The following is a 72,089-nucleotide window of genomic DNA, read 5'->3' on the forward strand; positions in this document are numbered from 1 at the left end:
GGTTGTGGGTTTTGAGATTGTGTTTGATATTGTGTTTGGTATTGGAAATGTGGTAAAACAAAATTTTCTTGGAGATGAAATTGTGGTGGAACCATTAAATTTTGAGGTTGATAACAACGTTGTACATTGTGAGCACCATAAACTGGGGTTGAAGAACTTAGTTGATTACTACCCGCTATTGACCCAACTTCACTACTTCTAGGTTTAACAACATACAATGTAATATCATCTTCTTGTGAAACACTAATGTAAGCAATGAATCGTTCAACATCTTCATTGTCAGTTAACAAATAAACTTTACCTTTTCTCTGATAAGATAGCCTAAATCCAGTTAGAGGCTCTAAATTCAATTTCTTTGCAACACGTAACATTAGAGTTTCATAAGTTAACTTTTTTAATGAGAGTTTTAGTTGAAGATTCATGGGTAAAGGCACATATTGTAAAACACCATGAACATTCTCCCATGACCCTCCAAAACACAAATCTATCCAAACATGATCAACTTTAGATGATTTCATTCTACAAATTGTAAATTAATTTACTAAACAAACGAGCTAAAATCTAGATATCATCACTAACTTAGAGAAAAACATACCTTTATTAAGTTGATAGTTGATAATTTGGGAGAGAAATCATTGAAAAATTATATAGAAATAAAATTATGTAAAAAACAATTAGAGATGGGGAAGGATGTCGTTGGATATAGGAACAGATGTCGTTAGATATAGGAACGGATCGTCAGAGAGAGTGATAGATGGAGATGGAATGAGTTGCGATTTAGGGATTTAGGTTATGAGTTGCTGCTGCTGCGTTGTTATATACCCAAAACATTTGTGTTGCGAAACTAAAACATGTTGCGAAATTAAATTCGTGTTGCGAATTCGAAAATCTAGTTGCGAATTTGAAATTCAGTTGCGAATTTGAAATTCCGCGTTGCGAATTTGACTTTTGTGTTGTGAATTTGACTATCGCGTTGCGAATTTGACTTATATGTTACGATTTACAAATTCATGTTGCGATTTACAAATTCGCGTTGAGAATTTGACTATCGCATTACAAATTTGACTTCTGTGTTACGATTTACAAATTCGCGTTGTGATTTACAGATTCATGTTGCGAATTTGGAAAATCACAACGTGAATTTGGAAAATCGCAATGTGATTTACATATTCGCGTTGCGAAATTGGAAACTAGGTTGCGAAATTGGAGTTCGCGTTGCGAATTTGTTGGTCATTTTGGCAAATCCAAAAAAAGTTGGTTAAAATCGTATATTATAAGGCATTTTTGGTCACTGAGGTTATTTTCTCAATTTCTAAAACCCTTAAGGATAGAAACAAATCTTTAACCACCTAAAAGAAGTATTTAGAGTTACTAAGCCCATTACATGTCCTTTAACGTATTACTTTAAATAATTATTTGGATGGCTAAGCATATTGAAATAAAAAGGAGAATTCAGAGTTACAAATCAATTCAACGCTAAAAATAAGGGCTTGAACCTCTAACCTTATGGTTAACAGCCACATGCTCTAACAAACGAAGCTATTCTAGCTATTTAAAAAATTTTCCACACAACTCCACAACTCCTATCTTTTCATCTATTGGAATTTTTTATACATATGTTGAAGAGAGGAGAATTCTTTGGAGCAAGTGAGTCTATTATGGTAATTAACACTAATAAATTTGAATAAAGTTGAAGAGAGGAGAATTTTTTATACATATGTTCTTTGTCCTAAACATCATAGTCTTACATTTTGATTAAATGAATCAAATAAAGAAATATAATATTCTTCATAATATGAATATATTGTATAATCGAATTCTTATCATTAATCTTATATCCATGAACCAAACACATTCGAGAGATGTGCCATACATGAATCTAAAAATAACTACATCATATTCTTATATAAAGAATTCATGTTGAAACTCTGAAACAATATCATTGAAAGAAATATCCACGAAGCTGGTAAATGAAAGGTTTAAAAAGTCTAATCAAAATTAAATATAGAAGAAAGGGAAACAATAAAATTATTTCATATAAAAATTATTGTATACTCAATTTCATAATCATATACTCTATAATTATTTTAATATATACTTTTTATAAGTAGAATAAATGTTGAATTTGATTGGGTCAATTTAAAGTTATTTTTTAATATCTTACAATATTTGTTTTTCGTAATAGGAGAAACAATAACTGATGTAAATAGAATTGACCCATGGTCTCGAACCTGTGACCTTCGCGTCATTAGCACAATGCTCTAACTAAGTGAGCGAATAGGCCATTGCATATCTTTTGGCATATTACTTTAAATAAACATTTGGATTGCTAAACATATTGAAATTATAATGGAGAATTCAAGTTACAAAGAAAATCAACGCTAGAAGGACGGCTTAAACCTCTGACCTTGTGGTTATCAATCACACATTTCAACCAACTGAACTATTCTAGCTATTTACTTCCACTTCTACACAATTTCAATCTTTTCATTTGTCAGAATTATTTATACATATGTTGAAGGGAGGAGGATCCTTTGGAGCAAATAATTCTATTATGGTAATTAACACTAATAAATATTAAATCATTATTATTTTTAAATAAAATAATGATAATATAAATTAATAATAAATTCTAACTAAGTTCTAACTTATTTTCTGGATTAATAAATTAAGGATTATGTGGCGACCTTTAAGTATTAATGATGGAGATTGGTATTTCAATTTTTTATTCATTTTATTTTTGCTATTATCGATATTGTTTTCTTTTAATAGGGAATGACAAAAATGTGGTTAGTTTGGCAACATTGAATACAAGGGCATGACGCGCCGAGGAAGGTGAATACAAGGATATGAATAGGGATTGGAGATTCGAACTCGATGAGTTTAGATTCAATTTGATTTTATGAAGTCGGATTTTTTATATTGAGTCGGGTCGAGGTTTTTAGATGTTATATACGAGTCGGGTTCGAGTTTAAGGTAAAAATCCAATCCGACCCGACCCAAAAAATAATTTTATATTATATATTTAGGAGTAATTAAAATAATACTCATATATATATTATTTTTAATTAAAGCTTTATTTTTTATTAAATAAAAGTAATATTTTTTTATAAATATATTGTTTTGGATCGGGTCGGGTTGATCGGAAATTCAACCCATGCCCATCCCTAGATATGACGGGCTGGGGAAGGACACGTCGGTATGGAGTGAATAGGTGGGGAGTGTAGTGCGTGGGATTTGGTGGAGAATGATTTTCGAAATAAGACGAAGTGGTGACGTGTTCTCTTCTTCTTCTTCTTACCAAAAAAACGAAACATATAAAAAGAAGAATGCTTGAATAAAGGGGGGAAGAGGAATACACACGCTGTATAACTGTAGAATTGTTGTCTTGAAAACATTCATGCTGCATGAAAATGGAAAACCAACATTTTTAGTGATAATTAACTTCAGATATCTTGAGAAAAGATGAAAACCACCTGTAATACAATTAACAAAAATACCATTGCAAGATATAATTAAAGAACACTAGCAAAAGAAACAAACAAGAGAAGCCAAATTGAAATATAAAAATCTGGTTGACCTTTAATTTTCTCAGTCTAAGGACTTAATGGTCATTTCCTCATTCTTCTCAAAATCCATTGAAAACTGACCTTTGAAAGGCATTGTCTATTACGCTCTTCTCATATAAAGTATATACAAGCATTCCAAACTTACTTGAGAAGGAGAGTTAGAGTGGACTTACCCTTAAACATAGTAATAGCCCACTCTAACTCCTGCACCCATTCAAACAGTCCACGCCTAATGTCACCCCGAGCAAGCGCGACCGTCCAAACAACAACCGAGAAAGCACACCCAAAAAAAGGTGTTTTCTTGATTACAACTCAATTTTATACAGCATACACAGCTCATCAACGGCCACACCCATGCACAGCAGCCTTTCTTTGGTTGTCAATCAATCTAGAATTGTCATCCAGTGATAATAGCAAGTCGGGGCACATGCAATAGAAACCACAACAATTTCTGCTAAGGAACTCTATCCATCTTTACCCGCGTCTCATATCAAATCCTTCTCGTTCACAGATCACTCAAATTAGTCCCAACAACAGCAATCAAACTAGGGGTCCGTTTAATTTTCTGGATGAAGCTGTTAATCCCTGGTAAAAAAACTACAGATACAAAAGCCAAAATCCAACTTGCAAAATGATTAACAGAAATCAAGGTTCATGCATTTTAAAGAACCACAAATGTACCTAAAACATGTTGCTCCAAGCATACCCATATAGTATATCCATAGTTTATAAAATTAAAAAAAGAGTTCTAAATTCCAATCCTAATATAGATAAATTGAAGCATGCAACTAAATTGAAATAGGGTTGCAGCAAATGCTCTAACCAGAAAATCTCCATCGTAATATTCAAATGGCTTAATTTTATATTTGGCCTCTAAATTTGTCCACTTTATGTATCTTCAAGTAGAAATCCATGGCTGGCAATTGAAAGTTCTCACTAATTACAGTTCAAAGTTTTCCCCTTTAGCTGGGTTAACCCATTGATCGCATCTTTATTGGTGGTGGTGGAAGAATAAGAAGAATAAGGAGGGCACGTGGATTTTTTAAATTATCAATTTAGACTTTTATTAATGGGTTGACAAAAGTTAAAAGCTCTCGGTTGCCATCTTTCATTATCCATTAAGATTAAGATTCTCCTTCTCCCTCCCCTAAGTAGTCATTGTTAAAAAAAAAGATTGAATCCACGAGACATAATTTCTTTAAAAGAATTACAGTCTCGACAAAAGGAAAAAAATAATTATCCTTGCAATCAAGCAAAGCACATTGCTTTTATTTAGAAAATAAAATAACATTTCGAATATTTTAACATATGTAGCTTTCGAGTCTCTTTTTATGTACCTTGTTTGCTAGCATTATCCAACCAAAGCATACTTCAAAGGCCAAACAAAAGCATACGTCTTAATGAAGTCATATACATTAATTCATAACATTAATAAAAAAGATCAAGAAGAAGAATTTTATTAGTAAAATACCAAGGAAGAATGTCTCATTAAAAACTTCTCTAAGCCTAGATTGGAGGAAACTGAGATAAATTACTACTATTTTTAAATTATATGTACACTTTTCTCTAGTTTTGTTGGAACATATTAGACTTCCCAACTCACTCTCCTGAATCTGTCTCTCTGAATAATTCCTTTAGAATGTAGATTTCCTGACTGTTACCTGAAAAATTAATTAATGAAATTTCAACTCATCACTAGAACATGTAGATGTCTGGATTGTTGAATGTAAGCTTTCATTCGGTGCATTAATGCACCGAATGACATTAGTCAAAAAAATGCACCGAATGGCATTAGTCAAAAAAGAGAAGATTTTGTTGAAAATTTGGTAAGATAATTACCAAATTTAGTCCCTATACTTTAGGATATTTATAAGATTAGTCCTTAAGCTTCAACTATAAATACCCTAACCCATTTAGCTTCAAAATCATCCCAAATCATTCTAGCTCTCTCCCAATACTAGAGAAATTAGAGAGTTTTATTGAGAGCAATTTTCAGAGAGTAATTGGGTTGTGAGTTGTGAGTGTTTTTGTAAACTGTAAATTTTCATCCCTTTAGTAAAAGATATGCAGCAGTCTAGAGACGTAGGCATAATTAGCCGAACTCCGTTATCAATTTCGGGTATTATTATTCCGCTTTTATTTTGTATTCTCACTAATCTGGTTATAGGGAAATTACTCGTTTTAATTTCCCAACAACTGGCATCAAAAGCTTTTGTGGTGAATTTTGTCAGTTTTTCTGTGAGGTTACTATTCATGTAAATAGTGAATTTCGTGAATAGTAAAATTTGGTCGGCGATACGAGTTTGTCAACATAGGTGTTCTAATACACGGTGGTTCACAGGAATTGTTAGAAACGATCCAAAAGAAGTCAAATTCGAGTAGGAGCAATGGATGCAGATGAAGAGAAGGTGAAAATTAAGAAGTTCGATGGTGTGGACTTTGGTTTTTAGAAGATGCAAATTGAAGATTTTCTGTATCAGAAAAATCAATATCAACCTCTCTCAGGAAAGCAACCAGAGGGCATGAAGGATGAAGACTGGGCTCTTCTCGACAGACAAGCCATCGGAGTTATCCGACTGACGTTATCCCACAATGTTGCTTTCAACATAGCAAAGGAAAGACCACGGTGGGTCTTATGGCGACTCTCTCCAGTATGTATGAGAAGCCATCGACCTCAAACAATGTTCACTTGATGAGGCGATTATTCAATTTGCGGATGGAGGAAGGGTCATCAGTGGCTCAACACCTAAATGAACTCAACACAATCACAACCCAGTTGAGTTTCGTGGAAATTGAATTCGATGATGAAGTTTGAGCTTTAATTCTCTTATCATCTCTACAAGACAGTTGGAATGCTACTGTTACATCAGTTAGCAACTCGTCAGGAAATAGTAAATTAAAATTTGACGATGTTCGGGATGTGGTATTGAGTGAAGAAATTCGACGGAGAGAATCGGGTGAAGCATCAAGCTCCTCAACCTTACATATGGAGTCTAGAGGGAGAACTTTAAAAAGAAATCCAAATCGTGGTAGATCGAAATCTAGAAAGGAAAAATCAAGAATGGGAAAGAAAGATTTTGACTGTTATAATTACGATAAGAAGGGTCACTTTAAAAAAGATTACTGAGCACCGAAGAAAGATACCGGTGCATAGGAATCTACAAACATGACAGAGGAAACATGTGATGACATGATTCTAAGGGTCAACAGTCCGATTGAATCATGGATCTTGGATTCAGGGGCATCTTTCCATGCCACCCCATGCTAAGAAATCATGGAGAACTATATCAGTGGTGATTGTGGGAGTAGCTGATGATGAAACCTTGAAGATCGTCGAAAAAGATGACATCTGATTAAAGTTGCCAAACCAGACCACCTGGAAGCTGAAAGGAGTGAGACATATTCCTGGCCTTAAAAGAAATTTGATTTCTATAGATCATCTTGATGGAGAATGATATTGTACAACATTTTCAGGTTGTGAATGGAAGATTACCAAAAGAGTACTCATTTTTGCTCGTGGTAAGAAAACTGATACTCTCTATGTAACCTCAAATTTAGAGAAAACCATTGCAGTAGCAGATGCTGATGAAAAATCAAACCTATGGCACCAAAGGCTTGGCTATATGAGCGAGAAAGGGATGAAGACACTTTTTTCAAAAGGGAAGTTGTCGGATCTAAAGAGTATAGATTTTGGACTATGTGAGGATTGCATCTTTGGAAAACAAAAGAAAATCAGTTTTGCAAATATTGACAAGACACCTAAGACTGAAAAGTTAGAGTTTGTTCATACTGATGTATGGGGACCATCTCCAGTTCTATCTCTTGCAGGCTCACTATATTATGTTACCTTCATCGATGATTCTACAAGGAAAGTGTGGGTTTATTTTTTGAACAAGAAATCAGAAGTCTTTGATACCTTCAGAAAATGGAAGGCCATGGTGGAAAATGAGATTGGTTTGAAAGTCAAGCGGTTGAGGTCTGATAATAGAGGAGAGTACAAAAATAGTAGATTTAGAGAATTTTGCGTAAATAATGGGATCAAGATGGAGACAACAGTTCCCATGACACCACAATAGAATGACGTAGTAGAGAGCATGAACAAAACTCTGAATGAACGTGCCAGAAGGATGAGGATACATGTCGGCTTGCCCAAATTGCTATGGCTGAAGCTATCAACACTGTAGCTTACCTGATCAATTGTGGGCCCTCGGTTCCCTTGGATGGTGGAATATCAGAGGAAGTTTGGAGCATAAAAGAAATAAACCTTTCACACTTAATAGTGTTTGGTTGTATTTCTTATGTACACATAAATTCTGCTGAAAGAAGTAAGCTTGATGCTAAGTCCAACAAATATGTCTTTGTTGGTTACGGTGGTGATGAGTTTGGTTATCAGTTTTGAGACTATGAAAATCGAAAGATCATCAGAAGTAGAGATTTCATTTTCAATGAGAATGTGATGTACAAATACATGTCAACCATAGAATCAAGTAGCTCCAATAACGAAGCTGAAACAAAGGAATTTGCTGAGTTTGAGGAGATTTCTGGAAATGATGTTCAGATCAGTCCTGAAGCAGTTCAAGAAGAACCAGGCACACCATAAGTGAGACGTTCCTCCAGAATTCCTAAACCAATGCAGCATTATTCGCCTTCTTTGCACTACTTGTTGTCGACTGACAATGGTGAACCAGAGAGCTATAATGAAGCAATGCAGGTGGAGGATTCAATCAAGTGGGAGTCTTCCATGAAAGATGAGATGGACTTACTTGGGAATTAGCTGAATTACCACAAGGCAAGAAATCACTACATAATAAGTGTGTTTAACGGATCAAATAAGAGCACAGTGGGAGCAAATGCTACAAAGCAAGATTGGTTATCAAAGGTTTTCGTTAAAAAGAGGGTATTGACTACAATGAAATTTTCTCTCCAGTCGTGAAACTGTCTACAATCAGACTGGTGTTGAAAATTGTAGCTGCAGAGAATCTATATCTTGAGTAGTTAGATGCAAAGACAACTTTCCTTCATGGTGATTTGGAGGAAGAAATCTATATTAGGTAGCCAGAAGGCTTCGTAGAGTCAGAAAAGAAAAACCTGGTATGCAGGTCGAAAAAGAGCTTGTATGGTTTAAAACAAGCTCCTAGACAGTGGTACAAGAAGTTCGATAGTTTCATAGGTGGTAGTAGTTTTACCATATGCCAAACAGATCATTGTTGCTACATCAAGAAGTTCGATAACAATTTCATTATTTTATTGTTGTACGTTGATGACATGCTCGTTGTAGGCTCAAGCATGCAAGAGATTATAAACTTGAAGCAAAAATTGTCAAAGCAGTTTGCAATGAAAGATCTGGGCGTTGCAAAGCAGATTCTTGGGATAATGATTAAGAGATATAAAGTCGGGGACCTTGATGTTATCACAGGCTGAGTACATCAATAAAGTACTCTCCAGGTTCAACATGCAAGATGCTAAACCAGTAAATACACCTTTAGGTGTTCATTTTAGACTCTCCAAAGAACAATCACCAAAGACGGAGGAAGAACGTGCACACATGGTGAAGGTGTCGTATGCCTCAGTAATTGGAAGTCTGATGTATGCCATGGTTTGTACTAGACCAAATATTGCTCAAGCAATGGGAGCTGTTAGTAAGTACATGAATAATATGGGGAAGGTACACTGGGAAGCAGTCAAATGAATTCTTAGATATCTGCGGGGTACCACAAACAAAGCACTTTGTTTCAAAGGTGGATATACAAAACTGACAGGCTATGTAGATATTGACTTAGCCGAAAATGTTGACATCAGAAGAAGCACTACAGGGTATGTCCATACACTAGGAGGTACTACAGTGAGTTGGGTTTCTCAACTACAGAAAATAGTTGCTCTCTCCACAATTGAAGTAGAATATGTCGTTGTTACGGAAGCCAGCAAGGAGATGGTTTGGCTCCAAAGTTTCTTGGAAGAGTTAGGGAAGAAACAAGAAAACAAATTCTTGTATTACAACAGTCAAAGTGCTATCCATATAGAGAAGAATCTGTCTTTTCATTCCAGGACGAAGCACATACAATTGCAATATCATTTTATGCGATCTCTTCTATAAGATGAGATTTTGAAACCTGAAAAGATTAGTGGAGCTAAAAATTCGGTAGACATGTTAACAAAGACGGTGACTACTAATAAACTGAAGTTGTGTTAAGCTTCAGTTGGCATGCTAGAGTAACAAGACCAGAAATGTTGTTGCATTGATCAAGGTGTGAAGACAGATTAAAATCAGTCTTCAACTGGGAGATTGTTGAAAGTCAGTTAAAAAAGAATGCACCGAATGGAATTGGTAAAAAAAGGAGCAGATTTTGTTGAAAATTTGGTAAGGGAAAATTATCAAATTTAGTCCCTGTACTTTAAGGTATTTACAAGATTAGTCTTTAAGCTTCAACTATAAATACCCTAACCCATTTAGCTTCAAAATCATCCAAAATCATTCTAGCTCTCTCCGAATACTAGAGAAATTAGAGAGTTTTCTTGAGAGCAATTTTCAGAGAGTAATTGGGCTGTAAGTTGTGGGTTTTTTTGTAAAAACCTGTAAATTTTTCTCCCATTAGTAAAAGATCTACAGGAGTCTGGAGACGTAGGCATAATTAGCCAAACTCCGTTATCAATTTTGGGTGTTATTATTCCGCTTTTATTTCGCATTCTCACTAATCTGGTTATAGGAAAATTACTCTTTTTAATTTCCCAACATGGATCACCATAATCATTTTATGCTTTGTCGTACATCTGCTTGGCCTTTAGCATTATTTAGTAGTTATGTATTACTGAGCTTTTCCCAAAGTTGATTCTGTTACTTACTATAATAGATTAAAAATTGATCTTGTCAGTTAGCGACATCAGTAATGGGAGTTCCTTCGGCGTTGCTTGCAGAGTACATTACATATGTATTAGGGGGCATGTATGTCACATCTTGTTTTTTATGTCAGAGTTTGAAATTTGTTTTATATTTTGTACCTTTAAGTTATGTTTTAACGTCTGAATGTTTTCTAAACTTATATATTATTTTTTAAATTATTCTACAATTTTAAATTTTTGTTTGAAATTTTTTTAATTTCCTCATATTTTTAGTGTGGGTTGTTCCGATGACCCTTGTAACACCTCAGATCGGTTCGAATCACTCGTATCGGTCCGATGGTGTTATAATTTTATGCATACCATATGGTATATTATGAAACATTTTGCTAACCTCATGCCATGCTAAATCCTAATATGGTTCTACTGTAAAAGAACACTGTTAACATTCTTCACTTTCGAGTCTGTGGCGTGGCTTGTACTTTCGATTGTTGGTGCTCATTTTTTTGGGTTGGGATAGATATTGGGGTTTGGGGTTAATAACTTTAATTTAATTTTACTTTTTATTTTAAATCTTACTTGGAATTAAATATTAATAAAAATAAAATGTCATGATGAAAAATAACAAAATATCCCACATCCTCATAAATTTTATAATTTAAATGGTGGAGTGACTAATACAAAATTATATAAAAGTTTAGTTATTAAATTGAAAAATTTTAAACATCAGTGATTAAAATAGGAGTGAGAAGATAATTTAATGATGTATAGTGTAATTTACCCTAAAAAGATTTCATCCTTTGAAAAAATAGTAAATTAAAACCGTGGGGAACAATGTTATTTACCGTTAGATGAGTGAAAATGGATAACTAATTATTTTTTTCGATGAATATCTTCTCTTTTCCAATTGTTACTCTAAACCATTTATTTTTATTCATATAATGATCCTAAATTTATATAAAACTAAAAGAGTTTTACATTGTTTAAAGCATCATATCCTATATATATTATATATATATATTAAAATATAATTAACGTCTCATTAAAAACCCTCTCATCTCAGCTCGATTTGGACAACGGAAGGGGAACAGAGTGCCCAAAGAACTTTTATTAAACAACTCCTAAAAATAAAGCAAAGCAACCATTATCTGATAGAAGATAACCATAGTAAGTCCCTAAATTACATGAGATCCCAACCCACAAGTGATAACTTGCAATCGCCGCAAAACTAATACCAAAACCTGGTGACCACTCGCAATTATGTTGGAGCGTAACCCAAGTTAATCACTTGTACAAACTTCCAAAAATTAAATCAATGTACTGCTAGACAAAAACTTCATGTGAAATGGCAGAAGTTTTCAAACTGTCCACCAAATGAAAGGTAGAATAAATAAAAACAAAACCTGGAAGGCACCACTTTGCTACAAAATGCACCAGCAATCAAAGGTCCACCATAGAGCAGCCAAGTCTCAGGAGAAAAAAAATTAAAATTTAATATGATCAACCTGCAAAATAACATTTTAGACAAAGGATTTGGCAGCCCCTTCTTTTGGTAATTTGTCTGCCTACATATTACATATTCTTGGGGAGTATTAGATATCCAACTATTCCTTTGCATGACCTGCGATATTTCATATATTCTATCGGCGTAAATAATCAGAGCTTTAGAAGGGTCAACAATCCAACTTATAGCAACATTACAGTCACTCTCAGTGATAAGTCTGAAACTCGCCATTCTATTAGACGAAAGAAATATTTTGGCAGCGTGCTCGATTGCTAAGATTTGGCTAGAATAGGAAAACCAGGGCCAATCGACAAAGGAAAGACTAATAGAATCGAACTGTTTTTGACAATCGTCGTTTTCGCGTCAAAATAATTCCTTAATCCCAAAAGAAATATAAAGAAAAATATAGCAAATGGAAAGTAAGCGTCAATCCCACAGAGATTCTACAGTTTCTGATTTAATTATCTTCTTGTTTTGAACGGCAGAATTTAGATAGAGATGAAATTTAAGATAAAAAAATAAATTAAAATATAAAAATAGAAGATGAGATAAGAATAAGATAAAAATGGGTTTGACTTAATTAAAACTGTTTAAAGATAAGATAAAGACAAAGTAGGAAAAAATAATAAATAGAATAAAATAATAATTAGTGTTTGGAAAGAAGACTTATTGTAAAAAGTAGCCTCAGGCTTTCAGTTTTTACTCAGTTTCCTCGGATCATCGAAATAAATATACTTCAAGATTTACGCCGGTCACTTGTCTACAAGGACAAATCCTTGTAACTATGCTTTGTATACCAAATACCCAAGTGCAATCTTTAATATCAGTTTGTGAATTGATCTAAGCAACAACAATGTTGTAGATCTAAAAACATTGAGGCTCGAAAAGCTTCAGACTCGGATTTTGTTGTTTCAATAATAATTGGTTCCGATCTCAGTTTCATCTTATCAAGCAATTTTGCTTAGTGTGTTCCTAGGAAGTCGAATGTGCTTCAATAAGCCGACCCTTCCTCCCACATTAACCATAACAACATCCAAACTAGCGTCGACTTTTTGATTTTGAAAATTGTTTTGATTAGAAAATAAGCCCAGAAAACTGAGAGAGATATCCAAAGCGATTTAACTACCTTACAATTCTCACGTTTGGGATTGAGCCATCATTTTAGCCTTCGACTTAAAATAAAATTAGCTAAGCATGACCAAAGTCATACTTAGTGTATTTGAAAATAAAAAAAATAAAACAAAGAACTTTGAAAAAGAAAAGAAAAACTTTTATTAAAAACTAGAGAAAGAAGAAGAACGATTTCTGAATGTGTTTCTAGGCTTACCCTGAGAGGGTATTTATAGCCTTTAAAATCCTAAAAATAAGGAAAATATAATTCTTAAAATAAAGAGATAACTTAAAACTATTTAAACTAAAATATTAAAACAAAGATAAGATAAAATATAATATTTAAACTAATATCCTAAAACATGAGTTTAACTCAAATTCGAATTGTAGAAACCTGTGGCTAATTCATTCGTTCTTCTGAAGCGCTGACTGGACCTTCTAGAAGGTGTTGGCTCATCGTCTCGTTAGATGCGTCATGCCCGGAGTCATGCCTACTAATCCGCTTTGATTATGAAAATAAAAAAAAAATGCATAATTCTATTCTTTTAGTGCAATTTCTAGAATCTAGTATCTTGCACAGAAAATGAATCAAAACGAACAAATAAGCCACAAAAACCAATGATTAAGGAGCAATTTAAAAGAAAAATAATAACCAAATAAAGCACATATCAAATTCCCCTTCACTTATTCAATGCTTGTCCTCAAGCATTCCTCAATTAACACATGAAAATAACAAGTTGTCATCTTCAATTTCAATTTATTTCTCAAACTTCAAATCGAACTAATCCGTGAAAATTGTCGAATTCAAGTTACAATCAAGCAAAGACACAACTAAGGAAAAATTTAAGCAAGCAAGATATCTCAATTATTTGCCAACTTTAATGAAACATAACTCAATACCTCACAAATATTCACACATATCCGCTCAAAGTGTTTAGGGTAAAATAAAATCGCTCTAACCGGAACTAAGCAAGATAATACTATAGGCTTGAAATCCAATCAAGCCTCCATTACCAAAGGTGAACATAATATAATAATCAAGGGGTCTTTAATATGGATTGTAACGTGGCTAAGGTATGGGTAGAAACAATCCACTTTGGACAATCCTTAACGTGCCTCCATTACCATAGGCTTTCGAGTCTCTTTTTATGTACCTTGCTTGCTAGGATTATCCAAACAAAAGCATATTTCAAAGGCCAAACAAAAGCATATGTCTTAATAAAGTCATATACATTAGTTCATAACATTAATATCCTATAATTTTTTTTTCAGTAAGAATATTTTTATTATTAAAATATCATGGAAAAATGTCTCATTAAAAACTTCTCTATACCTAGATTGGAGGAAAAGAATACATTCAACCCAAAAAAAAAGTGGAGATATAAGGGAGGTACAAATGAGTAGAACATTCCTAAAACACTATAAATTAATGTATAATATGGATAAAATAGTGATGCAAATGAGTAGAACATTCGATGAATTAATTGTGAAATGTATGAATAAGATTGTTTATTAGGTTAAATAAGTGAGTATGAACAAAAAATTTATGTTCGTTTAACAAATGAACGAACATGAATAGAGTAGTGTTTGGTTCGCTTATGTTCACAAACAAGTTCATTTATTAAATCATTTATAAGCTCATTTATTGACTCATTTATTTATGAATGATATTTTCTTATAAAATATTAAAATAATATATTCCTCTATTTTTATTTGAATTTTGGCTCATTAATCTATATGTACTTACTTACGTCGGTGTAAGTATGTATTTATTTCTAGGTAACAAGATAATGGAATATGTACACACTTGCATCAATGTAAATATGTGTTTATTTCTAAGAACCAGATTTACACTGGTGCAAATATATATATCTTCCACTATTTTGATAATTAAGAAATAAGTATATAATTACATTTGCATAATTATGTATATTTTCATTATCCTTTTATAAAATTATTTTGGTCTCAATCTATCCAATTTTTAAAGTATACTTTTATTGAAAAGGTTTTTATGATATAATTATCTTTGTTGGATGGTGAAAATATATACATCTAACACTATTTTGATAATTAAGAAATAAATACATAATTACTTTTGTATAATTATGTATATTTTCATTATCCCTTTATAAAATTATTTTGGTCTCCAATCTATCCAATTTTTAAATTATATTTTTATTGAAAAGGTTTTTATGATACGATTTTCTTTGTGGGATGATTTTACATTTTAACTAATTATACTCTTCTAATCTTATTTTATTTAATAAATACTTTTATATACACCGATAAATATAATAATAATAGATTTTGAGGATGGTGAATGTTGGATTGAAATGATATTTTATTATTTTTTATCATTATATATTTTATAAAAAAAATTAAAAATATAGAATCAATTTCTTGTTTAAGGGCTGTCAAAACTTTAATTTTTTTATATTATATATATATATTATATAAAAATATTTTCTAAAAATATTCGGATGTCATATAACACTTCAATTTTATACTAGCTCGTAGGCCTGTAATTGAACTGAACGTTCAACGAACCGTTCATGAATCGTGCCGTGGAAAGTTCGTTTATGTTCGTTTATTTATTAAATGAACGAACATGAACAAGATTTTGTGTTCGTTTAATTAAATGAACAAACACGAACAAAGGGCTTGTTCGTTCATTTACGTTAGTGAATGTTCGATTATATGTTCGTTTATGTTCGTTCATTTATATTCATTTATGTCTGTTCATTTATGTTCGTTCATTTATGATCGAACAGAGAGCAAGTTGAATATGTTATGACGATTTTTGAAGTTGTTTGGATTTCAAGAAGTTTGTTTTGCTGAACAAATTAATTTTAAGACTTTATTATGTTCATATAGTTTATTTATGATTTATGTATGTTTTTGTCGTATTCGAACAAATTAACTCTAAAGTTGCAGGTTATATTAATGAATTTTAAGTTGTTATTCTTATTGTTTACTTTTTTTACATTCATTTGTTGTGTTCGAATAAGTTTGTTTTTTGTGTTTGTGTTGTTCGTTCGTTTGTGTTCGTTTACGTTCGTTTATAATTTAAATGAACGAACATGAACGAATATGAACAAGCTATATTCCTTAATGAACGAACATGAACAAAAAAAAATTTTATTCGTTTATGTTCGTTTATTTATTAAATGAACGAACATGAACATACCTCCGTTCGTGTGCGTTCGGTTCATTTACAGGCCTATCAGCTCGGCCAGTAATCTTGATTAGTATGATAGATATATTATATTAATTCTAAATTTTAAGTTTATAACAAATATATATGATAAGTTCAATAATCGAGTCCTTAACTGAATTTAAAATTTTATAAAATTATTTAGATTTATGCGGGATCTTTTCTCATATATTTAAATATTATATTTTGTTTGTTTTGTTCCTTCATTGTTTCCCAATAAATTATTTACTTGTTTGAAATACCAACTTTATTTCTTTGGTATCTATACAGGCAAAAATCCTATTCCCTTTAATTGCAATTTATAAAGAAATTGATGTTCATTGTTTGAACATATACTTGTCATTCACTGCTTCCTCATATTCTTTACTCATAAAAACACAAATGGAGATGAAAAATAAGAGTGATTAAGCATAAGTTCCATGTGCATCCCTTGGTGTTTGTAGAAGAGTAATGCAATGAAGCTAATCCCAAAGCTTACTGCTCTGGATGCTTGGATGCATGGAGGTGGTTTCAGGTCCATGCTTTAGCTGTGCACTCTGCAATTATCACTTTCATCAGAAATGTGCAGAGGCACCCTATTCAATTTCCAATCACCCTCTCCATCCCCAACACTTAGGTTTTTTTCTACGAGAAAGGCCTCATCCTGGTTATAATAGAGTATATGGTTGTGCATTATGCAAGGAAAAACGTAACATGTTCTTTTATGAATGTAATGATTGTTACTTTTCCCTTGACATCAAATGTTTTAATTTATCTTCTTTGTATAAGCTTAACCAAGAGTCCAAACACGACTTCCACCAACATTCATTGACCTTCATTCAAACTCCTATGGATCCACACAAAAGATTCAGCTGCCTCTGGTGTCATCAACCATCGCTTGATGCTATCTATTTTTGTTTTATTTGCAAGCCAATGCCAAAAGAAACATGGTGGAAACTTTGATTCTTGTTCTCTTTGCAATTTTAACATCAATGTTGAATGTGCTCGGCCGAGGCTCGTTGTTAAAGACAAAGGCCACATTCAGCACCCATTCACCTTAATTTGGAGGCAGGACACATTCATTTGCGATGCGTGTGGCACTGAGGGGAATTCTATATCATATATTCGTCCCACATGCAACGTCATGGTCCATAAAGACTGCACAAAACTCCCACGAATTATCAAATTTTCAAGACATGATCATTGTCTTTTTCATAAATGTTTTCTTAAAAAACAAGAGCTTACAAGGTAGGATTGCAATATCAGTTTCGAAGAAATGAAACTAGAGCCTGGGAGTTACTCTTGTGTGAAGCCAAGTTGCAATTACGTTGTTCATGTGAATTGTGCCTTGGAGGATAGAGATCTGTACGATGTAATTAAGGAAGAATGTCAATGTGAGGAGCTTAATTCAACTACGTAGTCTTCCATCACTCGTTTTATTGAGATGAGTGAAGATGGGGAAGCCACAAAGACTGAACATTTCAGCCATGAAGGTCATTGCTTAGTGTTAGCAGACAAGATGGAGGAGGAAACTGATAGAGAATGTGATGGGTGCATACTCAACTAATTTGTTTTATTATTGTTCGGAATCATATTGTGATGAGTGTTTAGAATCGTTAATATCTGTTCGTTATTTCTTCGATTTTGTGAAGTTATTGCTGCTGATTTGGTTGTGTTATGTCTATTTTCATGCAGGTCCTTACTTTCCAGAATTGGTGATAAAACGGGCGAATTCTGCATTTTTTTTATTATTTGGTCACGGCTGGAGACATGGGCATGACTCCGGGCACGACGCGGTCTGACATGGCAGTTTCTAGAAGGTCCAGTCAGCGGCGGTTTCTAGGAGACTTCGTCTACATGCCTTCTGGAAGATTGACGAGCAGAGTTGCATTAGGAGACTAGTTTAAGTTTGAATTTAAATTTAAAAACAATTATCTTTTGTATTATTTTATTATTTTCTTTGTTTATCCTTTAGGCTTTGAGAGGCTATAAATACCCACTTGGGGTAAGCCTAAACTCATCATTCAGAATACATTCTTCTTTTCTCTCTAGTTTTTATAAAAGTTTTCTCTTTTCCTTTTCAAGTTCTTTTTATTTTTCTTTATTTTCAAATTTTATTTTTATGCTAAGTATGACTTTTGTCATGCTTAGCTAAACTTTTCATAAGCCGAGAGCTGTCGCGATGATTCAATTCCAACGGGAGAATTGAAACGGTCCCTTAATATCTTCGGAATCTCTCTCTCAATCTCTGCGCTTATTTTTTCAAAATCAAAATAGTTTTTAAAAATCGAAGATTGACTTTGGTCAAGAAGTTGTTGCGATTCGGCTTATAGAAAGCAATTTGACTTCCTAGGAACACACTTGGCGAGATAGCTTCGCCAAGAGGGAATTGAGATCGGAATTGACGGTTATAGAAACAACAATCCGAGTTGGTCGTCACGAACTTAAACGGTATTTGATCTACGACAATAGATGTTGTTAGAATCAACTACTGAAGCCGGAATCAAAGATTACCTTGGGTATTCGGTATACAAGATAGAGTCACAAGGATAGCCCTTGTAGACAAAGTAACCGACGTGAATCCCGAAGAGAAAATCTTATTCGATGATCTAAAGGAAATTAAATCAAAGCGAAGCTTGAGGCTACTTTTACCGTATTTATTCACAATCTTCATCTTCTTATTTTTACTTTAATTACTTTTATTATCTTTTACTAAAATCCCCCCATTTTTACTGTTTCACGCCTGGCATAAATAATTCAGACAGAAATTTAAATTTTCTAAGTCCCTGTGGAATCGACCCTTACTTCTCCTTGCTATGCATTTCCTTAATTTATTGATTGAGAATAAGGAATTATTTTGACATCCGAAACGACAGTTGTCAAATTGGCGCCGTTGCTGGGGACTTCGCCAAACTAATTTTTGTTTGTTTTTGATTTATGACCAGGACTAATCCGGGCACATTAGTGGAGTACAACCCGGAGATCGAAGCTGAAGCTAGGAGACTCCACGCACAGACACTTCGGGAAAGAAGGAGACAACAATTAGATCCAGAAGAAAGATCAAATTCAGGTAATACAAATCCGATGGCCGAACCTACTATTCGGGAGTTAGCTGCGGCACCCACTGAACAAGGACCTATGTGCATTAATTTTCCCCAAGGCGAAACTCCATACCAGTTGAAAACTGGCCTTATTCATCTCCTCCCTACATTCCGCGTATTGCCAAACGAGGATCCACACAAACATCTCAAAGAATTTCACATGGTCTGCTCTAGCATGACACCACAGGGAGTAACCGATGACCAAATAAAACTTAGAGCATTCCCTTTTTCCTTAGCCGACTCGGCTAAGGAGTGGTTATTTTATCTTCCTCCTAATTCTGTTACTACATGGGCTAATATGACTCGTCTTTTTCTTGACAGGTTTTTCCCTGCAGCAAAAGTAAGTGAACTACGAAGGAGAATACTTGGAATCAAGCAACTTGATGGAGAGTCGCTCTACGACTACTGGGAGCGGTTTAAGAAGTTGTGTTCTAGTTGCCCACAACATGGGCTAACCGAACAAACACTCATTCAATACTTCTATGAAGGATTATCTCCCCTGGAAATGAAGATGATCGATGCTGCTAGCGGTGGAGCCTTGGTGAATATGACTCCTACCGAGGCTAGAGACTTAATATCGACGATGGCTGCAAATTCCCAACAGTTCCGCGCAAATAATGAACCTTCTCGAAGGGTTCATGAGATAAGTTCATCTTCCTTGGAAAGTAAAATAGATAAGTTAACTGAAGTCGTAAACTCTCTTGTTGCAGGAAAGACAGGACAAAACCGATTATGTGGAATATGTGCACTACCTGATCATCCAACAGACGGTTGTCCACTGATTCAAGACGATGCAACAGCTCAAGTTAACGTAGTCGGAAACTTCCCGGGACCTCCCCAAAAAGCTTATAATCCTTACGGTAAAACATACAACCCAGCATGGAGGGATCACCCGAACTTCAGTTATGCGCAGAACCCGAGACCGAATCAAGGCTATCAAGAGAGACCTTCACCACAACAACAGCCGCAGAAGACATCACTAGAATCGATTGTCGAAAGGTTAGCACTATCCCAGGAGAAATTCCAGACCCGAACTGAAGCCCACTTCCAAGAGATGGACAAGCAATTGAGCCAACTGGCTCAAACTGTGGGGAGATTAAAGTCACAAGGTAAACTTCCTTCTCAAACTGAAGTGAATCCGAGGGAAAACATTAGCGCCATCACCCTTCGGAGTGGTACAGTAGTAGCGCCACCTATCCCATCGGACCAAGCAGTCCAAAAATAAAAGAAGACCAATGACGCAGGATCCCATAATAAGAATGAAGAAGAACAAGTGGACGATCCGACGCCATCTCCCTATGACGTGCCACCACCTTTTCCATCAAGGTTAGTTAAAAAGGATAAAAAAACCGAAGAAAAAGAAATATTAGACGTACTTCGGAAAGTGGAGGTTAATATACCTCTCCTTGAGGTTATCCGAAAAGTTCCAAGGTATGCCCGGTTTTTGAAGGATCTCTGTACGACAAAGAGGAAGCTTACCGGAGTCGAGAAAGTAAGCTTAAGAGCAAACGTCTCAGCCGTTTTCCAACGAAAGTTACCACCCAAACTGAAGGACCAAGGTATGTTTGCAATCCCTTGTAAAATTGGTAAGGTTGAGATTAAACGAGCTATGTGTGACCTTGGTGCATCAATTAATGTAATGCCTCTATCTGTCTATAAAATGGTCACTAACGATCCTTTGAAGGATACAAAAATTTTGATACAGCTTGCCGACAGATCAGTAATCTATCCTGAAGGACTGTTGGAGAATGTATTGGTGGAAGTAAACGACTTGATATTTCCCACCGATTTTTATATAGTCGACATGGAGAATGAACGCACGAACACATCGTCCGATATTCTTTTGGGCCGCCCTTTCCTGAGCACTGCACACACAAAAATTGACGTGAGAAGCGGAATTTTAACTATGGAGTTTGACGGTGAGATCGTTAAATTTGACGTATATAAGGCAATGAGATATTCTGATAAAGTGGAAAGTTTAAATTCTGTCGACTCAATTGATCCTTTGGTTGACGAATTTTTAAAGACTAATTTCTCTTTTGATATATGCAGGGAGCTAGAGGGTCAGGATGAGAACGTGAATTATGATCATACAGAATTGAATTTGATTTCTTCTAAAATCTTACCTTCCGTTATGCAGGCACCCGAAGTTGAACTTAAACAGTTGCCTGACCACTTGAAATACGGCTTCCTCGGACCAAACAACACTCTGCCAGTAATCATATCAAAAGGGTTATCCGAAGAGGAGGAAAAAGACTTGATCACGGTTTTGCGCCAAAACAAGGGGGCTATAGGATGGAACATCGCTGACATAAAAGGTTTGAGTCCATCTACTTGTATGCACAAAATTAAAACCGAAGAAGGCGCAAAACCAACACGTGAGGGTCAACGCCGGCTGAATCCACCAATGATGGAAGTGGTAAAAAAATGAGATACAAAAACTCCTAGATGCAGATATTATATATCCAATTTCGGATAACAAGTGGGTAAGTCCGGTACATGTAGTTCCTAAAAAAACTGGAGTTACTGTGGTTGAAAATTCTGAAGGAGAACTTGTACCAACACGAGTTCAAAATGGGTGGAGAGTCTGCATCGATTACAGGAAGTTGAATTCATTAACTCGGAAAGACCATTTTCCTCTTCCATTTATAGATCAAATGATAGAACAATTAACCGGTAAATCTCATTATTATTGTCTTGATGGATTTTTAGGTTTCTTTCAAATTCCAATAGCACCTGAAGATCAAGAAAAAACGACATTCACGTGCCCCTTCGGTACCTTCGCCTAACGATGTATGCCTTTCGGACTTTGCAATGCACCTGCCACATTCCAAAGGTGTATGATTAGTATTTTTTCTGATTTTGTTGAGAAAGGTATTGAGGTCTTCATGGACGACTTCACTGTTTACGGTAATTCATTCATGGAATGTCTATTAAATTTGAAAAATGTGTTGTGTCGGTGCCTAGAATTTAACCTTGTTTTGAATGATGAAAAGTGTCACTTTATGGTTGATAAAGGTTTGATTCTAGGACATATTATTTCGTCCAAAGGAATTGCGGTAGATAAGGCAAAAACGGATATCATACGTTCACTTCCTTACCCCACTTCGGTGAGGGAAATTCGTTATTTCCTTGGTCATGCAGGTTTTTACCGTAGATTCATTAAGGACTTCTCTAAAGTGGCACAACCATTGTGCGAGCTATTACAGAAGGATAAAATCTTCAATTTCGACCAAAAATGCCAACAATCGTTCGACGTATTGAAGGAAAAGTTAGTGTCGGCACCCATAGTCCAGCCGCCAAATTGGGACTTTCCCTTCGCGGTTATGTGTGATGCTTCGGATGGAAGCGTTGGGGCTGTGCTCGAACAAAAGATCGGGAAAGAACCTCACGTTACCGCTTATGCATCCCGCACCCTGGATTCCGTACAACGGAATTATTCAACAACCGAAAAGAATTACTTGCCATTATTTTTGCATTAGATAAATTTCGATCATATCTTTGGAAGCATTGTTCAGACCAGGTAATTCGTCGATGTGTTCCTGAAAGCGAGGTAAGCTCAATCTTAAATTTTTGTCATTCTTATTCGTGTGGTGGACACTTTGGACCGAAACGAACTGCTCATAAAGTCTTGGAATGCGGATTCTTTTGGCCTCATATTTTCCGTGATGCCTACTTGTTCTGAAAAACTTGTGATAATTGTCAACGTGCAGGTAATTTGAGTCGAAGAAACGAAATGCCCCTTAATCCTATACATATATGCGAAATATTCGATGTTTGGGGACTTGACTATATGGGTCCATTTGTTTCTTCTTTTGGCAATTGTTATATAATTCTTGCGGTTGATTATGTTTCGAAGTGGGTGGAGGCTAAGGCCACTCGAAACAACGATGCTAAAACTACTGTTCAATTTCTAAAGAATTGTATTTTTTCTAGGTTTGGTACACCGAGAGCGATAATAAGCGATCGTGGCACACACTTCATCAATCGAGTAATTGATGCGCTTATGAGGAAGCATGGAGTGAATCATAGAATTGCCACGGCTTATCATCTGCAAATGAACGGACAAGCGAAAGTTTCAAACCGAGAAATCAAGATGATTCTTGAGAAAATAGTTAAGCCAAATCGCAAGGATTGGAGCTTGAAATTGATTGACGCTCTATGGGCTTATCGGACTGCATACAAAGGACCTATTAGCATGTCACCATACCGCCTTGTGTTCGGTAAGCCGTGCCATTTACCTGTCGAGTTAGAACACAAGGCGTATTGGGTCGTAAAATAGTGCAATATGGAGCTAGAAGCGGTTGGTGAAACACGAAAGTTACATATACAAGAGCTTGAGGAAATTCGGAGAGATGCCTACGACAACGCAAAAATATATAAGGACAAAACAAAAGAATTTCATGATCGAAAAATTGTTTCTAAATCTTTTTCTATCGGGCAAAAAGTTCTTCTTTTTAACTCAAAATTAAAACTTTTTGCAGGTAAACTTCGGTCAAAATGGAACGGACCTTATACAGTAACTGGAATATTTCCTCATGGCGCAGTCGAAATTGAAGATAATTCAGGCACTCGGTTTAAAGTCAATGGACACAGGGTTAAACCATATTATGCGAATAGCGAAGTTTGCTTAATTGAAGATCTCAACTTGGAAGAACCTGTAGTCTGAATCAGGTCGTCGAGCTAACGACGTTAAACAAAAGCGCTTCATGGGAGGCAACCCATTGTTTTCAATTCCGTTACATTTATATTTATATTTATAGTTTTACTTTTTGTTTTAGTTTTATTTTTTTTATTTGATCAAGCATGTTTTATTTAATTTCTATTTTTATTATGCAGGATCCTAAGATTTTTATTCAGACTTAAACGACGAAAAATTGCGGAAATTTCGTTCGAAGTATGCAACTTTCGGAACCTACAGAGCAGTTCAAAATCGCACAAAGCAGAAAATATACCCCAGCCATGCGCACCGTTTCACTAAATGGTGCACGATAGCAGAACCCATGGAGGGGGCCGGCAAACGTTAGCCAACCCCAATTTTTCTCGTCTCCCCTTGTGATATCTTCCTGCCGCCCAACCCCCCAATCCCTTCTCTTCATCTTTTATTTTAACCATGGACCCCACCTTATCCTTTTCCATTACCTTTTCAAAATTTAAAATCTATCTTTTTGTAATCCACCTCAAAGTCCTCCTTTACTTCCAACTCTAAAACCAGAAGCCAATTTTAAACCCACCCCCTTCACCTTCTTCAAATCGATACCCCCCATCGCGCACCACTCCATCGCTCCTCCTCTTTCTGCTCACAATCGACGGCACCAACCAACAAGTCAACCCACTTGAACGCTTTCACGACACCCACTCCTCCCTAATCCGCTATGGTGCGCACACGAAACCGACCCGAAAACTCCAACGCCCCTCCGCCCACCGTCCTAGGAGGACGACGCCGTTCAAACGCGCCGGCGTTCGTCGAATTGCCGAGAGACTCCGACACCATTCCCCCGCCTCCTCTGACTCAACCGACTCAAGGTCATGGCCAAGTGCCGATATCCCCGTATCACTCGTCTTTTGCGCCGATCGCCTCCTTCCGTCCCGGATCGAGCACGTCTCGTCGTCCGTCCCCTCCACGATCTCCGTCCCCGTCGTTTCATTCTTTACCGACTGAAGCATCGTCATCTCGCTCGCGACGGACGGCATTCCCGTCATACTCGATGCACTCTGCGGCGTCGGATACTGCTCTCGAGGTAACCTCTAGCCCCGTATCGATTCAACCTTTGCTAATTTACCACCCTGTCTATAGTTTTACAGAGGACTTCACTGCCGGATTTCCACCCCCAGATCCCTCACCCGTGACGTCCAGCTCTCGGCAACACCACGACCGTGATGCTTCGCACACCCATCCACCTAGCTCGGGGGATGTGCCCGACGACCCGCCACTAACCCACGAAAACCCGGAGCGCAACCGTCGGGGCCGATCATACGCAGTTCCCCCTGAAGAGATGTTGCACGGCTATTTAAAATTCTCCAATGATGAACTGGTACGTTTCGAATCGGTAAGACACCGCCCTTTCCGTGTTGCTAAATATATTCCGACGCGTACTCTAGAAACATTGTATTTACGTGAGTCTGTTCATGCATACTTTGCTGCCATTGGTTGGGAACTTTTTCCGATGATTAACTGTGGAACGTTTTATGAACTTGTGTTTGAATTTTATGCAACTTTTAATTTTTCACCCCAACGCCTGCTTAATGTTAGTTCACCTGATGTTATATTGTTCCGACTGTGTGGGTCTTACTTTTCAATGTCTATATCGGAATTTAATCTTGCTATGGGGTTCGTGACGGATGTCACGAATCATTCGTATCTAACCGCTTTACTTGAGATTCCCCAGAGTTTCGATGCCGATACAGCTTATGAGGCGCTCACAGGTTTAGCCGAACAATCATTCAACGCCTGCTCGACGCAAGCCCACCTTATCCACGACCCGGCCTTACGCTATATCCATCGCTTCCTCGCTTACAACTATTCTGGCTGAAATGACTCATCGTCCTCCTTAAGCCGAGTCGAGCTATTCTTTTTATGGTGCATGTCCTCCGGCGAGCATGTGAACCTAAGATTTTGGTTTGCTCGGGCTTTTGAGATCGTTATCCGATCCAACCGCCCACTTATCCTTGGCCCTTACATTACACATTTAGCTTCTTGTAGCGCTCACTTTGATGTAACACAATTTACTTATGCTTTTTCTACAGATGCTTTTGATGACCGTTGCTTGGATTCAATGGGCCTACTTGCCGGAACCCCAACTGCACCTTACTTCGTTCCACCGGGTGTCCTCACTCCTCGTAGCGAGTGAGTCTTTATTCGTCAAAACACACCAGCGCCGCCTCCTGCAGCACCACGCCCAGATATGCAGTCACAAATGCATGAAGTTCACGACCGCCTCCACTCTATCGAGACGAACATCACAGAAATTCTATCATACCTCCGTCCTAGCACCTCTCATCGCGACTGAGGCCGTGGTCGCGGTCGACACTAGATCAGGGGAGTACTCTATTCCTTCTCTTGTATTTTAATTTTTTGTTTTGAGGAAAAACGCTTTAAGTGAGGGGGAGTAGAGTGTCGGTTGTATTTCCCTTTGTTTATTTTTATGCTTTGAATCTAGTATGTGTTAGTTGAATTGGTCGGAAATTTCATTGATTATCTTTGTCTTGGTGAAAATTTTTGGAATGCTATGCTTGTTTGGGAACACATGATTATTTAGGTTATGATATTCTTGATAATGGATAGCATGGATTATGATAAGTTGGTATTTTTGTGATATTCCATGATTTTTTTTGGTTGAAATGTGATTAGCTCAATGCATGAAAACAATTTGGTGAGATTTGAGCCTTTACGAGCATATCATTTTTGCTCTCGTTTTGTTTGATTGAGTGTGTCGAATTTGACATTGGCATTCTAGAACCTGCATGTTAAATACTGTCGAGATTACACATGAACATGATGCTTAAAAATGATTTGGGCACCTTAGGATTAACCATTCCGTTTCCCCACTAAATAGCCTACCCATGCATATTTTCCCTTAGTTAACCACTTTTGAGCCTATTTCCATTTCTTTGTTTCCACCATATTCATAAACCCGAGCCTTTTTATTTTATCCCTCTTTTCTAACTTTTTCAGGGCAAGTGAATAATTTTACCATTGTATTCTCCATCACAAAAAATGTTGAAAAAAATAGCAGTTCGAAAAAGAAAAAAAAACTGTTCGAAAAAAAAGACATGAAAGAAAAAATGGAAAACAAAACAACAAAAGTGTGAAAAAGAAAAAATGCATTTCGACGAGAAAATTGTTGTTTGATATGTCGTCTTTTTATCTTGTTGTGCTTAATGTTTTGATGGAGTTGAGATTATTATTTGTTAGTTCCTTGCCTTGAATTTTAGCCATATATTTAACCTTTTCCCCACCTTTACCTAAGCCACGTTACAACCAATAAAAGACCCTTTGATTTATGCATCTTGTTCTTATTAGTAGTGGAGATTTGATTTACTTGCAGGCTTATGGTAATATCGTGTCGATTATGACATTGAGCGTTTCTTTACCCCAAACACATTGAGTGATTTGAGTGAATCCCGGTAAGGTATTGAGTTATGAGCATTGAGATTTATGAATGAATGGATATTACAATTGCACTTGACTTGTTTCAATTGGTGATGTTCAGTTGATTGATTTCTTGACTTCAATAGTTATTGTGGTCTCTACCTTGCTTCCTTGAATATGAAACTTGACAAAGAACGTTTAATGAAGTTTTTGACTGATTTGGTTAATCATACTTGAGGACAAGCATGAGATAAGTGAGGGGGAATTTGATGAGTGTTCAGAATCGTTAATATCTGTTCGTTATTTCTTCGATTTTGTGAAGTTATTGCTGCTGATTTGGTTGTGTTATGTCTATTTTCGTGCAGGTCCTTACTTTCCAGAATTGGTGATAAAACGGGTGAATTTTGCATTTTTTTATTATTTGGTCACGGCTGGAGACATGGGCACGACTCCGGGCACGACGCGGTCTGACATGGCAGTTTTTAGAAGGTCCAGTCAGCGGCGATTTCTAGGAGACTTCGTCTGTACGCCTTCTGGAAGATTGACGAGTAGAGTTGCATTAGGAGACTAGTTTAAGTTTGAATTTAAATTTAAAAACAATTATCTTTTGTATTATTTTATTATTTTCTTTGTTTATCCTTTAGGCTTTGAGAGGCTATAAATACCCACTTGGGGTAAGCCTAAACTCATCATTCAGAATACATTCTTCTTTTCTCTCTAGTTTTTATAAAAGTTTTCTCTTTTCCTTTTCAAGTTCTTTTTATTTTTCTTTATTTTCAAATTTTATTTTTATGCTAAGTATGACTTTTGTCATGCTTAGCTAAACTTTTCATAAGCCGAGAGCTGTCGCGATGATTCAATTCCAACGGGAGAATTGAAACGGTCCCTTAATATCTTCGGAATCTCTCTCTCAATCTCTGCGCTTATTTTTTCAAAATCAAAACAGTTTTCAAAAATCGAAGATTGACTTTGGTCAAAAAGTTGTTGCGATTCGGCTTATAGACAGCAATTCGACTTCCTGGGAACACACTTGGCGAGATAGCTTCGCCAAGAGGGAATTGAGATCGAAATTGACGGTTATAGAAACAACAATCTGAGTCGGTCGCCACGAACTTAAACGGTATTTGATCTACGACAATAGATGTTGTTAGAATCAACTACTGAAGCCGTAATCAAAGATTGCCTTGGATATTCGGTATACAAGATAGAGTCACAAGGATAGCCCTTGTAGACAAAGTAACCGACGTGAATCCCGAAGAGAAAATCTTATTCGATGATCTAAAGGAAATTGAATCAAAGCGAAGCTTGAGGCTACTTTTACCGTATTTATTCACAATCTTCATCTTCTTATTTTTACTTTAATTACTTTTATTTAATCACTTTATTATCTTTTACTAAAATCCCCCCATTTTTACTGTTTCATGCCTGGCATAAATAATTCAGACATAAATTTATAATTTTCTAAGTCCCTGTGGAATCGACCCTTACTTCTCCTTGCTACGCATTTCCTTAATTTATTGATTGAGAATAAGGAATTATTTTGACATCCGAAACGACAGTTGTCATATTGCTATTTTTGTCTTCACAAAAATTGTGCTAAGTTCAACCTAGACTTAGCATGGGAAAACTTAGCATTGAACCACCAAAACAACCTAAACTTAGCCAAAAAATTTAGTTCAATGTAGTCAATTTTTTTGCCTGAGAAAAGAACTTCATTTCTACAAATTGACCATAACATTGTAAACAGGATCATTTGCCAAATTAAACATCTATCCTTAACAATTAGAGCATCATGCCATGAGTTCAAGAACACCTTGGGGTCAACAGGAAGCACAATGGAGATGCCCCATAAAGAGAAATAATGCATCCAAAGACCCCATGCAACAGTACGTGAGAAGAATAAATGAGCCACAGATTTTGGGTTTAGATTACACAAAATGCATAGTGCGTCAAAAACCAAACCTCTCTTATTTGATTCTGTTTTAGTCAGGAGACGACTATGTATTACCATCCAAACAAAAACCTAAACCTTCGGAGAAGCTAGGCCAAGACAAACTTTTTTCCCGCTCGAACTCGGTATCACCGGAAGGAGCTATAAGAGGACCAACTGACTTAACCGAAAATATTCCATCATTAGATCCCTCCTATACCACCCAATATTTAGAATTCGGACTGACTATAAATCCATTCAGTAATTGCATCATAGCTTCCCATTGAAAGACCTCTCAGTCAAATAATCCCCTTCTCAAAGGGATACTCCTCAACCACTGTTCACCCTCATTGCAACCATAATCTGCTATAAATCCATTTTTATCAACTGACAACGCATAAATACGAGGGAATTGTTCCTTAATCGGAAGTTCTCCAATCTAGATATCATCCAAGAAGAGTATCGATTTACCGACTCTGACTTGATAATTTCGAAGCCATCTAGGATAGAAAGACTTGATAATTCCTCTCCAAAGCAATGAAGATGAGGATTAAATGGTAGGAGGGGGAAAACTTAAATTAATATCAAGGTTATACTTGCAATTTAAAACTTGCCTCCATAGGACATCTTTTTCATTCCCAAACCTCTAATTCCACTTTCCAAGAAACGCTGTATTCTTAGTTCTAAAATTAGAAATTCCAAGACTTCCACATTCAAATGGAGCACATATGTAAGATCATTTAATCTAGTGAATTTTTCTTCTATCATTCGACCCATCCAATAAGAAGTTTGATACCATTGAGTTCAACTGATTCGACACAGATACTGCCATAATAAATAGAGATAAAAAATAGGAGGGTAAGCTAGATATAACTGATTTTGTTGAATTCAGCATCTCCCCAATATCCATTGACTAGCACTGAAATATAAGCGGTAGATATGCATCGCAAGATCCATTCACATCATCGATCTCCAAAACCATTTTCTTTCATAACCAAAAACAAGAAATCTCATTCCACATATCATAAGCCTTTTGCAAATCTATCTTGAGAACAATACCGTTTTCCCGCTTTTCACCACATAATCTAAAACTTCATTTGCTATTAACGAGCAATCAAGGTTTTGTCTACCAAGAATGAAAGCGAATTAGGATTTGCTTTTAACTTGATTAATATACAAACGAAGTCTTGGCAAGCATCTTTGAGAGGATTTTATATACTCCTCCAATAAGGCTAACCGATCTATATTCATCCAATGACGATGGTGTTGAATAATCGGGTAAAGAAAACGAAAGAACACAAGAATTTTAACGAGTTTTAGCAATGTTCTTACGCCCTCGGTGCCATAGGCGGTGCTAGAATTTTTATTCAATATCTCATAGGTTTTGGTTACATCTCCTTTTATAATAAATAAACCCTGGTACATATTTAAAAAAATAACCATGTACCGTACCGCGGGGGATATGCTATTGCACCCCCAACCTCAATAATCATAACCCCACTATGAGACTTTCTTTGTAAGGACAGATGATGTTCACTTCGCTCCATCCTCTATCCTCTTTACCAGTATATTTATGAGCCATGCCTAACAAATCTCCGCCTTGGCGAATATCATGCCCCTTAGGAAACATTCAATGTGGGTTGGGTTACCTTACTTCTTTAACAACTCGAAACATTCAACAAGTCCAAGCAATGCATGAAACTTGTCCGTCGTAACAGGCTTGGTGAACATATCAGCGGCTTTCTCATCAGTATGTACCTTCTGAAACAAAATCTCTCCATATGCAACCAACTCTCTGATCTTGTTAAACCTTACATCAATGTGCTTAGTTCTAGCACGATATACTTGATTCTTAGCCAAGTAAATAGTACTTTGATCGTCACAAAGCAATTGAACTCCACCTTGTTGAACACCCAACTCCTTCACTAAACCAGTAAGCCATAAAGCTTCTTTTGCAGCTTCAGCCACTCCCATGTATTCAGCTTTAGTTGTAGATAATGCCACAACAGATTGAACAGTAGACTTCCAACAAATAGGCCCTCCACCAAGAGTAAAGACGTACCCTGTTGTAGATCTTCTATTATCCAAGTCACCCGTATAGTCTAAATCCACATATCCTACAACCAAATAATTATCCCGCTGACTACAAAAAACAATTCCATGTCCCATAGTACCCTTTAAGTACCTAAAGATTCACTTGATTTCTTCCCAATGTTGCTTACCAGGTTTAGACATGTACTTACAAACTTGACTAACAACATGAGCTAAATCAGAATGAGTACATACCATTACATACATCAAGCAGCCAACATCATTAGAATACCGAACATTTTCCATATCTTTAGCTTCCTTATCTGTCTTAGGGCACTGTTATGATTAAAGCTTAAAGTGATCCGCCAATGGAGTGGTCAATGGTTTTGCGCTGCTCATCGTAAACATTTCTAGCATTTTCTCACCATAACCCTATTGAGATAGCCACAGTTTCCTTTAGCCACAGTTTCCTTGAGTCTCTGTCCCTGTAAATTTCCATTCCAAGAAATTTCTTTGCAGCACCTAAATCTTTCATATCAAATTCCTTGTAGATGCTCATTTTGTCCGGGACATTTTTTTGTTCATTTCAAATTACAACAGACTAGACCAGCCTAGCCCAAAAATCAGAACATCCACACTTGGGTATTCAAGCCCAATTATAAAAACCCTAAACCCATTATGGTTTTCTACGAAGAGGTTCCCACTGCCGTACTGTGTGGATCACAAGATGGGTTAATCCTCATCCGATGGATCAAGAAGGGTGATAATAATTTTAGGGTTTTCTAAACCCTAAAAGCTTCCAATACCGCAATATAAAGGTCGTTGGATCTGGCTTCAATATCCACCGGTTCCTAGCTCTCCATGATCCCCAAGTAGGCTGCAGATCCATCCAAATCCCCGAGACAATGCACAGATCCACCAAGCACTCCCAGAACTGTCGGCCATCCACGTGAAGCCACTGCTGCCACCCGTGACCAGCTCGCGCTCATGACCTGCAAACACACCAAATAAGAAATATAACAGAAGGCACAAAAACAGAAATAGGAGATCAACTAGAAGTAACCACAAAGAAACCAGAAGGGGGATCATTAGTTATCAGCTATCATCAAGAGAAAACAGAGAAAACACGCATCAACTAGAAATAACCACAAAGAAAATAGGGAGGGAGAATATCGACCCTTAACCCAAAAAACCCATTAGAGCATAAATCACCATCAACCAGTGAAAAACAAAAAGAACCCTATAGGAAACTTACCTTCCAGAATCCAGAAGCTTTCTTCGCCTTTGCTAAGAACCCATACCCCGCTATGAAAAAGGTAAAACCCTTAGTCTCACATTGCCTTCGAGTCGTGCATGTCTATTTTAGGCCTTGATTTTTTGTGATTTGATTGGGTTATGGGTAAGGGTGGTCTTGTAGGTTTACTGGAGAGTGAAACAGAGTGGGTTTTGAGGAGTTTGGTTTGAGTCTTGGGTTAGGTTCGTGTTTATTTTAGAAAGAGTTCGGCTAGGGTTCTCGTTGGGGCTTACGAGCTTCTCGTCGGAGACGTTACACAGCGGAGGCCACAGAGGCCGCAGAGGCCTTGGGTACTTTAGGGGTTACGAATGAGAGCTTAAAGGAGAGGAAATGAGAGAACGATAAGGGTCGGTTTAAGGATGAATAAGATAATGAAATAAGTTAAAATATTTTACCCTAAAAATTCTATATATGTGTCTGGCGGTACGACGTCATTTCAGATGATGCCAAAACGACATCGCATTGAGTGTGGGGGAGAGGGACAATGTTTTAGGATAGTTGGGTAATCATGGGCGAGGTCCAATGCTTTTAATCTCTTATATTTTAGTCCTCGAATAAAATCTTTCTGTTGGTAATTTGGTTTTCTTATTGTAAGCGATTTTCGTTTTAGTCCTCAGCTTATTTTTATTTTTCGTTTTTATTTTTTTTTCACATTTAGCTTGTAATTTATGTTATTTGATAATTTAATCCTAGTAGATTTGTTTAACTTACTGACCAGTTTGTATTTTGGTTGCCTAATTTTGGTGTTTTTCATTTTAGTCCTATATGGTAGCATTAAATTTAAAATTGAGTTTTTAGCAGTAGATTTAATTTTGTTTATAAGTACTGGCATTTATTTTAATATGTTGCATTTAGTATGTGCATTTTTGTATGTATGTATGTATGTATGTATGTATGTATTATATAATTACATTTTAATTTCAACCTTAAGTGAATGAGATTAATATTATATTTAAAGTTATTAATTGGTTTAGCATAAAAGATATTGGTTGCATGCTAGTTTTACCATAATAAGTTTAATTTTTTAGTATATAGTTATGTATACGTTTTAGACTTGAATGCTCGTCCAAATGTGTGGCATTTATCTAATTAGTTTTTTTGGCATGATACCCTCATTCGCATAACTCGTCATTATTACATAATTGGATTAATGGTAATACCCTTTTAATTTAAAATCTTTATAAGTGGGATGTCATAACTCATTCGAGGTCCGCTTTTAAAGATTTTAAAATAAAAAGTGTATCCCATCAGTGACACCTAAGAAATTGATTCATCACCTTAAAATTTGGGAATGAAAGAAAAATAAATGTTCGACTATTTAAATTTTTCTAGAAAAGGTCGTTAGAACTCATCTAAGATCTGGTCACGATATTTTTAAATAATCGAATATTCTTTATCTGTCTAAATGTTGGGTAATTTTAACTTAATCAGTTTTGGTGATTTTGAATATGGTGAAATTCGTATGTTGTGGTTTTGTTGGGGATCATAAATCAAATTAAAATTGAACTTGTAAATTTTATTGCAAAGACGTTAATTAATCGACTAGGTACCGATTTAGGGATTTGTGTGGGTGCTAATCCTTCCCCACGCGTAATCGACTCCTGAACTCATTTTCTGGTAATGTAGACCTCAATTTGTTATTTTAATTAAAATTAATTTTATTTAAAATGACAAAACATTTTTTGGGTGCCCAATCACACCCCAATCAAGGATTGGGGGTGACTCTTCGAACCTTTTTTTACTCGTAAATAAAATCCCAATTTTTTTGAAATGAGAGGTTTTCCAAATCACATTACTTTTTAATAAAAATAAATCATAAAGAAGATAATTAAAAATTTATGTGGTTTTTAAAATCATACTTTTATGAAAAAATCGTTTCGATAACTTGGCGACTCCACTGGGGAGATTTTTTAGAGATTCAGGCCTATAGTCGATTAATTAATTGTCTTTGCAATTGAAAGTTAGAAAATCGTTTTAATTTCGTTTTTGATCCCTTGTTTGATTTTAATATATTTTTTTTCATAATTTGACTAACGAATAAATAGTTGTACTGATCTGTTTGCTAATGGTTTCAGATTAATTATGTGTATAAGAGGATTGATTTTTTTAGTGTTATGTGATTATGTGTTGTTTTATTTTCTCTTTTCCTCACACACTGCATAGTTGCATTTGCATAACATGAGCTAAAACCCCTCTCTGTCCTATTTAAGTAGGAGTGAGAGATTACTCCCTCGTGTGGTCTTCACCTCTGCATGGGATAGTGGATCACTCCTGGAGCTCACGCCTTATGGTCCTCGTGATGGTATTCACCTCCGCACGGATATGAGGTGTGTTCCCTCGGATTGAACTCGATCCCCTAAAGCCTATGATAGGCCAAGATTAAGGGTTTGATAGCCCAAGGGGGGACCGACAAGGACAATTCGAGAACCTATTACTTTAGAACCGAACCCAACATGTAGTGAACACAGAGCGAGAACTTAGATCAAGCCTAACTCGAACCTAAGGAGTCCCGTGAAGAGGGTACACAAACAAAAGCTTTTGGTTCATTTAATTTTACTTTTTTTGAATAAATGTATGCGAACTAGAAATCATGCGGTTAGGTTTACAAGTATTCAAACTAGAAATCATGTAGAAAGGGTTTTAATGTTCAAATAAAGCATAGGGGTAGATATCATGTTTGGGTAGGATATGATAAAGCATGATTGGGTAGCCAGCATGTGAGGGTAGGATTCTTTAACAAAATTTTAGCTCTGATTAATTGATTTATGTTTACTAACTGATTTTCTTCTGTCTTTGTTTTATTTCTTTTGTTTTGCATTGCACTACCCATTTCATGGCGTTGATTTGGGATCGATGTCCATATAGAAGGCTGGATTATGGAACAAAAGGTTCACGAAGAGGTTGAGGACAATGCAGATATTCTGAGATGGTCGGAACAATCCCAATTGACCAATGGAGGCAGTTTGATGCCTAGGTACGTGTCGGAGTTGGTTGGCTACACTCACATCAATTTATGACAAAATGATTTAAATGAGCTAAAGGATATATGGGAAGATGTTAACCAATCGACAAAGAGATGTTCTATCAGTTATATGGTGATATACCTTATCTTCTGGATGTTCCAGTTGACCGAAATATGTTTAGGGCCCTGACGCCGTTCTGGAATCCCACTTATAACTGTTTTACATTTGGTAGAGTGGATTTGACACCAACAATAGAGTAGTATCAAGCTTTGATCAAGTTTCCGAGGTCCTAAGTGGATAGAATCTATACCAAACTGCCAATCACTTATTCGTTCAAGAAGAAATTGCTATTGATGACTGGAATGAGTGAAGATTGGGTCGTTAGAAACATTAAGAAGAAAAGAGACATTGAGTGCATTCCTTGATCTGCTCTGAAAAAAGTAATCAATTGTCATCCTGATCGAAGGTGATAGGGTATGTAGATATATCAGTCGTTGACCTCTTTCATAGATTTGACAAGCATGTGGATCTTGTTTCCGCCATCCTAGCCGGAACTTTTTGTTCTTTGAGTTCTTGCAGGCAAGAAGGTGAATGACGCTTTATAGGGTATGCACCCCTACTGATAGTGTGGATCCTTAGTCATTTCAAGCACGTTGAAAGGGAACCAGAACGAGTGTTTCTAGATGGGTTTTTACCTTTGAAGGATTTCCTTTCTAAAGATTGGGCTGGGGGTTTCACTGAAGAAAAATGGATGGAAATCTTCAAGTATATCAGGGATGGTGATATTTTGTGGTGAGCTTCAGGGAATGTCACTTCAGATATACTTTACAGGTGTAGAGAGCGAGATTGGGTCCCTTTTCCAGGTATCTAAGGCTCTCTAGGGTATGCACCTCTATTAGTTTCCAGATATTATGGGTCAAGGCAGTTCATTCAAGCCACATGGAACTTGTCGGGATTAGATTTTGCATACAAAGGAGATCAGTATAAGAACAAATTCAAGGGAGTTGATAAGGTCTGGAAGCAAACTCGACGTGTAAATCTGTTCACCTATTATCTCAAATTATCACAAGAGTACGTGTAGTGGAGAAGCAGTCGAGTAAACAACAACATCCCGATGGTGAATCCTAAAAACATTCAATCTATGGAAGAGCATTTGAGGATGGTGCCATCTCCATTAGAGCTAGCTAAGCACGATTTTGAGGCAGAAAGGAGACAGTGGAGAATGACTTTGCAAAAGCTAGAAGATGAGGTGTATCAGAAAGGGTTGGAGATCGGCATTCAAAAGAGTAAAGCGGATCGAATTGAAAAATTGGAGAAGCAACTTCGGCTAGATTTTGACGGTCTTCAATCAACTTACAAGCAAATGCTGAAAGATTAGACATCTTCCAGTTCAATAAAATCATCTGTTAAGTGGAGACAAGAAGTAGCGAACTTGAAGAGAGCAGCCGGGGAGAGTCAGGAAGAGCTCAAGCAAAATAGGCATCAAGTTAAGATTTTGTCAAAAGAAAGGAGTTGTTTAGAGCAGTGATTACAAGAAGGTCAATCCCATAACGAGAAGCTGAAAGGGGATATCTCGAGTTTAGAGGTTGCATTACGACGATGCCGGAGCCGAGAAGGTAGCTCGAGTCTAGGGGAAGTCAAAAATCTGAAGAAGTGAGTAAGTGAGCTTGAAGCTATGGTTCAGGGTTTTTAGAGGCAAGCAAGTGAGTTATCGATAGTTTCTTATGAGGAGGATGTTTTGTGGCATTTTAGATGGGAGCAAGCTCAGGTGAGAGTTAAGCGAATAGAGGACCTTATTACTTGTTACCTAGGACATGCTCGGGGGATCGCACAATATTTGGTTGACCAATCTCAAGAAGCTGCTGCTATAAGAGAAGAACTAGATCCCGAGGTTGAAGAAAACCAGAATATTGTGGAATTTCTAGCAAATTTATCTGTGATATGTTTCAACCTTGTAATTGAACATCGTTTCTAATATAAAGAGTTGTTCTAAGGAATCGCTCCAGGATCAACACCCTGCATTTTGCACATGCATCATTTTATTATTTTTGCAATGCATTTTTTATTTTTCTTACACCGTACTTTATTCATTCATAATCATATATTTCATATTCATTAATAAATTATAAACATTAACAAAAAGAACTGTATGACAGAGAAATACTGAGAAATTACAAGCATCCCTATAATACAAGAAAGAAAGCCATGGATGACAAGATTGATCAAATTGATAAAAAAAACAGCTCGAGTTGCAAGAGAACATAAAAAACCTGCAAGAAGACTTGATCAACGCTCAAAAGGATATGCTTTCTAAGTTGGCAAATATATTGGAAGGGAAGAAATTTGGAACATGGAAAGGGCCTTGAGCTAAGAACTGAAGAACCACTTTATCCTCCTGGGTTCACCCCAGCACAATCTTAAAATATCCAAGGAACGTCTTTCCCTACCAAAGTACACATCAATCTTGTTGGCGTTGTTGTTAATCTGCAACCTGGATCTTGTTCACATCCCTACGAAAGTCCATATCACCAAGTCCCAGACCTTGATGAAGAAGCTAAAAAAGACGAAAACAAGTTATTGTATGAGTAATATAAATAGTTAGCAAGCAAAGTCCAGGCTATGAAAGAAGACATCAACATGTATGGACTTGACGCTAAAGAATTAAGTTTAGTTCATGATATGGTCCTACCTCTAAAGTTCAAGACTTTCGACTTCGAGAAATTTGATGGTACCAAATGTCCCTCCGCTCATATTATGATATTCTGTAGGAAAATGACTAGTTACATCGGGGATGATCAGCTACTGATCCACTGCTTCCAAGAAAGTTTGACAGGCTCAGCACTTCGATGGTATAATCAACTAAGAAGAGCTGATGTTAGGTAATGGAAAGATATGGCCAAATCCTTTCTCGACCAGTATAAACATGTAAAAGAGGTCAGACCTAACAGAATGGTGTTGCAAGGATTAGAGAAGAAGCATAATGAAAATTTTAGACAATATGCTCAGAGGTGGAGGGAGGTAGCAGTGCAAGTCCATCCGCCATTAGAGGAGGAGAAAACGAACATGTTTTTTTTTAATACCTTAAAGGCTCCTTTTTTCTCACACCTTATTGGCAATCCTTTTCGAAGTTTTGCTGACATAGTTACGGCGGGAGAAATAATCGAAATGGCAATTAGAAGCGGGAAGCTTGAGGGAGGAGAGTCCAACAAGAAACCGCTGATGAGGAAAAAGGAAAATGAAGTCAGCAACATAGGCAATATGATTCACATAACATCACAATGTCCCGACCTTAGGGAACGGTAACACCACCCCTAAAATAACAATAGACAAGGTGTAAGGGACCCAATAAGAGAGAGGCCTCAATTCGATCCAATTCCTATGACATATAAGGAGTTTTTCCATAAATTATACGAAGGACATGTAGTCTCACCATATCATATGTCACTTATACAACCCCCATATCCCAAATGGTATGATGCTAGTTTTAAGTGTGAATACCATACAGGGAATACTGAGCATTCTATCAAAAATTGTACCGCGCTCAAAAGGGTAGTCCAAGCCTTGAGAAGAAGGAATGTCATCAATTTTGATGACGGTAAATAACCAAATGTAGCCCAAAATCCATTGCCCCACCATGTAAGGGAAGGGATTAATGCAGTTACTGAAGAAAAGGGAATGAGGGTTATAAAGAAGGTTTGTGAGGTAGTATCATACATGTCTTGGGTATGGTGCCAAATGGTTAAAGTGGGATTGTTGAAGCCCAATCTGTCATGTGACCAGTATGACAGTGAAAAGGTGTGCCACTACCATAATTGCACAGGACACAATATACAACAGTGTTCTGATTTCTTAGAGCTTGTGCAATAGATGATGGACAATAAAGAAATAAATTATTTTAAAGAAGTGGCTGAAAAAGAAGAAGCATAAATTTGCGCTTCTGAGGGATCGTCCAAAGGGGTCTACAGTGCTAGTTGTCCCCTCATCATTACTCCTAAGAATCGAGTGACTGATAAGGTAGCCTCAAATGTGATTATTACACCTTCATCTCCGTTTCCATACAAAGATAATAAACAAGTGCCCTGGAGGTATACTTGTCAAATGGGAGATGAGGTAAGCAACAAGAAGTAGTAGACGAAGTAGGACACATGACCAGGAGTGGTAGGTGTTATTACAAAGAGCCTGAGAAGAACATTGCTGTTGAAAAAGGAAAGAGTCTTGCTATGCAAATAAAAGAAGACGAACTCATTATCAATGAGTCGGTAACAGAGAATGAAGCGGTGGGTATTTAAAATTCTTAAAACATAGTGAATACAATAACTGCATAATCTGCCTGCCCATATTTCTGTCCTATCACTTTTTCTGAGTTCAGAGGCTCATCGCAATACCTTGTTAAAAGTTTTGAACCAGACCTTTGTCCCGAAGGAGTTGCCCACAGAAAAGCTGGACCGACTAGTTGCCAACATACAAGCCGATAACTTTTTATCTTTTTCTGAGGATAAGATCCCTTCGGGGATGATTGGCAATCATAAGGCTCTGCACATTACAATTAGGTGCAAAGGACATGTTTTATCTAGAGTACTTATAGACAATGGTTCAACGTTAAATGTAATGCCCTTGGTGACTTTGAAAAAGCTGCCAGTGGACAGTACCCTGATGAGGAACTGTCAAAGTGTGGTCCGAGCTTTTGACGGAACGAAAAGAGAAGTGTTAGGAAAAATTTATATTCCTTTTACTATTGGTCCAGCGATATATGAAGTTGAGTTTCTTATGATGGACATCATGCCTACATACAACTGCTTGTTTGGAAGGCCCTGGATTCATCAGGCCGGGGCAGTTCCATCAACTTTAGACTAGAGGCTAAAGCTCGTAATAGATGGAAGGCTGGTATGCATTCACGCTGAAGAAGACATTATCGCTTCGGTTTCTACTACGGCTCCATACGTTGAAATGAAAGAACAAGCTGTTGAATGTTCTTTCAGATCGTTAGAGTATGTCAATGCCAGGTTTGTGGCCGAAAGAAAGAAGATACGGAAGCCTAGATTATCAAACTACACCAAAAGGGGACTTAAACTGACCCTTGGTAGGGGGCGAAAATTGGCAAAAGGCTAAGGCGTCGACTGCAAGGACCAATGGGTCTGATCTACCCTATAACTAAAAGTGATAGGTTTGGTTTAGGGTATCATCCAACCTTGAAAGAAAAACTGAGGAGCATCAAGAAGAGTCAGGAATTGAGAAGGGCAAGATTGATTGGTGAGGACCCAAGCTGGGAACCCATGACCTTCCCACCATTAAGCAACACTTTCGTGTCAGGAGGACATATGTTTCAAGGGGATTTGAGGAACAATAAATTGATAGTTGAGAATGACTTAGAGGATTTAGGCATTAATGTTATAACCAATTAGGAGTTTGAAGAAATGAGAGCTGGGGGCATTTACCCTGCCCACCGGGCCTTGTGTTGAACAACTGGACTGCGGAGGAACTGCCTGTAGTTTACAAATCTTTTGCAGAGTACTATGCTAGAACTTTTCCCTATTGTTCATACCCTAAGTTAATAGGTGATCTGATGTAAAGGGTTAAGCTTTGTGTTTTTACTTGCTTTCAACAAAATATGTGTTCTGTTAATTTCAAAATGACAAATTTTCTCCCATGCATTTCATTTTGGTTGAATATATGTATATATTATTTCTTTCTATTTATTTATATGGGAAAAGATTCTTCCATATGTATATATGTACATATATCTTCTTTTCCGTTATTCTTTCAGGAACTCAGATATCAATGATACAAATGCCGATGACCCTGACCCAAAGATTGATTTCGAGATGTCATATGTCAAGGGGAAATCGAAGGTTGTAATGATGATGATGAGGGATGTGAACTACCTTCTGAATTGCTAAAGATGGTGGAACAAGAAGATAAACAGATTTTGCCTCACGAAGAGCTTACAGAGATCTTGAATTTGGGTACGAATGAGGATAAAAAAGAAGTAAAGATTGGTACCACCCTGTCTACTGAAAGAATGCGGAACTTGATATAATTACTTCAAGAATTTAAGGATGTATTTGCTTGGTCGTACGAAGATATGCCAGGTCTGGATACATAATTAGTTATCCATAAACTAGCGATAAAGCCTTATTGTAAGCCCGTACAAGAAAGACTGAGAAGAATGAGACCGGAGATGCTGCTTAAAATTAAAGAAAAAGTGAAGAAACAGTTTGATGCTGGGTTTCTTACAGTGGAAAAATATCATGAGTGGGTAGAAAATATTGTCCCAGTACCAAAGAAGGATGGGAAAGTTTGAATGTGTGTCGACTATAGAGATCTTAAGAGAGCTAGTCCAAAGGACAACTTTCCTTTACCACATATAGATACTTTAGTGGACAATACTGTCGAAAACTCTTTATTCTCATTTATGGATGGTTTCTCTGGCTACAATCAAATTAAAATGCACCATGAAGATAAGGATAAAACAATGTTTGTAACTATGTGGGGGACGTTCTGTTATAAAGTCATACCGTTTGGTTTTAAGAATGCAGGGTAAACATATCAGAGGGCCATGGTGATGTTATTTCATGACATGATGCATAAAGAGATTGAAGTCTATATCGATGATATGATTGTCAATGCCAAGATGGATGAGGAACATATCGAGAATTTGGGGAAGCTCTTTTAAAGTTAAGGAAGTGCCAACTAAGACTAAACCCAAATAAGTGTACTTTTGGGGTGACATCGTGAAAGTTTTTGGGACTCGTAGTGAGCCAAAATCTAATTGAAATAGATCTAGATAAAGTAAAAGCTATTCAAGATTTGCCACCCTCAAGAACATAGAAAGAGGTTTGAGGATATTTGGGAAGATTGAATTATATAGCTCGATTTATCTCACAGTTGACTGAAAAATGTGTTTCCATATTTTTCCTTCTTCGAAACAATAGCTCAGGAGAATGGAGTGAGGATTGTCAAGAGGCTTTTTAGGCAGTAAAGAGATATTTGTCGAATACTCCAATCTTGGTGCCACCCATCTCAGGCAAGCCTTTAATTCTTTATTTGTTAGATTACGAAAATTCAATGGGGTATGTATTGGGACAACATTATCATACTGATAAGAAGGAGAGGGCTATCTATTACCTCAGTAAGAAGTTCACTGAATGCGAGACCAGCTACTCAACAATTGAAAAACTATGTTGGGCTTTAGTATGGGCTACTAGAAGGCTTAGGTAGTATATATTGTATCATACTACTTGGCTCATATCCAAGCTGGACCCTTTAAAGTATCTGATGGGTGTACCTACATTGTTTGGAAGATTAGCCCATTGGAAAATCCTGTTGTCCGAATTTGATATCCAGTATGTAAGCCAGAAGGCGGTTAAAGGGAGCGCCATAGCAAAATTCATTGCAAGTACGGCTTCTGAAGAATATGAACCGTTGAACTTTGATTTTCCAGATGAGGATCTAATGGCTATCTCGATGGAAGAAACAATTTCATCCACCAATAAATATTGGAAGATGAACTTTGTTGGTGCCTCAAAAGCCTTGGGGAAATCTTGGTTTCACCGGATGAAGATCATTATCATTTTACCAGTTGGCTTAATTTTTATAGTACAAACAATATGACTGAATATGAGGCATATGTTATAGGTCTTAGAGCTGCTATTGAACTTAAAGTAAAAATGATCAAAGTATATGGGGATTCAGCACTGGTAATATACCAACTTAGAGGAGAATGGGAAACAAAAGATCCCAAACTTGTGGAATACCGTAAATTAGTTCTAGAACTTATTGAAGAATTTGAAGAAGTGACTTTCAATTACCTCCCCAGAGAAGAAAATCAAATGGCGGATGCCTTGGATACTTTGGCAGCAGCCTTTAATATGAACGAGTATTCAAATATGATGCCTATTGAGATGAAGGCTTATGAGTATCCAACACACTGCTTTAACATTGAAGGAGATGAAGAATGAAGACCTTGGTACTATAATATCTTGCAATATATAAGATATCAAAGTTATCTCGAACAGGCGACTGAGAATGACAAAAGGACCATTTGAAGAATGGCAGCGGGGTATGTTCTCAATGGTGAGACCCTATACAAGAAAAGCATAGATCAGGTCTTATTAAGGTGTGTGGACACTAAAGAAGCCCAAATGATTCTTGAAGAAGTACATGAAGGAATATGTGGTACCCATGCGAATGGGCGTGTAATGGTCAAACAGATTATGAGAATTCAGTATTATTGGTCAACTATGGAGACTGGCTGCATCAATTATACCCGAAAATGACACAAGTACCAAATTTACAGAGATAGAATGCACACCCCTCCTCATCCGTTACATGTGATGACAGCTCCGTGGTCGTTTTCTATGTGAGGCATGGATGTTATTGGACAAATTTCACCAAAAACGTCAAATGGCCATCGTTTCATTCTGGTAGCAATAGATTACTTCACCAAATAGGTAGAAGCAGCTTCCTATGCAAATGTTACCCTGTCAACGGTATGCAAGTTCTTGAACAAGGAAATCATCTGCAGATATGGCTTACCAGAGAGGATTATCTCTGACAATACATTGAATTTAAACAAAAAGATGATGAACTCTGTCTGTGAGCAATTCAAGATAAAGCATCATAATTCCACTGTTTATTGCCCAAAGATGAATGGGGCAGTGGATGCGGCTAATAAGAACATTAAGAGGCTACACTCAAATTTTTCTAACAGAGTTCCAGTTCAAAAGCATTTGTATTATTGATATTTTAAGACGCCTACTCTTTTGTTCTTTTATTGTTTCCAGTTAAGAGTTTGCCATGTTGTTACCTAAAAATTCTTTGCATTTATATAAATGAAGAGATGTTTTTCTTGTTAAATTCCCTTATGCAAGCATCTTATTTTGAAAGGTTAAAACATATAGCTTAACTTGAAGTACATGAAATCATTTTGTATTAATATGCAAAAAGTTTTGGAAAATACAGGTATTCTGAAGCTGATAATGGCTTTAACATGTAATTTTGTATGGTTATGGGAAGTTAAAACCATGGAATTCATAGAAAATCCTAGCCATTAGTAGATGACCCAAAGAGATTGTCATTTATCAAGAAGTTTGTCATGTGTACTGGCGGGTTTGAAGAAAGAAAGAAGTCAAAGTCCTATCAAGCTGAAAGATATGGTATTGAGATTATTAACTGGGGTGAATTGATCAAATATTTTGTACCCAAGACGAAACTGAGTTCCATCGAGATCAAAGGATATAGTGTTCTTTTGAAGAAGAAAATGCATTAAATTGCATAATTACACACATTAGGCATGATTAGGATCATGACATTGCAAGATGACTTAAATATTTACAGGCTTCCCAATGATAGTTGAAGATTGAAGATATTGAAGCATCAAGATGAGGATAATTAGTTTTGAGATCTTGAAAAGAATGATGACGACAATTGAGCCAGAGTAGATTCACTTATCTAATGGCTTCCAGACAAGATTTTACGATGAAGATGAATTTTCAAAAAATTTCTCGAACTCTAAATTTTTGAGTATAATGTTTTCAAGCATACATTAATGATTGATAATGTTTGATTTTTAGGTTCAACCTTTGAAGCAAATCAAACTTAAGCCTTCATAAAAGAGTAGTGAAGCAAATATCTAGAAGTCTTCGTAAAAAAAGTAGTGAAGCAAATGAAGATTGTCCGAGTTCCTACTCCCTAGAGAAAGAGGGAGTGAACCCATTGGCAGAAGATTGTTCGAGTTCCTACTCCCTAAAGAAAGAGGGAGCGAACCCGTTGGCAGAATATTGTTTGAGTTCCTACTCCCTAAAGAAAGAGGGAGCGAACCCGTTGACAGAAGATTGTTCAAGTTTCTACTCCCTAAAGAAAGAGGAAGTGAACCCGTTGGCAGAAGATTATTTGTTTTCCTACTCCCTAAAGAAAGAGGGAGTGAACCCATAGGCATAAGATCATTCGAGTTCCTACTCCCTAAAGAAAGAGGGAGAGAACTTGTAGCCAGAAGATTGATCGAGTTCATACACTCTAAAGAAAGAGGGAGCGAACCTATTTGCAGAAGATTATTTGAGTACCTACTCAAGAGGGAGCAAACCCGTAGGCAGAAGATCGTTCGAGTTCCTACTCCCTAAAGAAAGAGGGAGCGAACCCGTTAGCAGAAGATTGTTTGAGTTCCTACTACCTAAAGAAAAGGGTTGGTAGAATATTGTTTGAGTTTCTACTCCTTAAAAGAATGGGGAGCGGACCCGGTTTCCGAAGATTTTCCAAGTCTCACTCACCTTGGAGGAAGAGTAGAGCAGATTAATCAGTCAAAGTTCTTATGGCCGGACAAACTTGACCATCTTTTGATCTTTGCTCTATTCTTGTTGCACGACAATGAGCAAAGAGGGGCAGCTTTAGATGCTCATTTTGTCTGGGACATTTTTTTGTTCATTGCAAATTACAATAGACTGGAACAGACTTGGGTATTCAAGCCCAATTATAGAAACCCTAAACCTGTTAGGGTTTTCTATAAAGAGGTTCCCAGTACCGTACTGTGTGGACCGTAAAATCGGTTGATCCTTATCCGATGGCTCAAGAATGGTGATAATAATTTTAGGGTTTTCTAAACCCCAAAAGTTTCCAATACCGCAGCATGAAGGTCATTGGATCTGGCTTCAAGATCCAACGGTTCCCAGTTCTCCGTGATCCAAGAGCCAACTGCAAATCCATCTGGAGCCCTGAGACAGTGTATAGATCCACCAAGCACTCCTAGAACTGGCGGCCATCCATGTGAAGCCACTACTGCCGCCCGTGACCAGCTCGCGCCCGTGAACTGTAAACACACCAAACAAGAAACAAAACAGAAGGCACAAAAAACCAAAAGAGGAGATCAACTAGAAGTAACCATAAAGAAACCAGGAGGGGGATCATTAGTTATCAGTTATTATCAAGAGAAAACAGAGAAGACACACATCAACTAGAAATAACCACAAAGAAACCAGGGAGAGAGGATATTGACCCTCAACCCATCAGTAACAGAGAAGAAAAAAAATAAAAACGAAGCACAAATCAACCAAAAAATCAATGAGAGGAATCCAAGGAACCCATTGGAGCGTAAATCATCAGCAAACAACGAAAAACAAAAAGAACCTTAGAGTAAACTTACCTTCCCGAATCGAGAAGCTTTCGTCGTCTTTGCTAAGAACCCATACCCCGCTGTGAGAAGGTAAAACCCTTAGTCTCACGTTGTCTTTAAGTCGTGTATGTCTATTTTAGGCCTTGGTTTTTTGGGATTTGATTGGGTTCTGGGTAAGGGTGGTCTTGTAGGTTTATTGGAGATTGAAACATAGTGGGTTTTGAGGAGTTTGTTTGATTCTTGGGTTAGGGTCGTGTTTATTTTAGAAAGGGTTTGGCTAGGGTTATCGTCGGGGCTTACAAGCTTCTCGTCAGAGCTGTTACACAGTGGAGGCCGTGGAGGGCTTGGGTACTTTATGGGTTACGAAGAAGAGCTTGAGGGAGAGGAAATGAGAAAACAACGAGGGTCGGTTTGAGGCTGAAGAAGATAATGAAATAGGTTAAAAGATTTTACCCTAAATATCCTATATATGTGCCTGGCGGTACGACGTCATTTCAGATGATGCCAAAACGGCATCGCATTGAGTCTAGGGGAGAGGGACCGTGTTTTAGGATAGTTGTAATCATGTGCGAGGTACAGTGGTTTTAATATGTTATATTTTAGTCCTCGAATAGAATCTTTCTGTTGGTAATTTAGTTTTCTTATTGTAAGTGGTTTTCATTTTAGTCCTCAACTTATGTTATTTTTCCTTTTATTTGTTTTCACATTTAGCTTGTAATTTATGTTATTTGATAATTTAATCATAGTAGATTCGTTTAACTTACTGATCAGTTTGTATTTTGGTTGCCTAGTTTTGGTGTTGTCATTTTAGTCCTATATGGTAGCATTAAATTTAAAATTGAGTTTTTAGCAGTAGATTTAATTTTTTTTATAAGTAATGGCATTTATTTTAATATGTTGCATTTGGTATGTGCATTTTGTTATGCATGCATGTATGTATGTATGTATGTATGTATGTATGTATGTATGTATGTATGTATGTATGTATGTATGTATTATATAATTACATTTTAATTTCAACCTTAAGTGAATGAGATTAATATTATATTTAAAGTTATTAATTGGTTTAGCATAAAAGATATTGGTTGCATGCTAGTTTTACTATAATAAGTTTAATTTTTTAGTATATAGTTATGTATGCGTTTTAGACTCGATTGTTCGTTCAAATGTGTGGCATTTATCTAATTAGTTTTTGGCATGATACCCTCATTTGCATAACTCGACATTATTATATAATTGGATTAAGGGTAATACCCTTTTAATTTAAAATTGTTATAAGTGGGATGTCATAACTTATTCGAGGTCCGCTTTTAACGATTTTAAAATAAAAGTGTATCCCATCAGTGACACCTAAGAAATTGATTCATCACCTTAAAATTTGGGAAAGAAAAAAAAAGAAATGTTCGTCTATTTAAATTTTTCGAGAAAAGGTCGTTAGAACTCATCTAAGATTTGATCTCGATATTTTTAAATAATCGAATATTCTTTATCTTTCTAAATGTTGGGTAATTTTAACTTAATCAATTTTAGTGCTTTTGAATATGGTGAAATTTGTATGTTGTGGTTTTGTTGGGGATCATAAATCAAATTAAAATCGAACTTGTAAATTTTATTGCAAAGATGTTAATTAATCGACTAGGTGCCGATTTAGGGCGTTATGGGGTGCTAGTCCTTCCCCATGCGTAATCGACTCCCGAACTCATTTTCTGATAACGCAGACCTCAATTTGTTGTTTTAATTAAAATTAATTTTATTTAAAATGACAAAACATTTTTTGGGTGCCCAATCACACCCTAATCTAGGATTGGTGGTGACTCTTCGAACCTTTTTTTTACTCGTAAATAAAATCCCAAATTTTTTGAAACGAGAGGTTTTCCAAATCACATTACTTTTTAATAAAAATAAATCATAAAGACGATAATTAAAAATTGATGAGGTTTTTAAAATCGCACTTTTAAGAAAAATCATTTCGACATTCCTGACTCAATAAAGTTTTCAAACCAATAACATCATCCATGTTCTTTGCAGCAATTAACATATCATCAACATACAATAACAAAAAAATAAAAGAACCATCATCAAGGCTCTTAACATAGACACAACAATCATACTCACATCGCTTGTAGCCAATATTGATCATATAGGAGTCAAACCGTTTGTACCATTGTCTCAGAGACTGTTTCAACCCGTATAAAGATTTCTTCAATATGAAAACTAAATGCTCATTTCCAGGTTAAGTAAAGCCTTCAGGCTGCTGCATGTAGATCTGCTCCTCTAAATCATCATGAAAAAAAGCAGTTTTAACATCCATCTGCTCTAAATACAAATCCCAACTAGCCACCAATGCAAGTACTGCTCAGATTGAAGTGTGCCTGACCAGTGGACTAACTCTCATGTACGATTGTGATTCAAAGACTCCATATCCTCAACCATGGCAGTCATCCACTTGTCGTTTTCCTGACTAGTAAAAGCATTATGAAAAGTAACTGGATTATCACTGCTAACAGTAACTGCAAAAGAGACAAATTCTTCAAAACCCAATATGTTTGGAGGTTTTATATTCGTTCATCTCACCATGTCTCTGGCGAGACTATAATCCTGCAAATCAACCGTAGCGGAACCACCAGAAGTTGATTGAGAAGTTTTCGTTTTCTCAACTGGAAACTGCTCGAAATCCACCACTGTCATGTCTTTTTTCTGCTGTAACATGGGTTGTTCATCAAAAACAACATCTCTATTGATCACAATTTTCTTCGCAACTGGATCCCATAACTTGAATCCTTTGACACCTGTCTTGTAACCCAGAAAAATGTACTCCTTCGATTTTGCATCAAGTTTGGATGTCTCATCAGCAGGTACATGCACATAAGCAGGACAACCAAAACTCCGTAAGTGATCAAAAGTAACATCATGACCAGTCCATACCTCTTCTGCAACTTTCCCAGCCAATGATGTCCTTGGCGATCTATTGATAAGATAATGCCATGTTAACAGCCTCAGCCCAAAACTGTTTGGGAAGCCCCGCATTCAACCGTAAACATCTGGCTTTTTCATTTAATGACATGTTCATCTATTCTGCAACACCATTCTGTTGTGGCGTCTTGCGCACTGTAAAATGTCTCTTAATCCCATGCTCCTTACAGAAGTTTAGAAAATATGAATCTGTGTACTCTATACCATTTTCAGACCGCAAACACTTGATTTTTCGTCCTGTTTGGCTTTTTACCTCAACTTTCCACAGCTTGGACTTCTAAAAATGTCAGACTTCTATTTCAAAAAATACACCCAAACATTCCGTGAAAAAATCTTCAATAAAAGTAACATAATACCTAGATCCACCCAAATACGATGTCTTAGAAGGCCCCCATACATCAGAATGCACATAATCAAGAACCCCTTCAGTTGTGTGCTTCCCAGTCTTGAAACGAACTTTAGTATGTTTACCAAGAACACAATACTTGCAAAAATCGAGTTTACAGCTTTTAATACCATGCAAAAGATTTCTTTTATGTAATTAAGCCATACCATGTTCACTAAGATGAGCAAGACACATATGCCACAGTTTGGTAGTATCATCACAGGACTCAACAGAATGAACTCCACCTACAATAGTACTCCTTAATAATCTGTAAATATTCCTTTCAATCATCTTTCCTTTCATCACAGTCAAAGCTCCTTTAACAATCCGAATGGTTTCTCTATCATCATCAGCCTTATGGATAAAACCATTATTGTGCAAAGTGCCCAAAGAAATCAAATTCTTCTTCAAATCTGGGATATACCGAACACCACACAACGTCCGAATAGAACCATCATACATCTTAATTCTGACATCACCAATACCAACAATATTGCAACATCGATCATCACCCAAATTGTAACATCTCAAAATACGGGTTAGTGACTAAATTGTAAAAATTTTAGAATATGGTGATTAAAATAGAATAGTTTAATAGTTTAATGATTTATGTGGAGATATTTCTTGAAAGTTGTTAGTAAATATTAAAGGAGTCAAAGGGAAAATGAGTAATTGAACAAGGAAAATAATTAAATAATAATTAATGGGTATTATAATACCTATGTGGAGAATGATTGAAGAGATAAGCTTCAAAGCAATTCTCTTCTTCATCTTCTTCTCTTCTCCACGTGAAAACTCAAAGCAAAGGTGAGTTCTCTAATTTCTTGATTGTTTGTTGATTTTAAGCATGAGTTTTGATCCTTAGAGGATAACTAAGCTTAAGGAAAGCTTAAGTTATCATAAAATCAAAAGATGAAGAAGTTATAAGAGATTTAAGAAAATGAGTTGTTATATGAAATCATGGAATAGAGTTAACAAGTTGAATTTTAAGTTGAATTTGACTTGTCATCTATGAGAATAAGAAGATAGAAGTGTTAGAATTGTATTTAGAACATATTGAAATTTGAGTATGATTCTTGAATTACATATGAAGGATAGGATTTTGAAGTTATAGATGATTTTCATGGATATAAGTTGGTTTAAGTAATGGTAGTTGAGTTTAATGACATGATACGGGTTTAAAAGAGAAGAATTAAGTGAAGAATTGACGATTTGCGGGGTTAAAATACAATTTCTGTGTAGAGGGAACCGATACCCTATGAAGGGAATCGATTCCCCCTCTTGGACGAAAATTCCAGTACGTGCAGGGGGAACAGATTTTCCGTGGGGGTTATCGATTCCCCGGGAACAGATTCCCCCTGGGGGGTATCGATTCCCACCTAAATGAAAAAATAGAATTTGATTCATTAAACCGGTTTAAGTTATTAACAATAAGTTTAAAGTTTAGGCTTCTGATAGTTGTTTTGAAATGATATATTTATGTAGATATTGAGCCTAAACAAGTTCCGGAATAATCAAAGGATTATAAATGAATCAAAGGATTATAATTGAATCAAAGCAAGGCTAAGGTGAGTGCAATTTTAATTGTACTTATGTTATTGAACGAACATTGGCTTGCGATGAGCCAGTATTGGAGTTATTATGGTAAGAAGTGACTCCTAAAATGTTATTTGATTTATGATTCTGATATGTGCATGGATACATGAAATGGATATAGGTTATTATATATGTTACATGATTATATGCATGTGTGATATATGCTATGAGACATGCCCAATGTGAAATGAAATAAGCCAAGTGACTATATGAAATATGTGATTGTAAGATCAATGATTACACGTACATGTGGTACGTGACAGAAACGAAATGATATGAATAAGTGAAGTGAACTGTTATAAATTACAATGCCCATGTTATGTGATATGAGAGATAGGGTATAGTTGGCATGCCAAGGGTCGAGGGTTTACATATGTTCTTCGGGACATATGGACTGTTTACCTATGTTCTTCAGGACATATGGACTGTTTACCTATGTTCTTCGGGACATATGGACTGTTTACCTATGTTCTTCGGGACATTTGGACTGATTACCTAGGTTCTTCAGAATCTATGGACTGGTCATTCGGGACATTTATATGAGCTATAGTGAAAGCATAATAGTGCACAACCTCAATATGATATGTATATACGATTTGTTATATGTAATAGATCACAGGATTTATGTAAGGATGTTAAATTGCAAGGATATATGTACATGTGAGTATATGTTATAGAAATTACATGATGAGTATATGGTAAGTGAAAGGGATTAATGATAGTATTTGTAGATGTATGCCTTTTGTTTGTAAGAAATGATATATGGTTATATTATATGTTTTATATGCCTCACTAAGTCATCGACTTAGCGTGTGATTGTTTCACATGTAGGTATGGAAAGCGAAAAGAGAAAGGAAGAGGAACAAGACAAGTCAGTTCTCCTTACCAAAGATCAGATCAAAAATGTAGATCGAATTACATGTATTTTGTTAGAAAGTATTTAGTTGGCATGTAATAATTAAAAGGATTTGTATTGGATACACCCTGATCGAATTTTGAAACATATATATATATGTAAATGGTATTGGTTTTCTATTTGTAATCTGTAAATTTTAACATTTGGGTACTGTTTATACGGTATTGTTCATACCCTATTTTACTGTTTATAAATATGCTTTTATTTTCAAAATTTTATACCAAATACAATTGAACAATATATGATCGTATTTTCTTAATATAAATTCAAATGTTAAGTTATTTTACAAGAATAAAGGTTTTGAAAATGTCAATGTGACATCTCGGACTCGTATCCAGGTCGGGTACGGGTTGGGGTGTTACACAAATAAACAGAACCAAAATTAACCGACTTGTATGTCGAAAACCATTCCCCTTTTGGTGTGATGTGATAAGAACATCCATAATCAAGAATTCAAGCATCCGTCAATTGAGTCGTTGAAATAAAGAGCATATCACCCTCACTGCAATCAGAATTGTCATCCTCGACCATATTCACAGACTTGGATGAGTTATCACGCTTCTCATCGGTCTGCTTTTTCAACTTTAGATAGTCTCTCTTTATATGTCTCGCCTCCTTGCACTTGTAACAGTGAATTGCCTTTTTATCCCTAGATTTGGATCTGAAATTCCGCATCTCAGACCCTGCCTTCTCTGACTTTCGTCCACGATCTCGATTACCCTTGACATATAAGCTATCAGCTTGAGAGCTTTCCCCTGTATTCTGGTTCCGCTGGTTGTGAGCCAACAAGGCTGCAGTAATCTCCTCAACTTTGATAGACTCTTTCTCATATGTAAGAGTAGTCACCATGTGTTCTTAAGAGGGAGACAACGAACACAACAGAATCATCGCTTTGTCTTCATCCTCAATTTTCACATCAAGTCAAGCCAAATCAAAAACGATTTGATTGAAGACATTCACGTGTTGTGTCAAATCATGATCATCCTACATCTTCAGCCCATAGAACCACTGCTTTAGATATTGTTTAGTCGTTAAGGATTTGGACATAAACTGACTTTTCAACTTCTTCCAAATTTCATCTGCATAAGACAGATGCATGACGTGATACATGACCTCCTCCGCCAAACATAATCGTATGGTTCCTGCCGCTCACTGCTGCAATTCTTCCCAATCTTCCTCCTCCATCGACGTCGGCTTTGTAGGTCACAAAGCCTTCAGGATCCCTTGCTGCGCCAACAGATCCTTCACCCTTGTTTGTCATAAAACAAAGTTACCATGACCATCGAATTTTGAAACTTCGAATTTGGCTCCTGACATCTGATACTGATTGTTGAGTACTCGGGTAAAAAAAACGAAAGAACACAAGAATTTTAACAAGGATCAGCAATGTGCTTACATTATCGATGCCCTAGGCGGCGCTAGATTTTTTTTTCAATATATCATAGGTTTTGGTTACATCTCCTTTTATAATAAATAAACCCGGTACATATTTATTAAAATAACCTTGTACCGGCCCCACCCCACCCCACCCCAACCCACATAATCGTAACCCCCACTACGAGACTTTCTTTGTAAGGACATATGATGTTCGCTTCGCTCACTCCACTCCATCCTCTGTCCTCTTTACTGGTATATTTACGAGCCATACCTAACAGATGGGATGACTTTCTTAGAAATCAAGTGATAAACGAGTGATTTATGCCCTCAAAATCTCACCCCTGTTATTACACCAGAAACACCCATCAGACATAAGTAAATCTATAAGACCAGTCTCATCCACAAAATTTCTAAAACTATCTACTACTGCTTGGTTGAAAGAGAAGCTCCTCTTTTCCTCCCGACTTAAAAAGGTTGAAATCTCCTCTGACACACCACAACATATCATGACTTTTTACAAAAGTAAGCAATTCCTGAAATAAACTGGACTTCTCCGAGTCAAAAGACGGACCATACACATTTAAGAAACCACACCGAAATTTTTTGCTCCCAATAACTCCGACAAGTGCAACATATCTTTGATGAAGAAACTGGTCACTAATTTGAAAGAATTTGGAATCCCATAAACATATTAGGCCATTAGCTAAACCGGACTCCGGGGAGAACGCCATCTGGACATTTGATGAAGCCCAACCAACCTTTGAAAATTATAGTTAATGGAATCAAGTTTTGTTTCCTGGATGAACACTATATTTGGCTTGTATTTGCAAATTTTCATAACTGCCCTTACTTTCTCCCTTTTTCCAAAGCCTCTTACATTCCAAGATAGTAAAGAAAATCTCATCAAGATATTTTGAAAACAACCTAACCAAATATCACAACCAAAGAACCAGGTCAAGAACTAACTCCCTTAAGCCCTATCCTCTTCTAATTCACAAATTCTGTCAACAACAGAGTTTTTTTTCCACCATGAAAATAGATCTCCAAGGTCTTGCTTACCTCCAAAACCGCCTCTGCTTCCTCTAGTATTCTACTATTTTCGAACCTGATATCTGAATCTGAAATGGAAAGTTGAGAGTTTGACAAATCTTCATTATTAACCCCCTCAAGAATCTCCCGAATTTGCTTTCTGGTATTCCTTCGATAATCTGCCCTTGAGAGGCAGTTTTGGGGGAGTTCGATGTAGGGCACTGGAGCACTTCTTTGGAGGATGGCAATAGGACTGTGCACGATTGATATATTGTGCGAGTTGCCCATAATGTTTTGGCTTGTTCCTCTAAAATTTCCCTGGGTTGACACGAGTTAAATGCCAACACTCAATCTTACTTCATCTTCAAATGACCCATCAAGGATGGGCACGATATAGGGCCATTACTCTGATTCCATTCTCGGGGAACCACATCCCTAAGATTAGCTGAAACACTTCTTATAGCAATCGTATCATTCCCCACTTCATTGTTCGTTTTCTTCAGATTATATCCTGTGTTTTCACCCGAATCATTCATTGGGTCCAAAGGGACGACAAAGCCATTGCCATCACCGGACTTAGAGGTAGCATATTCCTGGCCTTAATCACCAAAATTTACCTCCCTTGATGAGGATCCTAAGAATTCCTTATGCTGAATATCGAAACGACCTCCATCTGCTCCTGCCTCAGATTCATTCGGCCATACATCCACAAATCTTTTCACCTATATCATAATCAATCCATATGGGAGCATCTTCCTCCGAGTCCATGGAGTAATAACACAAATAAATATTAAATAATTAATTTTAAAAAAAAAATAAATTTTAAAATAATGATAATTTAGAGATAAATGCTTCTAATTAATCATATATTCTTAGTCCTAAACATCATAGTCTTACATATCGATTAAATGAATCAAACAAAGTAATGTAATATTCTTCGTAATATGAATATATTGCATAATTGTATTCTTATAGTTAATCCTATTTTCATGAACCAAACGCATCCGAAAGATGCGGTATACATGAATCGAAAAATAACTACATTATACTCTTAAAAAAGAATCTATGTTCAAACCTTGAAATTTAGATTATAGAGAGAAATATCCACGAAGCTGGTAAATGAAAGGTCTAAAATTCTAATCAGGATTGACTATAGAGAAAATGAAAACAATAAAATAATTTCATATAAAAATAATTACATAGTCGATTTCAGAATCATATACTCTATAATCAAATTAATACTATAAATATAAAATGAATATATGACATAATCGTATTCTTATAGTTAATCTTATATCCATGAACCAAACGCATCCGGCAGATGTGGCGTAGATGTAACTATATAACTACATTATACTCTTAAATAAAGAATCCATGTTTAATCCTTGAAATGAGATCATTGTAAGGAATGTCCACGAACCTGATAAATGGAAGGTGTGAAAGTCCAATCAAGATTAAATATAGAAGAAAGTGTTGGCATATAAAACAATTATTTATACATATGTTGAAGGGAGGATGATTCTTTAAAGCTAGTATACTATTATGGTAATTAACACTAATAAATTTTAAATAATTAATTTTTCTTAAAATAAATTTTTAAATAATGATAATTTAGAGATACATGTTTCTAAATAATCATATATTCTCTATCCTAAACATCATAGTCTAACATTTCGATTAAATGAATCAAACAAAGTAATATAATATTCTCCATGAACCAAATGCATTTGATAGATGTGACGTACACGTATATGAAAATAACTCATTATACTCTTAAATAAAGAATCCATGTTTAAACCTTGAAATGAGATTATTGAGAGAAATATCCATGAACTTGGTAAATAAACGGACTAGAAGTCCAATGAATATTTTTTTATTAATATTGGGTTAGTACAAGGTAGTTTTTGTTCAAAGACAAATGTCAACCATTTGACATTGAACGCTCGTACTCCTGGCAATACCGGTGCTTGAACCCAAAACCTCAAGAAATAACAACAATTCTTTTACCACCAAGGTCACTGGGATTTATGGAAGTGCAATCAATGTTAAATATAGAATAAAGGGAAATAATAAAATAATTTCATATAAAAATAATTGCATAGTCGATTTTAGAATCATATACTCTATAATCAAATTAAGATATAATTTTTATAAGTAGAATAAATGTTGAATTTGATTGTGTCAGTTTAGAATTATTCTTTAATATCTTCTAACATTTCTTTTAGATAATAGAAGAAACAATATATTATATAAAAGATAATTGGCACATGCAGGCTCGAAACCTGCAACCTTCACGTTATTAGCACAATGCTCTAACCAATTGGGTTAATAGGCCATTCCATGTTTGTCGATGTATTAACAAGAGAATTCAAAATTACAAATCAATTTAACGCTCTAACCACTGAGCTATTCCAGCTATTTACTTCCACTTCGAAACAACTACAATCTTTTCATCTACCAAAATTATTTATACATATGTTGCAAGGAGGAGGATCCTTCTGAGCAAGTGATTCTATTATGATAATTAACATTAATAAATATTATATAATTAGTTTTTAAAAAAATATATTTTAAACAAAGATAATTTAGAGATATATGCTTCTAAATAATAGTATATTCTTTGTCCTAAACATCATAGTCTTACATTTTGATTAAATGAATCAAACAAAGTAATGTAATATTCTTTGTAATGTGAATATATTGCATAATCGTATTCTTATAGTTAATCTTATACCCATGAACCAAACACATCCGAGAGATGTGATGTACATGTATCTAAAAATAATCACATTATAATCTTAAATGAACAATCCATGTTCAAACCTTAAAATGATATTATTGAGAGAAATGTCCACGAAGCTGGTAAATGAACAATATGATAGTCCAATGAAGATTAAATATAGAAGAAAGGGAAACAATAAAATAATTTCTTATAACAGTAAGTGCATAGTCGATTTCAGAATCATATACTCTATAATCATATATATATATATATATATATATATATATATATATATAAAAGTAGAATATATGTTGAATTTGATTGTATCAATTAAGAATTATTCTTTAATATCTTTAAATATTTCGTTTTCATGATAGGAGAAACAATAATTTATGTGAAGATAATTGGCCACGCAATTTTCAAACCTCCAACCTTGTGTTTAATCTTATATCCATGAACCAAACCCATCCAAGAGATGTGACGTACACGTATGTAAAATAACTACATTATACTCTTAAATAAAGAATTCATCTTTAAACCTTGAAACAAAATTATTGAGAAGAATATCCATGAACATGGTAAATGAACGATGTGAAAGTCCAATCAAGATTAAATATAGAATAAAGGGAAACAAAAAAATAATTTCATTTTAAAAATAATTGTATAGCTGATTTCAAAATCATATACTCTATAATCAAATTAATATATATACATTTATATGTAGAATAAATGTTGAAATTGATTGTGTCAATTTAGAATTATTCTTTAATACCTTACAATATTTCTTTTTCATAGTAGAAGAAACAATAACTTATGTAAGGAGAATTGGCCTATGCAAGTATCGAATTTGACCTTGGCATTATTAGCTCGATGATCTAACCAATTGAGCTCATAGGCCATTGCATGTGTTTGACATATTACTTTAAATAATTATTTGAATGACTAAAAATATTGAAATTAAAATGAGAATTCAAAGTTACAAAGCAAATCAACGCTAAAAAGGAGAGTTTGAACCTTCAATCTTGTGGAAAACCACCACACATTCTAAGACTGAGTTATTCCAACTATTTACTTCCTCTTTCACACAACTACTATCTTTTCATCCGTTGGAATTATTTATACACATGTAAAAGGGAGTAGGATTCTTCGGAGTAAGTGATTCTATTATTGTAATTAACCCTAATAAATATTAACCAATTTATTTTTTTTAATGAATTTTAAACTAATGATAATTTAGAGATACATGCTGCTAAATAATCATGTGTTCTATCTCCTAAACATCATAGTCTTACACTTCAATTTAATGAATCAAACAAAGTAATGTAATATTATTCATAATATGAATATATTACATAATTGTATTCTTAAAGTTAATATTAAATCCATGAACCAAATGCATTAGAGAGATATGGCGTACACATATCTAAAAATAATTATATTATACTCTTAAATGAAGAATCCATGTTCAAACCTTAAAACGAGATTATTGAGAGAAATATTCACGAAGCTAGTAAATGAACGGTCTAAATTTCTAATGAAGATAAAATATAGAAGAAATGCAAACAATAAAATAATTTCATATTAAAGTAATTGCATAGTCGATTTCTGAATCATATACTTTATAATCAAAATAATATAATAATTTTTATAAGTAGAATAAATGTTGTTCATAATAGGAGAAACAATAATTTATGTAAAGATTAATGGCCTATGTAAATATAGAACCTACAACCTTCTCGTTATTAGCACGATACTCTATCCAACTGAGCAGATAGGCCATTACATGTCATTTGATGTATTGTTTTAAATAACTATTCGGATGGCTAAATAGATTGAAATAAAAAGGAGAATTCAGAGTTACAAAGCAAATCAACGCTAAAATAAGGACTTAAACCTCTAACCATGTGCTAACAACCATATGCTCTAACAAACTAAGCAATTCCAACTATTGAATTTTTTTCGAAACAACTCTTTTCTTTTCATCTCTTAGAATTATTTATACATATGTTGAAAAGAGGTGGATTCTTTGGAGCAAGTGATTCTATTATGGTAAATAACACTAATAAATTTGTAATAATTATTTTTTAAAAATAAATTTTAAAATAATGATAATATAGAGATACATGCTTCTAAATAATCATATGTTTTGTAACACCCTCATAGATACGGGTAATTCGATCCGATCAGAGATGTCACATTAGGGCCGCCGGAGCGATCCACACTGAAAATTTGGGAAAATTTTAAAACTATTTAAAATCGTAAAATAATTTATAAAAAAAGTACAAGTTCAAAAATCATTCATATATTAAAAAAATTCAATCATAACAATATCAAAAACAAGTTCAATATCCAGTATAAAAACAAATGTGGCATGCATGCCCCCTAATTACTCGTTCATCGTACTCCGAATGCAACACCAAAAGGAACTGCCGTAACTGATGCCAATGATGCACATCAAACAATTCTTTAACCTAAAAAGGTAAGAACAGATTGAGCTTTGGGAAAAGCTCAGTAATACAAAACTACCAGATGAATGCAATAGGCCATCTGATATAAGGTAAAGCATAAAATTTCCTAATGATACATACATCATCAGGTTCTAGCAATGAGCTCAGATTTCATTAATTATTTTTTTAGGTAACAGTCAAGAAATTATAGTTTGAAGGAAACATTTAGAGAGATAGATTCAAGAGATTGAGTTGAGGAGTTTAGTGTGTTCCAACAAAAGTAGCGAAAATTGTATAGATCATTTAACTGCAATAGTAGTTTAAAAATAGATTTTAAAATCACAGTAATACCCCCAAACCGAAAATCGATATGAAATTCCCCAAAACTACATCCATAAGGATTTACCTTAGGCCCATTGGACGTAGGAGCCAACCTAGGAGAACACCTTGGGTCTAGACATATTTTCCCTAAGCACAAAGCAAAGGAGCATACGGTAAAATTTTCCCCTATGCATGAAGCAAAGGTGGCATGAGGTAAGGTTTTTCCCTATGCACGAAGCATATGATCCTACGGTAAGGACTTACCCTGTACAGAAAGCAAAGGAGCTTACGGTAAGAATTTACCCTAGCCGAAGCATATGAGCCTACCCAAGGGTCACCTTAGGTCCATAATGATTTACCATCTTGATCGAATATGCTCCTACAGAACTTCATACCAGATCCCAGATAAACCCCAATGAAAAAAATTCAAACAGTAAACAATAGTATCAGAAATCATGCATCAAATATACTTTTGTATCAGAAAAAAATCAGAGATCATACTTTCAATTCATATAACATAGTCATACCCTAAAAATCATAGAAAATATTCGAAGGTATATGGAACACACTAAAGGGCCTAATCATATCTCAGAGATACTTTACCATTATTAAAAAGGGAAACACAAAGCTTCTGATAATTTTGAAATGGTTTCAGACACGTGATCCTTAACCACAAGGTTCGTAAGTTAACAAATTAATCAGGAATTCAGAAAATGTTACATCAGGATCATATAGGATTCGAATATTTTATAAGGATATTTAAGAACTATTATGTTCGAACTATTTAAGATTCAGGTATATTATGAGTGATTCCATCGTTTAGGTCAATAGGGGCATTTTAGTTATTTTGGATCTAAAAGATAGTTTATTAAATCAACCTAATAACGTTAAACAGTGATTCGCAACATTAAAGATTTCTAACGAATTATCAGGCTCCTAACTCTAAACGAACTGAACAGATCCTAATGATTCATTACTTATCAAGTGTTCAAATGAGAAAACTTTGAGATGTCAAATCCTTAGTATCGACCATCTTATATGGCTGAACATATCACCTCCACGATCATTACTTAACATACCTCGAAGAGACGAGGGGAAAATATGTGGTATTTATTTAATTGGATTATTATAACATATCAAAAATTCTATGGCATGTAAGGGTCGTGCTCCATAATCTATAAGGATGGTATAACACTTGGTTTATCAACATTTCCAAAATTTATCCAAATTTATTTACTTATTCTAGAACATGAAGGTATTTAGTTCATTTCTGTACTTGCAGTTAATTTAGTTATTTTGAGACATGATGATATTTTAGTTTAACATATATTTTTATTATTTTATGTCATCTACATTAGCATAGCTTGGTTGGCTAAGGCCTAGGCTTAGCTTCCATAGGGACGTTGGTTTAAAGCTCCAAACCCAATTTTTTTTCTATTTTTTAAAGCTAAAAGACTAAGGGTAAATTCCAGTTCAAGTAATCAGAATAGTTTAAAACTTACAAAATATACTAATGTTTCCAAAATCTATCAGTTTAGTCCATCGGAATTAATCCATTAAAATTATTAATAATTATCCTAAAAATTTGGGGTGTGACAACTCTCTCCTGCTGAAAAGAAATTTTCTCCTCGAAATTTACCCAAGTTAAAGAAATGTGGAAACTGAGCTTTTATAAATTCTTCATTCTCTCAGGTATCTTTTATAGGATTACAGTTCCTCTACTAAACCTTAACCAGATTAATAAGAATTCTTGTCAGAACTTTTCCGTATCAAAATTTCAGAATCTGAACAGAATTCTCCTCATAGAACAGAGCATACCTTAACTACCAATCCTTAATCAAAATAATACTTGCTTAACTTCAATGCAACATGCAGAGATAATTGTTCTCTTTCAGACGTAACATAATCACCTCGAGATTTACACTTTTACCAAGTACATAACACTTTCCTTTAATCACATACTGGTCAAATCATTGAGGTACAAGGCTCAACGGTTATTTGGTTTCAATCACATAAAATTAGAAAAAATGATTCCAGAAATTCTTTATTTCAATTCATTAATGCAGAACTTTAGGGGAAAACAACTTGTCAAAGCTTAGACCAAATACCTTTCTCTTCAATCCACTTGGGTAGCAGTTTTTAATCTCGATTATAAAGTTTGGTTATGAGCTTATCATCATAGAACGTTTGGGGATAACAAAACCCAAAATCAGGTTGGGAGTCGGGTTAGAATTTTCTAATAAGTAAAACGTACGTTACTCGTGAGGCAATTTCCAGAATATGGACAATGTTAATGACATTATTTTCCTTTAAAGATTGAATCTTAACAGTCAGAATATTTGGATACACTTATTACAAAATGATGACTTGACATCAGAGTTTCGGCTCAAAAGAGTACAATCATAATCTAGGACATCTACTGATCAGACACCATATGATAATCAATCGATTGATCTACCCATAAGACTCAAACTTAAGCTCTGATACCGCTAAATGTAAATGTAACACCCTCAGACCCATTATGGTGACCCGATCTGGTCCAAGATGTTACATTAGGGCCAATGTAGTGACTTCCACTGGAAATCCAAGAAAATTAAAAAAAATGAACTATTTAAAGTCGTAAAATAATTTATAAATAAAGGTAAAATTTTGAAAATCATTCATATATTAAAATTAAAATTCAATAATAACAGTATCAAGATAAGTGCATACTCCAGTATAAAAACAAATAGGACCTACATGCCCCCTAATTATACGTGCACCGTACTTTGTATGCAACAACGAAGGAACTCCCACAACTGATGTTGATGACGCATATAAACAATTATTTAACCTACAAAGGAAAGTAATAAAGTGAGGTTTGGGGAAAACTTAGTAATACAGAACTACAAGATGAATACAATAGGACGTCAGGTATAAGGTAAAACATAAATTTTCTTAACGATATAGATATCACCAGTTTTAGAAATGAACTCAAATTTCATTAATTATATTTTCAGGTAACATTCAAAAAATTATAGTATTAATGATACATTCAGAGAAAGAAATTCCAGAGATTGAGTAGAAGAGTCTAGTGTGTTCCAACAAAACTGGAGAAAACTCTAAAGATTGTTTAAATGCAATAGTAATTTAAAAATTGAATTTAAAATAACAGTAATACCCTCAAACTTAACATTGATATGTAGTTTCGTAGAACTGCATCCATAAGGACTTACCATAGGCCCATTGGGCATAGGAGCCAATGGTAGAGATAACATTGGGTCTAGACAAATTTTCCCTATTCACAAAGCAAAAGAGTACATGATAAAATTTTCCCTTATGCAAGAATCAAAAGGGGCATGTGATAATGTTTTCCCCTATGCATGAAGCAAAGAAGCCTATGGTAAGGATTTACCCTGTGCACAAAGTAAAAGAGTCTACGACAAGGACTTACCCTAGCCAAAGTGTAGGAGCCTACCCAAGGGTCACCTTAGGTCCATAAGCATTTACCATCTTGATCGAAGCTGCACCTACAAAAACTTTATTCCGGATCCCCAATAAAATCCAGTAAAAAGAAAATTTCAAATAGTGAATAGTAGTATTATAAATCAGGAATCAGATACACTTTTGTGTAAGAAACCGAAACCAGAGATCATACTTTCAATTCAGATAACAATCATACTCTTAAAATCATAGAAAATATTCAAAGGTATATGGAACACACTAGAGGCCTAATCATTTCTCGGAGATAGTTTGACATTGTTAAGAAGGGAAACATGAAGCTTATGATAATTTTGAACTTATTTCAGACACGATATCCTTAATCACAAGGTTTGATAATTAACAAATTAATCAGGCTTTCATAAAGTGTTACACCAGGATCATTTAGGATTCGAATATTTTGTAAGGGTATTTAAGAACTATTATGTTTGAACTATTTAAAATTAGGGTATATTAGGAGTGATTCCATCGTTCAGGTCAACAAGGACATTTTAGTTATTTTGGATCTAAGGGAGATTTTATTTAATCAACATAATAACATTAAATAGTGATTTGTAGCATTAAAGATTTCTAACAACTTACCAGGCTCCCAACTCCAAATGAACTGAATTGATCATAGTGATGTCGTACTTATCAAGTATTCAAATGAGAAAACTTTGTGAAGTCCACCCTTAGGTGGCATTTGGTTGGATGGAATCCCTTGGAATTGGGGGGAATTGGAATCCAATTCCATCTATTTCCCATGTTTGGTTCAAGTTTTCCAAGGGAATTGGAATCCCTCATGGCTTCAACTTTCCATCAAATGAGGGAAAGTGAATTCCATCCAAGAATGGATGGAATTCAATTCCCTTGTTGGAGGGAATTGAAATTTGACCATACTACCCTCATCAATCTTTTGGTAACTTATTCATATATTGAATAAAAATATTTTTTTATTATTTCGGGTCGGGTTTCTAATTCATATATTCGGGTCGGGTCGGATGAAACTTTATTTTGGTCGGGTCGGGTTGGTTTTTTTAAGTGTGATATTCGGGTCGGGTCGAGTTCGGGTTTAGGGTGAAAAATACCCGACCCGAAATTATATATAATTTTACCTTATATATTTAGAAATAATTACAATAATACCGTTCTCTCTATATATATATTTTTAGTTAAATCACTGTTTTTATTGAATAAAAATAATTTTTTATTATTTCGGGTCGGGTCGGGTCGGATTTCTAATTCTTATATTCAGGTCGGGTCGGGTGAAACTTTATTTTGTTTGGGTCGGGTTTTTTAAGTGTGATATTCGGGTCGAGTCGGTTGGTTTTTTTAAGCATGATATTCGGGTCGGGTTCGGGTTTAGGGTGAAAAAAATCGGACCGACCCGAAAAAATATATAATTTTACCTTATATATTTAGGAATAATTACAATAATACCCCTCTATATATAATTTTTTTCAATTAAGTCAATGTTTTTATTGAATAAAAATAATTTTTTTATTATTTTGTGTCATGTCGGGTCGGGTTTCTAATTCATATATTGAATAAAAATAGTTTTTGGTATATTTTTTGGTAACTAATTAACATACTCCGATTGGAATTTATCGAAATATTGCTCTATCTTTTGGTAACTTATTAACATATTTTTATTGCGATGATTTTAACTTATGATGTTTATTAGCATGATTTTTATAATTTATTGAAATGAATAATCAATCAAAAAAATGAAAATTTAATATTTTTTAATTTTTTATAATATATTACTACATGTAAGTTGTAAAACAAACTAAAATAAAGCAAAAAAACAAGAAGGGAAATTATTTCATTTTACATTACTGAAATCAAATTCATCTGACATGTCTGCAAACCAAACAGAATATAGAATTGGATTCCAATTCCATTTCTTGCCAACCAAACAGAATATAGAATTGGATTCCAATTCCTGACAGATTCCAATTCCTTCACAGATTCCAATTCCCTCATAAACATTCCAGGGAACCAAATGCCACCTTAGTATTAACCATCTTATACGACTGAACATATCACCTCCAGGATTATTACTGAATGTACCTTGGAGACACGAGAGGGAAAACATATGGCATTTATTTAATTAAGTTATTATAACATTATCGAAAATTCTTTGACATGTAAGGGTAGTGCTCCATAATCTTTAGGGACGATATAACACTTAGGTTTATCAATATTTCCAAAATTTATCCAAATGTATTTACTTATTCTAGACCATGAAGGTATTTAGGTTATTTTGGTACTTGCGGTTAGTCATTTCGAAACTCAAGAGTTTTTCAATTATCGTCAAGCTTGGGGGTATTTTGATCAGTTTGGGGTTTAGAGGTATTTCAGTCATTCTAAATTTTGACAGGGCAGACTATTAGGGGTGCACCTTGAGCGACCGCTCATGCCCCCAATTTTTATAGGGCCTCTATTTTTCTATTATATTTTTAATTTTATAATTAAGTATTTTTATTTTTCACTATTTTATTTTTTATATTTATAATTGAGGTCACTAATTTTTATAATCACACTTTTATCTTTATAACTGGGCCCATAAATTTTTCAATCCCACTTTTTTTATATTTATAATTGATGACTCTAATTTTTTACAATCTCATTTTTTTCTTTTATAATTGAGCTCCTAATTTTTTTCATTCTCATTACCTTTATAATTGTGGCCCCTAATTTTTTAATTTACTTTTTATCTTTATAATTGAGGCCCCTAATTTTTTCAAAATCACTTTTTACTTTTTAAATTGAGGTCCCTAATTTTTTTAATCTCACCTATTACCTTTATAATTGAGATCCCTAATTATTTTAACCATACTTTTTACTTTTATAATTTAAGCCCCTAATTTAATCATTTTCTACGATTTATTTATGTAATTTTAAATCAAGTGTTCAAAGTATAGAATATACTTTCATTTTATAGGGGCCTATTTTTTTTTAGTTTCGCTCAGGGCCCTTAAAATGTTTCAGACGACTCTGAAGTTCAGGGGTAAATCAATCCTTTCATTCAATCCAATCTTTTCATTTATTTTAGTCATTTCTAACAATTCAGATATAAAAAGTACTTATGGTGAATTAATCTTTTGGTTTTTTCCTAAAAAGTCAAAGATTCTAGGTCTAATGCATTCTCAAAGGTTACGAATTGATTATCATTAAATTTATGAAAAAAATCAGGAATTAATAGATGAATGAGTAATTTTATCGGGTTAAATACAAATTCTCAAGATAATTTCACTATCAAGGTTAGTCTGTGCCATTTTTACCTCTCAAGGGTAATTTCATAATTTCTTATCCATGTATTTTCTGTATTGATTTTGGTTGGAACGAGACGGTGGTCACGTGGGTGACAGAGGTGATGACTACTGACGAACGGTGGCATAGATCGACGGTGGGTAAGCCAAGAAGTCTTTCCCTTCTTCACGACGAATGGTGGGCTGCTAGGTGTAGCTGGCGGTTGGGGTTTGGTCGAAGGAGGATGCCGGTGTTGAAGACGATGGCGGTGCACACCACGGTGGTTGGAGCAAGGTTGAACGGAAATGACGGCAGTGTCTTGGTAGAGATAAAGGGATCGGTTTGAGGCTATAGGTTTTTCACGGGGGAAAGGGGGTTTGTTTATGAAAAATGGGTTAACAACTATTTTTCTTCAGTTTAATTAATATTTTTATTATTTTATGTCATTTATAGTAGCCTGGCCCGGTTAGCTTTGGCCTAGTCTTAGTTGCTCTAGGGCCATGGGTTTAAGGCTCCAAAACCCCAAATTTTTCTATTTTTTTAAAAGCAAAAAGACTAAGGATAAATACCAGTTCAAGTCATTGGACTAGTTGAAAAATTACGAAATATTCTAATTTTTCCAAAATCTATCAGTTTAGTCCATCTAAATTAATCCATTAAAATTATCAATACTTATCCTAAGAATTCGTGGTGTGACATGTTCTATGTCCTAAACATCATAGTTTTACATTTCGATTAAATGGATCAAAAATGCTAATATAATATTCTTTGTAATATGAATATTTTATATAATCAAATTCTTATATTTAATCATATATCTATGAACCAAATGCATCTGAGAGATTTGCTGTACACATATCTAAAAATAATTCATTATACTCTTAAATATAGAATCCATGTTTTAACGTTGAAAAGAGATTATTGAGAAGAATATCCATGAACCTGGTAATGAACGGTCTTAAAGTCCAATCAATATTGAATATAGAAGAACGGGAAATAATAAAATAATCTCATATAAAAATATTTGCATAGTCGATTTTAGAATCATATACTCTATATTCAAATTCATATATATTTTTATAAGTAAAATAAAAGTTGAATTTAATTGTGCCAATTTAGAATTAATTTTAGTATATTCTCATATCTATTTTTTATAATAGGAGAAACAACATTGTAAGGATAATTGGCCGATGCAGGTCTCAAACACGCGACCGATGCATTATTAGCACAATGCTCTGACTAACTGACCTAATAGGCCATTGTATTTCTTTTGAGGTATTACTTTAAATAACTATTTGGATGGCTAAAAATATTGAAATTAACAAGAGAATTCAGATTTACAAAGAAAATCAACGCTAAAATGAGGGCTTGAACCTCCAAGCTTATGATAAACAACCACACACTATAACCAACCGAGTTTTTCGAACTATTTACATCCTTTTCCACACAACTACTATCTTTACATTTGCTGGTATTATTTATACATATGTTGAAGGAAGGAGGATTCTTTGGAGCAAGTGATTATATTATGATAATTAACACTAATAAATATTAAATAAATAGTTTTTTTTAGGAAAATAAATCTTAAAATAATGATAATTTATAGATACATACTTCTAAATAATCATATGTTATCTGTCCTAAACATCATTGTCTTACATTTCCAAAGCAATGTAACATTCTTCATAATATGAATATATTGCATAATTGTATTGCTATAGTTAATCTTATATTCATGCACCAAGCGCATCCGAGAGATGTGACATACACGAATCTAAAAATAACTACATTATACTCTTAGATAAAGAATCTATGTTCAAACCTTGAAACAATATTATTGAGAGAAATATCCACGAAGCTGGTAAATGAAAGGTCTGAAAGTCCAATCAAGATTAAATATAGAATAAAGGGAAACAATAAAATAATTTCATATAAAAATAATTGCATATTCGATTTCAAAATCATATACTCTATAATCAAATTAATACTCTATAATCAAATTAATACTCTATAAATATAAAACGTATATATTGCATAAATCCATTAATTTATCCACCAACCCAAATCTTATATTTAGTAAATCCATTTTATATTCCGTATTTATCCTTAATTATATATAATCACATACATATTAGATACTTATTTTACAAAATTCCCTAGTATCCTTGGTATGTTATGAAGTATGTAAGCATCATATTTGTAACCCCTTTATTTAACATTTATATAATTTATAATTTTATATTTTTAAGATTTGGAGTTTAGAACTTTAGACATTTATTTTATATTTTTAACATCCTTGGTGTACTTAATTTTATATAATTCTTCCTCATTATTTATTTATTTAATATTTTAAAGGCACTTATTAGTCTTTTAACACTGTTTTAAGGATATATATAACATGTTAATAAAAACATTAAGGATATATATAAAATATTAACAAAAATAGTAAGGATTTATAAATAATATCGTATAGTAATACTAGCTATATACTTTGGCTTGGTGGATAAGATGCACCATTTCTACCCCAAGGCTCCATGTTCAAATAGCTCCATTGAAGCATTTTCGATTTTGTTCTACCCTCAATAGTAATAAGGTATATAAAATTTTGTTTTAATCCACCACTTGATTGGGTGAGAAATAAATTAATTATTATTAGTAAAATACTCTTTAGTTATGTGGTGACACGTGTCAATGTCTAATTGCATATTAAATTTATTTAATTGAATCAAATGAAGACTAAATTAATAAAATGCTTGAATATATAGGACTAAATGCAAAATTAAGCCAATTCTTTTAACTGCCACATCATTATTTTCGTTAAATATTAACAACTAGTAGCCTGATTGAAGCATTTAAATAATTTATTGGTCTGATTGATTAAATCAAAAGATTAGAGGTAAAAGTGAAAGCGGACAATAGTTAGGTGGTCACCCATGTTGTAATTTACCCTAATTTTTAATATCTTACAATATTTCTCTTTCATAATGGGATAAACAATAACTTACGTATAATTGGACCATGCAAGTCTCGAACCACCCGACCTTCGCGTTGTTAGCATGAAGCTTTAACAAACTAAGATAATAGGCCATTGCATGTCTTTTGACATATTACTTTAAATAACTATTTGCATGGCTATATATTGAAATTAAAAGGAGAATTAAGAGTACGAATAAAATCAATGCTAGAAGGAGGGCTTGAACCTTCGACATCATTGTCTTACATTTCCAAAGTAATGTAATATTCTTAGTAATATGAATATATTGCATAATCGTATTCTTATATTTAATCCTATATTCATGAACCAAACGCATCCGAGAGATGTGGTATACATGAATCAAAAAAGAACTACATTATACTCTTAAATAAAGAATCTATGATCAAACCTTGAAATTTAGATTATTGAGAGAAATATCCACGAAGCTGGTAAATGAAAGGTCTAAAATTCCAATCAAGATTGAATATAGAGAAAATGGAAACAATAAAATAATTTCATATAAATTTAATTGCATAGTCGATTTCAGAATCATATACTCTATAATCAAATTAATACTGTATAAATATAAAATGAATATATTGCATAATCGTATTCTTATAGTTAATCTTATATCCATGAACCAAACGCATCCGAAAAAAAATCTAAAAATAAATATATTACACTCATAAATAAAGAATCCATGTTCAAACCTTGAAACGAGATTATTGAGAGAAATATACACGAAACTGGTAAATGAAAAGTCTAAAAAGTCCCATCAAGATTAAATATAGAAGAAAGGGAAACAATAAAATAATTTCACATAAAAATTATTGTATAGTCGATTTCAAAATCTTTTTTTATTATCTTACAATATGTCTTTTTCATAATGGGATAAACAATAACTTATGTAAACAAAATTGGACCATTGCAAGTCTTGAACTCACGACCTTCGTGTTGTTAGCATGAAGCTTTAACCAACTAAGCTATTTGGCCTTTGCATGTCTTTTGACATATTACTTTATATAACTATTTGCATGGCTATATATATTGAAATTAAAAGGAGAATTAAGAGTACGAAGAAAATCAATGCTAGAAGGAGGGCTTGAACCTCCAACATCATTGTCTTACATTTCCTGTAACATCCTCAATACCGGGTTGGTTACTAAATTGTAAAGTTTCATAATTTGGTGATTAAAGTAGAAAATTTGAATAGTTCAATGATTTATTGGAAAAAAAAATTCTGAAGGGTTGTTAGTAATTATTAAAGAAATGAAAGGGTAAAATGGCCATTTTACATGAAAGATATTTTTCTCCCCTTTAATAGGAGATAAACACGTAGAAGGGGGAGAGTGAAATGGAAAACTCTTTTCTTCTTCTTGCTTTCTTCTTCTCCACTGTGAACCAACGGAGCAAAGGTGAGTTTTCTGATTTCTTGATTTTGTTGTTGATTTTAAGTATGATTTTTTATCCTTAGGTGATACTTTAGCTTAAGGAAAGCTTAAGTTGTCTTGAAATCAAAAGATGAAGAAGTTATGAAAGATTAAAGAGAATGGGTTTTTAAGTGAATTTCTGGAAAAGAGTTGATAAGTTGAATTTGACTTGTCATTAACTTAACTAAGAGATAGGAAGTGATAGAATTGGATTTAGAGCATCTTGAAAATTTGGTATGATTATTGATTTCTATATGGAGAATAGGATTTTGAGGTTTAAGATGTGATAAATGAGTATAAATTGGTTTAAGAGTATGTATTAGAGTTAATAATATGAAAGGTAATGAAACATGAAGTATTGAAGCTGAAAATAGTGAATTTGTGTGCTTGAATAGTGATTTATGGGCAAAATTTATAGATTTCAATAGGGGTATCGATACCCTATAGAGGGTACCGATAGCTACTTTAAACAAGAGATGA

Source organism: Hibiscus syriacus, unplaced genomic scaffold (assembly GCF_006381635.1).
Source record: "Hibiscus syriacus cultivar Baekdansim isolate YM2019G1 unplaced genomic scaffold, ASM638163v2 tig00111207_pilon, whole genome shotgun sequence".
Classification (NCBI taxonomy): Eukaryota; Viridiplantae; Streptophyta; class Magnoliopsida; order Malvales; family Malvaceae; genus Hibiscus; species Hibiscus syriacus.